At 38.3% G+C, this 60,948-nt stretch overlaps 6 protein-coding genes across 10 annotated transcripts; 4 read left to right on the forward strand and 2 right to left on the reverse strand.

The window, feature by feature from the left end:
* Positions 1-4,870: 4,870 nt before the first annotated feature.
* On the forward strand, positions 4,871-9,798 carry cart4 (cocaine- and amphetamine-regulated transcript 4). 2 transcript variants are annotated; one of them, XM_047384351.1, is made up of 4 exons: positions 4,871-5,010; positions 5,107-5,259; positions 8,139-8,222; positions 8,975-9,798. In XM_047384351.1, the coding sequence occupies exons 2-4, from the start codon at positions 5,128-5,130 to the stop codon at positions 9,080-9,082; spliced, it is 324 nt and encodes a 107-aa protein (XP_047240307.1). In that variant the 5' UTR covers positions 4,871-5,010; positions 5,107-5,127; the 3' UTR covers positions 9,083-9,798. The 2 variants fall into 2 exon arrangements, with proteins under 2 accessions (XP_047240307.1, XP_047240306.1); XM_047384350.1 differs by having other exon boundaries at positions 4,878-5,010; positions 5,093-5,259.
* A 5,442-nt stretch (positions 9,799-15,240) lies between these two features.
* LOC124879502 (zinc finger protein OZF-like) lies at positions 15,241-38,082 on the forward strand. 3 transcript variants are annotated; one of them, XM_047384114.1, is made up of 4 exons: positions 15,241-15,411; positions 20,082-20,138; positions 20,648-20,787; positions 36,494-38,082. In XM_047384114.1, exons 3-4 carry the CDS (start codon positions 20,745-20,747, stop codon positions 37,654-37,656), a joined length of 1,206 nt encoding a protein of 401 aa, XP_047240070.1. In that variant the 5' UTR covers positions 15,241-15,411; positions 20,082-20,138; positions 20,648-20,744; the 3' UTR covers positions 37,657-38,082. The 3 variants fall into 3 exon arrangements, with proteins under 3 accessions (XP_047240070.1, XP_047240069.1, XP_047240068.1); XM_047384113.1 differs by lacking the exons at positions 15,241-15,411; positions 20,082-20,138; positions 20,648-20,787 and adding exons at positions 33,425-33,845; positions 36,046-36,116; XM_047384112.1 differs by lacking the exons at positions 15,241-15,411; positions 20,082-20,138; positions 20,648-20,787 and adding an exon at positions 33,425-33,845.
* On the reverse strand, positions 16,354-19,426 carry LOC124879501 (zinc finger protein 501-like). The gene is made up of 2 exons (XM_047384111.1): positions 19,071-19,426; positions 16,354-18,337 (listed from the first exon to the last, which is right to left on the reverse strand). Exons 1-2 carry the CDS (start codon positions 19,144-19,146, stop codon positions 17,106-17,108), a joined length of 1,308 nt encoding a protein of 435 aa, XP_047240067.1. The 5' UTR covers positions 19,147-19,426; the 3' UTR covers positions 16,354-17,105.
* LOC124879500 (zinc finger protein OZF-like) lies at positions 21,750-28,193 on the reverse strand. The gene is made up of 2 exons (XM_047384109.1): positions 27,830-28,193; positions 21,750-25,188 (listed from the first exon to the last, which is right to left on the reverse strand). Exons 1-2 carry the CDS (start codon positions 27,930-27,932, stop codon positions 23,804-23,806), a joined length of 1,488 nt encoding a protein of 495 aa, XP_047240065.1. The 5' UTR covers positions 27,933-28,193; the 3' UTR covers positions 21,750-23,803.
* Positions 38,083-41,109: 3,027 nt separating the features above from the next.
* On the forward strand, positions 41,110-48,754 carry LOC124879450 (zinc finger protein OZF-like). Its single transcript, XM_047384049.1, has 2 exons — positions 41,110-41,519; positions 46,863-48,754. The coding sequence occupies exons 1-2, from the start codon at positions 41,501-41,503 to the stop codon at positions 48,134-48,136; spliced, it is 1,293 nt and encodes a 430-aa protein (XP_047240005.1). The 5' UTR covers positions 41,110-41,500; the 3' UTR covers positions 48,137-48,754.
* A 1,180-nt stretch (positions 48,755-49,934) lies between these two features.
* LOC124879551 (gastrula zinc finger protein XlCGF8.2DB-like) lies at positions 49,935-56,122 on the forward strand. Of its 2 annotated transcripts, XM_047384182.1 has the most exons (3): positions 49,935-50,003; positions 50,095-50,332; positions 53,839-56,122. In XM_047384182.1, the coding sequence occupies exons 2-3, from the start codon at positions 50,287-50,289 to the stop codon at positions 54,879-54,881; spliced, it is 1,089 nt and encodes a 362-aa protein (XP_047240138.1). In that variant the 5' UTR covers positions 49,935-50,003; positions 50,095-50,286; the 3' UTR covers positions 54,882-56,122. The 2 variants fall into 2 exon arrangements, with proteins under 2 accessions (XP_047240138.1, XP_047240136.1); XM_047384180.1 differs by having other exon boundaries at positions 49,935-50,332.
* Positions 56,123-60,948: the final 4,826 nt, after the last annotated feature.

Below are 60,948 nucleotides of genomic sequence, written 5' to 3' on the forward strand. Positions count from 1 at the left end.
AATATAAATAACCAATAAAAACTGAACAAAAGACCTTGTAAAATTTTCTGTAAATGCAGTTCCCTGTAAAGGAATAAATTAGGACACCCCAACACGTCTTCTCATTTAAAATGGCTAAAATCTGCAGATGTCTAACTTTTATGGGAGGTGTGCAAGGAGGAAACGCTGCTCTCTATCAAAACGTGAAGCAAGAACTGGCATTTGCTACAGGGAACGTAAAAAAGACCTGGACGTCTGCAATAATTTTCTTTGGACGTGTGAGCAGTAACTGAAATATTTGGACTCCAGAGCAGAACCTGCTTGGGTTAAACCAAAAGCACGATTCAGCTCACCCTCACAGAATCTATCATGAATTCTGTCATGTAACAGAATGTGCTTCAGGAAAATATGAGACAATCTGAAAGCAGAAAGAAAAACGGACCCTGAAACATGAAAATGACCCAAAACATTCCAGTAAGTCAGGCTGGCTAAGAATTAGGAAATGGAAAGTCCTGTGCCGAGTCAAAGCCCAGATGTTGATCTCATTGAGATGCTGCAGGTGACGTTAAGGGCGCTGGACAAATAAGAAACCTCTCAAACATCTCACAGCTGAGAGTGAGAACTGGAGAACAGCTCCTCCAACCTGATGTCAGAGACTAGATGGCTGCAGAAAGCGTCCCAGGGAAGTAATCTTACCAAAAAAGAAAAGAATAGCAATTAGGTGTAGCGTGTCCTTATTTTTTCTTCAGATAGAAAATACATTTTTTTGTATATATGGAATAAAACAACGTAAATTTTGTTTGAGTAATTAAATCACTTTTCTTTCCAGAGATGAATCAAAATAGGATTAGACCTTAAAATATTACATTTAATAACATAAAAATTAATATTTTATGGGTTGTTTTTTTTCCACATAACCGCATAACAAAAATACCTTTGATTAGAAGCATTTTTTATTATTATCTGAATATTACAAATGTTCATCCTTAGGAAGGTATTCACACGTGAACCTTTCTGTTTAAAGGTATTCACTGGATTTTGTTGGACTGCATGAAGATGTGTTTTAGTTCTTATTTATGTAGTTCAATTAAGTTGAATGTTTTGGGGCATTTTGCTACAGAGACTTTGTATTCACACATCTCATCATGTTTGATTAAACCGTGTTACAGATGTTTCTTAGCAAACCAATAAAGGTTGAACTGGCACCACAACGCCTAAAAGACTTGTTCAACACCAGCTGACTAACATTATGCAAGCTGATAACAATGTATTTATCTGCATTTCATGCAATCAACCATTGTAGAAACATGTTTTCTAACATGTGTTATACAGTACACAACAAACTGGAAAGACAAACTTATCTGATACCTAAGCATCGCTCTTCACATACAAAACTCAACCGTTTTCGTGTGATCGGCCCTGACCTTCAGATTCAATATGGCTGCAGTGATGAGTCATTTCTGGTTGTTTGCAGCTCATCAAATTAGCCGCACTTAATAATGCACAACACCTTTAAGTAAAACATGCTGATGCAGTGTTTAAATGCATGAAATACAGTGAAATTGAATCTTACGGACTTGAATTTACGCTGTTTAGGGATAAAACTCACACCTCACATAGCTGTCAGTTATCACTTTCTGCTTCAGTCCGTTTTTTGATTCATAAGTTGCTGCAGCCATGGAGTGAAACTGACCAGCATAACCTGCACATTTTAACATTGAAATGGTAAAATCAAATTTACATAATATGACAAATGCTTTTCAATGTGAACCTTTTAGAAGGAGGTGAGCAAATCAAACACCACATAACACACAACTAAAAGTACATCAATGCTAAATCAGATTTTATACTGGATCCTGTTTTTTTTTTCCACTGCGTTTTCTGCGTTTGCAAAGCTCATCAGATTGTTGTTCTTGTTCAGTCTTCTGCTTGTTTTTCTGTTCCTTCTGCTGATTCTTGTGTTTTTTTGGGTTTCTTCACAATATCTGTTGTTGTGATTGTCGATTCTGGTGACTCAGTCATTCAGTTTTCTGTCATTTTAAAAAAAACATTTATGTTTGAAGTGTCGCACTGAGTAACATTGAAAGCACCTGATTGTAAAACATTGAAACAGAATGTTTCAATGTTAAGTTTTCTCTGGATTTTCAGCTGTTAAGCGATGAAGTTGGATCATTCAAGGCTTGTGTCCTCTTGCCTGAAATACATCATCAAATGTGAGAACAGCCCAAGCTGAGCTGGTGTGGAGATAGGAATTTCTCAGTGCTATGACATTTAGCAGTTAATGAAAGCTGAGATGAAAGCGGAGACTGAACAAGTCGAACTGCAGGTTGCAGCATGATGCAAATCAGACAAGGAAAAGGGCACAATCCTTTTCCTCCTGCGTCATTATTAAGCTGAGACATGACCTGAGGGCCGAATCAAACCAGCTGCTACGAATAGGGTTGCATGATGTGACTTTATCAAAACAGGGCATTCAGATGATAAACAGAGAGACCTAAGGCTGCTGACCTCTGACCTGGTGCTTTTGTTTAACTCGTACTCGTTGTCTTCCGCTTATCCGGGACCGGGTTGCGGGGGCAACAGATTCAGCAGAGACACCCAGACGTCCCTCTCCCCAGACACCTCCTCCAGCTCCTCCAGGGGGAGCCCAAGGCGTTCCCAGGCCAGCTGAGAGACATAGTCCCTCCAGCGTGTCCTGGGCCGTCCTCTGGGCCTCCTCCCGGTGGGACGTGCCTGGAACACCTCCCGAGGAAGGCGTCCAGGAGGCATCCGGTATAGATGCCCGAGCCACCTCAACTGACTCCTCTCGATGTGGAGGAGCAGCGGCTCTACTCCGAGCCCCTCCCGGATGGCCGAGCTCCTCACCCTATCTCTAAGGGAGTGCCCGGCCACCCTACGGAGGAAGCTCATTTCAGCCGCTTGTATCCGGGATCTCGTTCTTTCGGTCATGACCCAAAGTTCATGGCCATGGGTGAGGTTAGGAACGTAGACCGACCGGTAAATCGAGAGCTTCTCTTTTCGGCTCAGCTCTCTCTTCACCACAACAGACCGGCACAGCGCCCCCATTACTGTGGCAGCCGCACCGATACGTCTGTCGATCTCCCGCTCCATTCTTCCCTCACTCGTGAACAAGACCCCGAGATACTTGAACTCCTCCACTTGAGGCAGGAACTCCCCTCCAACCTGAAGAGAACAAAGAGGCTTTTGTTTAACAAGCAGGTGAAAATAGAGGTCTCTGTGAATGGAATTTCTCTCTTTGTTTCCAGGTATTAGACCGAGCCCTCAGAGAGGCTCCCTGTATGTGTACTACTGCTTTTTATTCCTGTTTTTTTATTGTCACTGGTGATTACACTAATAAAACTTTAATATACTGCAACATATATCTGTTTTTAATTATGACCTAAAAACATTTACTGTTAAAAAATGGCTTAATAATGCAGTTTAAATCTGGTGAAATGAGAGGTAAAATGACAAAATATAAAAATATAACTAGAGAAGACTGAAGGACCAAAGCAACAGCAGAGGCACATGATGACCAAAGGTCGAGAAAATAAGACATAATTCTACTCACCGTAGACAGAACATTATCTGAAAGAGACAAAAAATTACCAAAAGAGGCTCAGCTCAATCATAGAACACAAGCAACACAAATAAAAACTGATAATAATTAATTAATAATTAGGAGAAAATAACGATGCAGTCCCAATGAGGCCACCGAGAAACCAAATAAGAATATGCTGTAAAAAGGTTTCTCTCTAAGGAAACCCAGCCGAAAACCTTGTGTGACTGACCCTCCTCCTGAACAGTGCACAGTTGATTGCTTCGATGCATTACCTTTACAACAGTTCCCAACACCAATCATGCATGTGGTAACAGTGGAAAGAAAAACTCCCTTTTACCAGGAAGAAAGTTCCTCATAAACCTTTAATATATCAGTTTAATGTCATGGTTGTTAAGTATATCAGTCAGCCATAAAGATAAATAGGCGCAGGAATGCTTGAATCTAATATATAATTGGATCTATTTCGATATTATTTACAGATTATTTGTTATTTATATTGCACCATATTTCAGTTGTTTATGGCTGCGATCCCTGTTTGAGTCAGTTGACTGAAACTTAAAATATGACTCAGTACCAAATACAATAACCCAGAGCCACAATTTGATTATAATAAACCACCAGTTGACTGAGGGTGTGCCAGGAAAAACTCTTTACTGTCTTACTGTCAAAAACGTAAGCAAGTTGGGTTTCTAAAAGCTACTAGGACTGCAACTGTAACTGAATACATTGTTCAGATGAGACTAACGTTGAATTTATCAGCAACAAACGAAAAAGCAGCTCGTGCCTACTGTTGAGCACGGTGAGGAAACTACGATGCTGTCGGCCTGTTTTCTCTCTCAAAGTCCCTGGAAAGCTTGTTAAGAATTAGAGAGAGTCAAATAAATATCTGGTGGCCTAAACCAGTAAACTGAAAATGGGTCTACTCATCATATAAACACAGAAATGGTGCAATGGATGACCTCTGTGTTTTTATACTTGGAGCAACTTTATGTTATTGTGCCCAGCAGCAATCAACAGACAGCTTTTTTAGCCTTTGTGTGAAAAATACAGATGAAGTTTGGCTCACTCTGCTCCTCTCACCTAGTTCTTGTCATCAGCTGTGAGGTCCCCACTGACCTCTGACCTCCATATATATATATATATCGAACCAAACTGTTTAATAATAACCTAGAAAAGCCACATACCATCAATCACAGGACAACAGGGCCACGCTTTATCTGATGAGCTGAATACATGAATAATTTGAGTGAGGAGCATTACAGCAGAAGGAGGAGGAGCAGGAGGAAGAGGAGCCGGTATAAATAAAGGAGCGGGAGAAGCTGGAGCTTACGAGGAAGAAGGTGAAGAGCAAGAAGAAGCAGAAAACTTGAAGACAGAAAGATCTTATAAGTATCGCAGATCTGAAATCAGACACCACAAACAAAAGAAAGAGAATATATTTCTCAGCAGTTTTGAATTATTTACTTAAAGTAAGTCTATGCCTTAATTAGAGGTTTGGAAATATGAGGCCTTCGGTATCAGTTTAATGTGTGGGTTTTCATTTCATTTCAGTTCTTTGTTTTAAGTATTCTAACAGGTCTTTGGAGATGGAGAGCCTAAGAGCAGTCGTCTACCTGTCCATCTTCTTGTCAGTGATGACATACGTTTGTCAGGGTGAAAGGTCGACTGAGAATCAGCTGCCGTCTGCACCGGACGAGCCGACCTTTGGGCTTGAACTGGTGAGTTTTCCTTCTCAGACTGGAGCTCTGGTTCTGATATGGAAAGAGGTTTTATGCTGTTTGTGAACATTTGCACAAAAGTTGGCTGAAGTTGTTTTGACAGAAAAAGTCTAGTCTCTTATGGCAAAGCATTTTTAAGTAAATAAGGTTGGTTTGAAATTGCATGTCAAATTTTGTGCAAAATGTGCATAAATGTAGTATTTATAAATACTGTCAGGTTGATTTGGAGTAAGATTTTGGTAAAATTATTTTATATTATTTATCTTTAACTATTAAAAAACACATAATATAATTTATGTTCAAGGCCAAACTACCTGAATGATAGTTAGACCAATTCAAGGTGGAATTTGACATAACAGAATATAAGATTAACAAATCAGAATATAAATTAGAAATAAAAATGTCTTTGAGGTTATAGTGAAGCTTAGGTCAAAGAGGTGGTCAAATAATAAATAAGCAAATATTTAAAATAATCAAAACATGTTCAAACAGTAAATCTAATTTTTTTGCCAAAATGCAATAGAGTCATGTGCTGAAAACATAACATAATTCAAATAGAAAAAACTCAAGTAGAATGAAGGAATTGTAATGACTTAACCGTCTAAAAAACATAATACACCAGTACTCAATGTGGAGGTTTAGCTGTATGAAGTAAAATTAAAACAATTTCATGAAGGTTTAACTTAAAAGATTCTTATTATCAACTGTTACATGTACAATTTATAATAAACAACAGAGGAAATGTAAAATTGTAGGTTTTTTTAAAATCATATTGAAAATATATATTAAATTAAAAAAAAACAGATCTAAATGGGAACAAAAGTTATTAATTTCAAGTGATTTGATAAAATGGTGAAACAGTGAGTTTAGATTAAATATCTGAATTGGGGAAAAAATGTAATATTTATAAAGAGTCAAATATAAATAAATGTTTGTATTACATTAATGACATAATTTGTAATAGGTAATAACTATTTCAATTGCAGTTTATTTCAGTCAATCAGGAGGCTTATAGTAAGATGTTATTAACATTTGTTATTAACATGTGTAAAAACATAATTAAAGTAACTTACTTTAAAATAGATCAGTTAAACTGAAGATCAGAGATTCAGGTCTAAGACTCAAAACAGATGCTTTATTATTAAATGTTTAAGCAAAGATTTACATGTATTTATTCTGATCATGTCAAGATCAGTAAATGTCATTAAAAGGTCATGGTGGTGTGATTGAATGAGGCAGGTAAAACTAAGAAATCCTGAGACAAAAACAAAATCCTATTACTATTTAAGCTGGACCACCGCAGTCACCATCAACAGAATATAAAATAAGTGATAGAAGAAAATCTGAATATATCAAACAAGTATTTTTTGAGGTCAGTTAATTAAGGCCTTGTCATTAGATTTTTTTTTTTTAATTGGTGAAGTAAAACCTAATACCTATTTCTATTTATTTTTAACATGTCTCAAATATAATGTTTGTAACATTTATCTGTGCAAAAGGTTTCAGTAACATACATAATACCCTATCAGACTCAAAGCATAAAAATTAAGGCAATATAAAAATATTAAAAATGCAGGAATATAGCTTTACAATCAGGTGCTTAGGTCCTTTTTTCAGATTATCTATTTAAATCCTAACTCATGGAAAATGCAGTCTGTGGATAAAAACAATTATCAATCTAGGGGGCCTTCTCTCTATCAATAAATTGGGTTTTTAAAGAATTACAAAATCAAAAGTGAATTCCTGTGATAAAGTGGTGATACAGCGAGTTTCACCATTCTTATTTAATTACCGCATAAAATGCTAGATTTACTGTTTATTTCTAAAAATGTTGTCAGTTAAATAAAAAAACTCAAAGCAAATGTAGCAAATGAAAGTAGCCCAGTTTAGATTTACTCTTGCAGCGTATGTAGTAGCCTTTACAACCAACCATTTACTCAAACTAAACAGTTGGCTTGTTAGAAATGACTCTAAACTAATAACCAGTTGAAGCAAGAAGCTGTTAGCTTGTTAGGTGTTAACATTGTATCGAGCTAACTGCCAACTCAAGCAGCACAGAGTCAGTCATTAGTTGGGGTTAGCATTTGGGTTCAAAGAAGTTAAGCTTAACTAAACTGTCAGTTCTAGCTATCAATTGTTGTAACTGGATAGTAGTTATAATTTTACCAAGTAAGTTTCCAGTTAGTTTGTCAGCAGGTAGTTTAAGGTAACTACCAACTCCAGCTCTCAAGAACTGAAAATTAGCTATTTAGCAGTTGACTAAACCTACTAACTCTTGTAGTTTGTCACTTTATATGCAGGTGTTTGAGTACAGTTTTTGTGTTAGCTTCCTAATAACTGTGCAACATTGAAAAAAATAAAAAAATAAAAAAATAAAATTTATATATATATATATATATATATATATATATATATATATATATATATATATAATTTATTTTTTTTTCTTCTTCTAATAGTCTTCAACAATGTATTTCTATCCATCAATTACTCTAAATGCCAGCCTTAGCAGAACCTTTGTCTTGTCTGGTGTCCGACAAATATTGCGTGGTTGGTCAAAGATTTGAGCGTGGTTATTAATCTGAAGTTTGCTGCAGGAAGAGGGCCCAATGAGGACTTACTGTGAGTTTCTTATGAAGTATGAAATGTATCAGCTAGAAGGAATTTTGTTCTTGTTCTTGCCACCTTAAGTTAATTGGTTTGTGTCCAGTCCTCAAGAAAACACTTTCTATTTTAAATATGGCACACGTTTTAGGTGTTAACTGAGCTCCCCATATTTGATCAGAACACATAAGACACATGTCAGTTGCAGATGTGAACAAGGTCTATTTGTGTCACTGACATCAAGTTTGTGTCATTTTGTGCAATTGCGTGAGCAGGCTGAAGCTCTGCAGGGTCTCCTGGATGAAGCTGACAGCAGAGTTGGTCTCTCTGTGGAGAAAAAGGCCAGCGTCATCCCAAGGGTGAGAATATGACTGATAGCTTTCAAAACTGATATGGCAACAAACCTGTCACCCCAATATTATTAGTAGTAGTAGTATTAAGTACAATCTCTACTTTATTTTTCCACTATGCTTTTTTTTTAATTGGAAATCTCTGCAACTGTTATTTTCTGGATGAAAAGTTAGGAAACCTCATAAAAAAAGGCTGGATTCAAATCCAGATACCTATGTCAATAAAAAAGGAGATAAATATGATTTTAATTGTCACAATATAGTAAAAATCCCCAGAAGCATCAAAACATTATACATCACCCAACAGGTTTGACTATTTTTCCAAAAAGTGGCATTCTCCCTGTGGTTTTACTGCTACAGTAACTTTGTGACTCAGTTTAGAGTTCTTAGGTGGTCATTATCAGAGTAAATCCCATGCGTGATCTTACCCCATTCATTCTTCTTTGCAACGTCTGCAATCTGTTTGCACCAAGCACTCACACGTAGGAAATAATTGTGGTAAATCTTTGCTTTAAGGAATGCAGTACAGTAGGGATCAATAATATGACAGTTTAGTTTTAAAAACACAAACAAATTCAAGAGTAAACCTGAGAAAGGTTCTGATCAGGTCAAAACAAGGCAAAATCTCTGATTCTAAGGCATTTTCAGCGTTTTTTTTATATTTTCTTACATTTCTTATTAAAAAGAGATTCCAATGAGATGTTATTTTTCATGATACAGATGTAACCCTATTTGACTAAATCTGATATGTGTCTTCTTAGTGTGACGTGGGCGAGCGCTGTGCGATGAAACACGGACCTCGGATCGGTCGGCTCTGTGACTGTCTGAGAGGAACGGCCTGCAACACCTTCTTCCTGCGTTGCTACTGAACATTCAGACTCATTGTTACTTCTATCCTCGTGAGGAGGTAAAATCCAAATGTCAACCTATTATCTGGTCTGTAATGTTAAACAGACCTAGTTAACTGTCCTCACAAAGATAGAAGTATGCACTGACACACACTCTTAGATTTGTCTCTGTGTGTTTGTTCTTTGTTTTGAAGTTTCTGTGTCTGTAATTCAGATTGATTCACTTTTGTTAATAAAGATTCTTCATAAAGCTCCACGACTCCAATGATTTTATGATTTTCATTCCACATCTTAGATTATTTATTCACCTTCACGGACTGTTGAAACATCAAATCATGGTCAGATAAACTTAAAAATGTGTCTTTAACACCCATACATGTGGACTATTGTATTTATGCTTGAAGCACAGCTGTAGACCACCTTAAACCTTTAATTCATTTTTCAAGTTGTTAAGTCTTTCTCTATTTGTTGCAAATTATTTTAAAAGAATTTGAATTGTAATGTTTATTTAGGAGAATACTGTATGTTGCCTGTTATATGAAGTTATTTGAAACAGATGAATGCTATAAAAGGGAAATGTTGGTATGTGCTATTAGTAAAAATCATTTGAGAGTAGAACCAGAGTATGGAACAAATGTTCTAGTTATATGTATGTTTTTGTCTGTGATTCTTCATCTTTTTGCAATTAAATAAATGGTGGTGTACCACAAAGCTCAGTAAAAAGACTTCTGCTTTTCTCAACTGTCTTGTTTTTGTGTCATCCAACATATATAAATGTAAGTTAAATTTACATGCAGATTAAGCTTTGTTAGATGGTTATTTACCAGTGTTAGGTATTAATATAAGAACAGGGTGAATGCATTCCTTGTTTAAACCTTTTGATCAAATCTGAAAACGAGATTCACCTTTTGCTGAATTTAAAGCTTTTAAATTAAAAAAATCTAATTAAAGTGGACACCACATGCAAACCACAAGCCATGTTTTGAATTTGGTGTTGACCGGTGTTGTTCTGGGTGTTAACTAATCAAAACAAGCTATTCCATTCCTCCTTATTGCCACATGAGGAATTTATTTCCTAATGACAGCACTTTGTGTGGCAGCTCTGAGTAATGTAAATAGTTTAATAGAGTGACAGTTATGTTTTTTACACCATGTTAACATCCATTTTAATGTCCAAAGTCAAAATTGGATTGAAAAAAACAAACAAATCGGGGTTGATCACAACTTTCACGCTGGGGACATTGAACTCATGCATCAATACAATAAACAATGGCCACCCATGTAGTAATAGCAAAGTCTCCATCTCAAATGTACACTTCAATAACCAATATTTATATGTGAATTTTTCCAGTGGGGAGATGTTTTCCTACGGCAGTAGCTTGGAGACCTTACAGATTGGTGGCCTACCCAGGGATTTAAGGTCCAGGGGTTCTTTACCGAGCCTAGTTGGCCAATAACAATAAATGAATAGTAAATGGCCTACACTTGTATAGCGTTTTATCATGTTGCTTTACACTACATACATTCACACACTGACAATGGTAAGGTACATTGGAGTCACAGCTGCCATGTGGTAGACTGACACCCTCAGCAGGAGGGTGAAGTATCAACAAGTGAGACAGAAAGTACTGGGGTTTGAACCGTCAACCCACCAGTTACAGGACAAGCCTCTACCACAGTCACCATCATTGCTCCTGATAAGGAGCCAAAGTAGCAAATTACCTCTACTTCGGACATTGTGATTTCTGTCCTTGATCTGTGCAGCATAGTTACTCTGTTTTCTTTGACTCCAAACACCAATGTCACTATTATATTTTATATAGCGGGTAAAATAAGTAATTAACATATCACCAATTTTCTCCAAGTACACTAAATATATATAATATCAGATGGTTTTGCGCAACTGCATGTAAAGTTTGCTGACAACATTTATACAAGCCTATATGAAATGCTGAGAGAAAATAGTCTGCTCAGATGAAACCAGAGTTAAACTCTTTTGGATGCCATAATGGAAGTCAAAAGGTACTGGACATCACCCCCGAAAACACCATACTACCAGCATAGTTGGAAGTGTGGGGCTGTTTTTCAACATACTCCACTAGCAGATCTCATATAACTGAATGAAGGAAGAGTAGAAAAGCATAACATTGTTGATAAAAATCTACTCTTGTTCGTCACACTGATGAAGATGACAGGGTGGATGACTCCCAAGCATACAGCTAGACTTTATGTGGAAGTGTAGGCCAAAATCACACCTGATCAATGCATGCAATTAGTCTCTTTACACATGAGATGTCTTGAAGATGTCACCACCAACAAATGCTTTTGTATAAAGTAGCCTATTAAATAAATTTAATTCCAGTTTATTACACTTAATTAATTGGCAGGTATGGGTTAATTTCTTGGCATCTGTGAACTGGGTGCGTTGTTACCAACATTTGGCGAGAATTTTATGTAATTTGCACCTCTAGAAACATATTTGGTTAAAATCTCGGTTTGGCGTTGAATACTTATTTTAGGTGCTGTATTAGCGGGCCGTGCAGTAGTTGTGTAAGAAACAGTAATACTGAATCGAAGCAGCTGAAAGTCTTAACTTTCTATGCAACTTTGTATGCATAATCAGTCCCTGTTTTCCTGTGGGGGTTTAACTGCAGTATTGTATTGGCTGTCAACAAATTTTTCAGAGGACTCTGTCATGCCACTGAAACTTCATAAGTCTGCCCACAGTTAGTTTTCTTACAACAACATCTCATTTGGCCCTAATATGTCATTTCACACTAATGCTGTACTGTAGTTTTTAGAAAAAAACTGATTTACACTCTCTCCTTCATTTAGCTCAGACACTGAGAAAAAAACAGTGACTTGACAATCAATCAGCTCTTCTATAAGACCCCTGGAAAGACTGATCAACCCAGAGACCTTGTACACTCAACAGTGGACACAAATCTCTCTGATTTACACACAACAGCACCAGCCACTACCTTCTTATCCACATTGTGTAACACTCAAAACACCAGCTGCAAAAATACCACCAAACCAAAACTGGCATTGTGATAATTCATGTGCCTACATTTTGGTCATGTCTTCAATTCATTCCATATTGATAATAGCCTGGGTTAAAAAGGTGAAATATTTACCTTTCATACTTGTATTTGTCTTAGATTATTTCATTTTTTTTTGTCCTCCTTAGGAGCAGTAAACGTGAAGACAGAGGAATAAAAACAGGTCACAAGAATAGAGGTTTACAGGTGTGGGACACAAGAACTTGATTAGGAATAAATGGGAAAATAAGCACAAGGCTACGTGAAGCATAGCTAAAGTAAGTGACAATAACAATCTGGCAAAGAACAGAGGTCCAAGCCAGTTTTAAGTGTAACAGCTGGAATCAGGGGGTGGGTTCTGAAGCACAACCATCCCATCAATTCAGCTGAGAAAATGAAGACAAAATGGGAGAAATTTGACGTTTCTGTAAGAAAAAAATGGTTTTTTTTTTGTACTGCCTCTTTAGGTAGATTAACTATTGTGCTTAAAGAATCAGACTATAATAGTGTTGACCTGCCCAGGATGGTCTTTTGGAAATAAAATGCTGCACAGCCCAAATGAGATGTTTTGCAATTTTCGTCTCTGAGCACATTGTCGTTTTTTTGATTTCTCAGTCTGATGAGAACATCCTGCGTAGATGTCATCATTCTCTGAAAATGCTCACCTCCAGCTGTGTTTCCATTACCCGTATCATCCAGTCTGAGTAAGCCGGTTCTTATTAAGAGAACCTTTAATATGTCGTTCAGACAGGCGTAGCTTTATCAACCAGAATCAGGAACAGGATGGCATTTAGCTTCCAGCTTCCAGTTCTCAGAGATAAGATGCAGTAATTACTGGATCCAACACCGAGCCTGGAGGTTGAGCAACAAAAAGAAGAAGGCTTATACGGACACACACAAAAAATGCCTTAAAAATGTTTTCATACCCCTTAAGTATTTTCAGATTTTGTCATGTTACCACCAGAAACTTCAATGTATTTTATTGATTTTTATGTGGCTGAACAACGCAAAGTAGTCTATGATTTTAGAAATAATTTATAGTTTTTTTAAAAGGAAAATAATCAGAAAAGAGTGTCATGCATTTGTTTCAACTCCCCTGAATCAAGACTTTGTTTAGCCCCCTTTACTGCATTTCTTTAAGGATATGTTTTTTACCAGCTTTGCACACCAAGAGACAAAAACATTTTCAGATAAATTTTTGTAAAGTAGCTTTAGCTCAGTCAGATTAAATAGGGAACGTTTCCTGACATCAATTATCAAGTCTTGCCACAACCTTGCTCAACTGGATTCAGGTTGGGACTTTGACTGGGCCATTCCAGGTGGCCATTGTAGCTCTAGCTGTTGCTTTAGTGTTGTTTTCGCACTTGAAAGTGGATCTTCCCGTCCAATCTTCCTGCTGAAGAAAAGCAGCTGACAGCATGATGATCCCACCGCCATTTTTCTGCATGGTGATCTACTTTTCAGAGTAATATGCAGTCTTAATTTCCTCCACACATACTGTTTGAATGCCAAAATGTTAAGTATCGGTCTAATCTGACCAGAGCAACTGCTTCTTCCACATTTGTTGTGTCCTCTACATGGGTTGTGACATCCTACAAATGTGACTTCTTGTGGCTTTAATTCAACAATGATTTATCTCCTGCCACTCTTACATAAAGGCAAGATTTTTGGAGTATATGACTGACAGTCCCAGTGTTGATAGGCTCAGCCATATGACCTAAAGATCTCTGTAGCTCCTCCAAAGTTACCATGAAATGCTTGGATGCTTCTAAGATTAACACTCTCTTTGTCCAGCCTCTCAGTTTAGGTGCCTGGCTAAATCTTGATAGATTTGCTTTTGTGCTATCCTCTTTCCATTTCCAGATGGTAGATTCTCCGCAACTTTTTTCCTGACCTGTCTTGATGCCGTTTGTATACCAGTGTTCTCTAGTGTTCTCTAACAAAGTGCTGAGTTCTTCACAGATCATTTCCATTTAGGTGTCCAGATTGTGAAAAACTGTTCCGAGAACCAGGGGGAAATGGAGCAAGACATGGTTGCTCACAAGTACATTATTATTTAGGTCTTAAACACGAGACTTTGGCTGTTACTTAATCACCAGCTAAGATCTAATATCAATAACAAGAAACACATTAATTTCAATCTATTAAAATGAAGACAGACTGCAGTCACCTAAAGTTGCAATCAAAGTCCAGAATGTTTCGTTGTGTTTGTGTGCGATATTTTCAAGATGTTCATATGTATTTCTTTTGTTTAAATAACGCTTAAACTCTAATAAACTCAGGGCTAAATCAAGTTAAGCATTCTGTTTGGAGTTTAAAATGTTTTTTGTACATATTTGCGAGTAAACAAGCGCAATAAACGTTTGCTAAGTTTGCTGTTTAACTTTATATTTAGCTGTTTGTAATACCATAAAGAATTAGTTATTTTTGCTGGAAGGCACAGTACACCACCCTGGGGAGCTGATACTTGAATTGAGACATCTGTTTATACACTAAAACCTGGTGAACCCTGCTGGTAAAAACAGTTTTTAATAGTTAAATATTCTGTGCCTAAATTAAATAGTTGTACAAAGCCATTTCAACTTAATAAGTGCACAGCAGCGAGTCTAAGCTGCCTGCCATCATTTTGGGAAACAACCTCATTCTTTAATGTAACACTCATCATTTTTCACCACTAGGTTAAACGCCGGTCTGTCTTCATTTATTTCAGTGGATCAGCCAATCAGCTCTCTCCATTGCTACCATCTTCTCTGCTTCATACACTCTTATTCTTTGTGAATACAGGCCTTGGAGTTTATTAATAAAGATTATAAAAAAGATCCGTTTTATATTTGTATACGATTATGTTCTTTTTTGGTTTTATGTTGTTGTATTCGAAAAACGAGTGTATAATCTAAAGAGCGAGATATCAAAAATACAGATGAAAAATTGCAGTCATATTTCGCTTGACTGCACAGAGCATGCGCAGTGATGACATCAGACGAGCGTTATTACAGAGGATGCAAACGCATCCATTCTGACAGCAAAACCGTTATTTTCATTTCACATGACGTCGTTCATTACGTCTTTATAATTAAAGATCGACATAATTGCTTTCACAACTGTTTTATAAAACGAAAACAATGGCAAGCTAATGTATTTCTGTTTGCGCAAATGCAAATGTGCTAGTGCCACGTCACTTCCGGTTGATTTCATTGAAGTTTGTCCAATGCGCAGTCAGACGTTGAGGCTAAAACTGGAAGCGGATCTGCTCTGGATGTTCAGTCTGCAGCGGTTCACCACAGAGAGGACTGGTGGAGACATGCAGAGGTATAAAGCAACACATTGTGGTTTGATCTGTTCAGGATCACACCTGTGGTTATTATTATAACAATTTCAACGCATTTTTACATTCAGACCTGTGGAGATCAATTCACTTAAAATGTATCTTAATGGAAAACAGTTTTTTCTCTTCTTTTTTTTGGTTTTCTGCTGTCAGTTTTGGCCACATATTAACACAAACCCATCTTTGCATCAAGGTGTCCAGGTTTGAAGACCTCCTTTACAACACCTGACACTGTCTTCAGCTTATTGTAGCAGATACCAATAATATGATGCAGCTGTTTACCCTGGAATAACATCTATGTAGAGTTTCAACAAGTTTTTGCTCGAGCTGAGGATGTTAATTAGCTGCTACCTTCACTTTTTATTCCTCTGCATGTTAAATAGAAACTCTTCAGTTTTTTTGTCGGTGTCACAGATAATTATTCTGTTACAACCGAAGTGAAGCTTATAAAGTCTTAGTTGCTGTTGTTTTTGGTTTTTGACATCTACCTGGTCTTCCATTATAGTTAACTTCCATACGTTTTTGACAAGAAGCTCATCAATATCGCAGCTAGACAATGATCCATATCATCATAGAAACATTCAAACCAATACACTTCTTTTTGCAAGAAATACTGTGTAGCTTCTTCATGACGGTTGTCTTAAAAAGCAAAATCAACTTCTTTACAGTAATATTTGCCATGTTAATGGCACTTGAAACAGCAATTGTTTGAGAAATATTCAGTTATTTAATATACAGTAATCTTTAATAAAGTTACATTTATAAGACTTTTTTTTTAGTCTTGACAATAACTAGCATTTTTTTCTGTGTAGAAATATAAAGGAAAACTGAAAATAAAGTTTAAAAATAACTGCCTTCGTGTAGCTTAAACAGACTTATTTCTCTATATTACATTAACTTAAACGTAACCTTTTAGTGACATTAAATGTTCACAATATACAACTTTATTTTACATTAGAAATACGTTCCATCGTTTTTTTCTTGGCACAAGCCTGAAGTAAAACAGTCGCCTCATATGACGGCATAATTCGAACAATTAACACAGCCACTGATTTCACATGTTAACGATACATAAAATCATTGGGGTCTTTTTGGGTCATGATCCCAAAAATGCTCATGATTCAGTACAATTTACTCAGATTCAATGTTTTGACCCAAAAAAAAGTTGTTTAATGTAATAAGATAAATTAGGACTAAGAAAGGTTATGTTTTGTCAAATTTATGTCATTCAGCTCTGCAGAAGCCAGGTAATGAAACATTTTTCAATTCAAGTCACTTGGAGAAGGGACGCATCTAAAAGGTGCAGGATGCTAGCTCTCAAGGACTGGTCTGGTCCAGCACAGCTGAATAATCTTCTCTGCATGCAATCAAGTTCTACAGAGTCCAGCTAATGACCTAATTAATTGATAGGGATGTTAAAGAAGGACTGCCTTTAAAACCCATGATCTAGATCTAATTAAAAAAACTATATCCAATTTCCAGTGAACTTGCATTTTATATGCACGTCTGTAAATCCATACAAACCTAATACATTTCCACATCTAGTGGGTTTGGTTCTTTGTAAAATGTTTAAACAACCTTTCTGAGATTGTTTACCTTTAAAACAGTCTCATCTGCTGCTTGGAACATGTTTTAGGTGTTTCCTCAGTTTTCTTTTCTATCTGGATAATGTAGTCTTTCAGACAGCAGTGCTCAAAGGTTCTTGTCCTTCATGAATTTTCATGTGAGAATTTAAATATATGGTTTTACTGAAGCCTTGACCACAAACTGAACAACTAAAGGCTTTTTCTCCACTGTGAACCCTTGTGTGATTCACAAAATCCTGTTTCCTTCTAAAAGTTGCCGTACAAACGGAGCAGCTGAAAGGTTTTTCTCCCGTGTGAATTCTTGTGTGCTCCATCAGAGCGTTCTTCCATTTAAAAGTGGCCTTGCAGACAAAGCAGTTGTAAGGTTTCTCTCCTGTGTGACTCCTCATGTGACGGTTCAGACCTGCGTTGTGTCGGTAGGTCTGACCACAGATGGAGCAGATGAAGGGTTTCTCTCCTGTGTGGGTTCTCATGTGCTGCTTTAAAGTATATTTTCTTTTAAAGGTTGCATCACACAAAGTGCAGCTGAAGGGTCTTTCTCCTGTGTGGATTCTCATGTGTTCCACGTAGGAATTCTTCCATGTAAAAGTTGCGCTGCAGACGGAGCAGCTGAAGGGTTTTTCCCCCGTGTGGATCCTTGTGTGCTCCAGAAAAGTGTTCTTCCATCTAAAGGTGGCTTTGCAGAAAGAGCAGGTGTAAGGTTTTTCTCCTGTGTGGCCCCTCATGTGACGGCTAAGACCCACACTGTGTCGGTAGCTTTGACCACATATAGAGCAGCTAAAAGGTTTCTCACCGGTGTGGGTTCTCAGGTGCTGCACTAAAGTATACTTTCTTTTAAAAGTTGCATCACAAAAGGAGCAGCTGAAGGGTCTCCCTCCTGTGTGGACTTTTCTGTGTCTCAATAGACGTTCCCTGCGGCTGAATGCTTTACCACAATCACTGCAGGTGTGTAATTTATACTCGATGTCACAGATTATATCACCTGATTTTAAATTTGGCTGTGGTTCACCGCTCTCCTCCCAGTTTCCATCGCTGATGTCTGTCTCTGAAGAATCCAAACTTTTTTCTTCATGTTCTGATTCTAAACATTCATCTGGTTCTGGTCCCATGGCGTCTCTGTTCTCCTCAGTCTGGATGTGATGAAGACTTGAAGACTGAGGTTTCTCTTTATCATCTTCACTCTTGACAGTATTGAAGGTGAACTCTATAATCTCAGGCTTCTCCTGTTCCTCTTTAATTTGCGGGGGATTGTGGTCCAGTTGGGGACTCCAGTTCTGCTCCTCAGCTGGAAGCTCCTCCTTGATCACCAAGAACTGCTGGATGTCTGCAGAAAACAAAAACATAGTTCACAAAAGTTGTCTATATATAGAGAGAGAGATAAAAAGCTATAAGCTGTAATAACATAAAAAGATGGTTGTACCAATGATTGACTCAGGGACTGAACACAACTGCATGCCACTCTTTTCAGATTTTTATTTTTGAAAAATGCTGAAAATGTAATTTTCCTTCCACTTCACAGTTGTGCAATATTGTCTATGGGTCTGTTGCATAAAATCCTAATAAAATACACTGAAGTTAGTGATTATAATGTGACAAAATATGTAAATGTTTAAGAAGTATGAATACTTTTAGACGGTGCTGCATGTGTGCAGAATTACAGTGGCTACACTTAGTTTTTGCCAAATGTTCCCATTTTAGATGACTAGAAAACTAGATTATGCTTCCCAAATAAAACCTTAAATTGCGATGTTTAAAGCTTCTTTTGGAAAAAAATTAAATAATATATAGAACTCAAGTTTATGCAACTATCTGCTACGGAGCTCATCCTATTAAAACAACAGCTTAAAGCACCTCACTTGACCTCTACGGTGGAAATCTGGCGTCTTCTATAACCGGAAGATCGTGGCCGATAATATTTTCAAACGAAAATACGTCACGCCGCTGTGTGCTTATGGTCCATCAGGAAACTAAATAATCAAGGTTTCTAAACTCTACTTTGACACAATTTCGGGTTATAGCAATAAAAACGCGTGTGTGTGTGTGTGTGTGTGTGTTACCGCTAGTTCTGGCTGATTCGTCACAGGGTTTTGGTCTCAGATTCTCCAGCGCTGACAGCCTCTGAGGTCCAGACATTTTTACTGCTGCTATAGATCAATCACAGTCTGCTCCCGATCAATCACAGTCTGCTCCCGATCAATCACAGTCTGCTCCCAATCAGTCTGTCTCTCTGGTTCGGTTTTTTACCTCCATCATCCTGACTGTATCAAGCTAACAGGTTGTTAAGCTAACGTCAGTAGCTAAGCAGACGCCTGATACGTTTAAAAACAACATGAGCCGAAGTTATTAATTTAATATATAGCGGCTCAGTGGGGTTATAAACATTAGAGGTTGGAAACACAGCGCGACCGTCTATGTAGCAAATCACTTCCGTTGATACGATACGACACATCCTGATTGCCTTCAAAATAAAAGCCTATGGACCTGGATAGCAATCCATGCGATTACCGGGGATATTTATGTACGCCTTTAGCCTTGGAGGGCTCTGTTATTTTTATTTATAAACCATGAAATTAAAATCTTGAATCTTTTTCAAATTAGGAATTGCTATCAGCAATCTTGATATATACTGACCCATTTAATGAATTAGAATATTACTAAAATGTCAATTCACTAAGTGAAACACAATATACAGATTAATTCCAATCAGACTCATGTTTTCAAGCCTTAAATATGATGATTTTCTGCTTACAGCTGATCAAAACAGCATTTAAGATTGGAGCATTATATCAGACCTATGAAAAACATTTTTCATACAGAAATGCGGGCTTAATGTTTAAGTCCTGCTTAAAGGTTTTTATTTTTTAAAAGGTGCCTTTGAATCTGACAAACGAGCCTCATTGGAATGCGTATTCTAATTTACTGAACATGACTGGTGCTCGTAACATTTAAGCATTGAGATGTGGTGTAGATGCTTGTTTGTCAAAGTTCAATACAGCATCAGAATGGAGAAGAGAGTGGATTTATGTGGCTTTTGACGTGGCATGGTTTTTGCTGTTTCACTATTCCAGAAACTGCTGATCTGATGGGATTTTCATAGACAAACATCTCTGCAACCATCCATGAAAGTGAGTATTTCCATTGAGCCTTGTTTGTGTGAACTAAAAAGCTTTTGTCAATATAAGAGCTCAGAGGATAATGGATAGACTGCTTCAGCTCAAAAATACATTTGTTACAACCAAAGTATATGGAATACCATCCCTGAATGCACAAAACTTCACACCTAGAAGCAGATGGGCTACAGCTGCAGAAGACCACACCAGGGGTAACTCCAGTCAGCTAAGAACAGGAAACTATGGCTACAATTTACACAAGCTCACCAGAACTTTGTAATAACAAATTGGCTAATTGTTTCCTGGTTTGACGAGCTACAGCATTCAGATGGTCGACTCAGTAAACAACATGAAAGGAATGGATCCATCCTGCCTTGTATCAACAGTTCAGGCTGCTGGTGGTGGTGTAATGGTGTGGGGAATATTTTCTTACCAAAACAGCCCCTTAGTACCAGCTGAGCATTGTTAAAACACGCCAGCTTAACTGGGTACTGCTGACCATGACCATCTCTTTATGCCCACAGTGTACTCACCTTCTGGTGGCTACTTCCAGTAGGATTCTGCACGGGAGATTCACATCGTGGCTGAAGCCAACAAATCTGCAACATTTCTGACGGCAAAATGTCAACCCAGTGCAAGCAAGGTGTACCTAATAAAGCGGCTGGTGAGTATATGTATCAAACTCGAAATGCTGCAACAATGTAATCCGAGTGAATTCACCCCTTTCCCCATGTCCACTTTGTACCTGTGAATAAAAAAGCACAAAATAACCTCAAGGGACGTCCCACTCTGTAGATATGATTTAATGGAGATACCAACACATTTTATTGCAGCAATCCTTGAGTAGATTGTTGAAAAATGACTATATTAGGGGTCATCAGAGCAGGTACAAAATACTTCTGAAGTAATTATGAATTGATGCATGATCGGTACTAAACATCTGTGGCCGATGGCACCATTTCCTACCCGAAAAAGTCGAAACGTATCAACCAAAACAGCAAAAGTACAAAACGGTGACAGGGCAAAATATCTAGCAACCCCCACAAAGTAGTCAGACATTTTGTAGTAAAATGGATTAATTACAAGGAAAACCTATTAAAAACCTATAAAGGATGTTTGCTACTTCACCATGATATCATTTTCAATAAGGTGAGATAAAGATACTGAGTTATTTCGTTTTAATGACCTAACAGGGTTTCCAGTACTGTCTTTTGATGATTTGATCTTTTTATTGGCTTTTTTCCCAACAGTCTGAACAAAACATATGGAGTTATGCTACTTGCAGCAATAAATCAGGGTTCAGGTTCATAATACTGTGCGCCAAACCAGCTTCATGTAAAAATCTTCAAAATCTTGCAAAATAATATTTAATTATGAAGCCCGGAGGGACACAAGTACCGGTTTCTCTGTAGATAATCAAAGATTTTTTTAATTTACTTTTGGTACCATTCAGAGAGACTGTTGATGTCAAGTCAAACAACATGTAGAACATAAATGTTTCCGGTTTCAGTTAGTTGTAGAAAACATATCCCTGAGCCTCTTCTTCTTCCCCAGTCGTCCCGCAGCTGTTCAGGATCTTCATCTGAGGTTTCCCCACCGGGATAAAAGCTCTCACTCTCTTTGGACTGCAGGAATATTTGCAAGTTTATTTTTATACCCGCTTACAATAAATACAGTAATGCTATCTGGAATAAAACGTTAATAAAAGTAAGCAGATAAAGGATTTGGAGATGATAATTCATTTCTACAATTACAATTATTCCAGATATTTCAATATTGCAATAAAATAGGTTATTATTAATCATTTAAGTTTTAATAGAAATCCACAGCAAATTAGGGCAGGTTGTCTTTGAATGCAGCATTGTCTTAAGGATTGAACATTTTGATTGCACTGGTTTCCTCAAATCCACTTCACTCCACGGTCTGTCTAATTTTAGGTTTTTAACAGACTATAAAATGTCAGCATCCGTTCAGCTACTTCACTTTAGAGTCCGACTGCAGTTAGACGTTTATATTCACTCATCATGGCCACAAATCCTTTTAATTCTGAGCTTTTTATGATTTCTTCTAAACTTTTTTCCAGGGGTGGAAAAACGACAAACAACTTCGTTGATTTTTAAAAACAACATTTAGGCGCACAAGTCGAAACTTAATGCAGAGGTGTCCAAACTTTTTGCCATGTGGGCCACGATTTTCAAGTTGAAAGTACTCAAGGGGCACAAAAATCAGAAGTTTTATTTCTTAGAAATCGTTGGTTTAACATTCAATAGACATGCACTATTTTATTATTAAAAGAAAGGCATATTGTTTAAAGTTTTTGGGTTGAAAATCTTATGACTGACCAACAAGAACTAGATATGGGTCACTCTGTCTTCAAATACACTTGCTGTATTTTGCCAGGTTTACTGGATAGATGCGCCCACGTTTGTGGTCTGATTTACTGTTAAATTAAAGTGAAAGCAAACAGCGTGGCAACGAAAAAAAATACTTTGTGTTGTACCTAAAATTTTACATTTCAAGAAGATTTTAATTTGTTGGTAAAAGTCTCGTCCTAAACATTTAAAAAAGTGTCCATCGGCATCGACCACCTGTGGAGGCAGGACACATTTTTATCATTCTAAACTCCGGTCAGGGGCCGCACAAATTATTCCAAAGGCCACAAATGGCCCCCGACCGCACTCTGGACACCCCTGATTTAATGTGTGCTTTCTCCAATCCACACTGAGTGAAAATTACAGTCCACATCTTGGCCCCTGTTAGGGGCGATTTCTGCTTTTTTATCAAAGTCAAATGTTTTAGATCATGAAGCAATTTTTAAAAGGTAGTTTACAAATGATTTAATCTATTACAGGAAAACCACTTCATAAAACAACCTGCCCTCCTACTTAAATCAAGAATTAACTGTAAGTGTTTTTAACCACAGTTTTTGTTTCAGTTTCACAAGCCGCACTCAAGTCTGCTAACTGCCACACCTGTAGAATCAAAGCATGGATAAAACAGTTCCTTTCTTGCCACCTGAAGCAGGCCAAAAGATCTCAAAAAGTGGAAAAAAAAAAAAACAAGCAACTCATTTCAACAAGCTCTACAAATTCTGCCGAGAAAAAGTGGTAAAATATCCCGCCAGTGGTAAGGTTCAACAAAAATGAACGGGGGTGTCTAGATACAATCATATTCAGTAAATGAGAATATTATTGAAAAGTTAATTTATTTCAGTAACTCGGTTCACTAAGTGAAACACATTATATAGATTAATTACACACAAACCTGTTTTAAAGCCCTAATTACTGTTAATTATGAATTTCTGCTTACAGTTGATGAAAACAGGACATTTAAGATTAGAATATTACATCGGACCAATAAAAAAACTGTTTTAATATGGAAACGTGTGCTTAATGAAAAGTATGTTTCATACCTGCTTAAAGGTCATTTTCATCCGAGCAAGAACGCATCCTCTAATTTATTGAATATGACATTATCTTCAAGCCTGTATGTATTATTTTGACCCAGTGTGGATTGGAGAAAATCTACAACAAATATGCACCAAACTCTTGTTTTTTAAAATAAATTGAAGTTGTTCGTGGTAAATGTCAAAAATATAATTAAAAGCCCAGAATTACTATATTTATGCCCATGCAACAAATATAATATTAGTAAACTAAATAGAGCTCTACGTTCTACGTTCAGACCTCCTCTGGAACTGTTTGGGAAACCGTCCCTTCAAGCTTAATGTCTTCTTCTCCACTGTGGCGTTTCATGTGCCGAGTCACGCCTTCTCTCCGTCTGAATCTCTGACCGCAGACGGTGCAGCTGAAAGGTTTTTCTCCCGTGTGGGTTCTGCTGTGTTGCACTAAGTTGTGTTTGGTTTTAAAATCCGCCTTGCAAACTGAGCAGCTGAAGTTTTTTCCTGCTATGTGGGTTTTCACATGTTCAGCCAAACCATCTTGTCTTGTAAAACCTCTGTTGCAGACGGGGCAGCTGTAAGGTTTTGCCGCAGTGTGGCATCTCATGTGGCGATTCACACTTTTCCTCCTGCTGAAAAGCTGACCACAGAAGGAGCAGCTGAAAGGTTTCTCTCCTGTGTGGATTCTCATGTGTTGCATGAAGGAGTGTTTGCGCGTAAAAGACGCTTGGCAAACGGAGCAGCTGAACGGCTTCTCCCCCGTGTGGATTCTCATGTGTTGTACCAAATTGTGTTTTTCTCCAAAAGCAGCCTCACATACTGAGCAGCTGAAGGATTTTTCCTCTCTGTGGGTTCTTTTGTGATCCAGCAAACACTGTTTCATTTTAAAACCAGCCTTACAAACATAACATCTGAAAGTCTTTCCTGTTGCGTGGATTTTTGAGTGTTCCACCAAATCCTGTTTCCAGGCAAAAGCTTCACTACAGACGGAGCAGATGTGAGGCTTCCCGCCAGTGTGGGATCTCATGTGACGGGTCAAACCTTCCCTTCTGCTGAAGCTCTGAGCGCAGATGGAGCAGCTGAACGGTTTCTCGCCTGTGTGGATTCTCATGTGTTGGATGAAGGAGTGTTTCCATGTGAAAACTGCCTCACAGACAGAGCAACTGAAGGGTTTTTCTCCAGAGTGGATTTTGCTGTGTTTTGTCAGCCGCGACTTAAAATCAAATGTTTTACCGCATTTGTTGCAGCTGTGTAACTTTGCTTCTGTGTCGCATTTTAAATCAACTACAAGAACATCAGAACTTTTTAAAAAGTCTAAACCTGACGGAGCATCTCGATTCTGCTCCCAGTTTCCATCATTGACATCCGTCTCTGAAGACTGTGCCGTCTTTCCTTCACTGTCTGATTCTAAACATTCGTCTAAATCTGGTCCTGGAAAGTCTCTGCTCTCCTCAGTTTGGCATTGCTGAAGTTCTGAGCGATCAGATTCATCGTCATCATTTTCACCCTTCACGGGGACCGGACTGAATATGAACTCTATAATCTCAGCTTCCTCCAGTTCCTCTTTAATCTGTGGGGGATTCTGGTCCTCCTGGTCCGGTCTGGGACTCCAGTTCTGCTCCTCAGCAGGAAGCTCCTCTTTGATCACCAACAGATGCTGGACGTCTGCAGGAGACACAGACAAGGTAAAAGATCGGTTCAATAAAGTCCTCCAACATTCCTTATTGCAGTATTCCAGGGCATTACTCTGCTAAACAGATCATTATATAAATTTTAATATCAGAGATTTAAGACTGGGTGAATTCAAAAATCAGGTTTCAAATTATAATGTTTAGTTATAAATGGAAAAACACCTCTACAAACCAACAAAGCCCCACATAACAGTTTTAAAATGACGATTTATTGACTGATTGGTAACAAAATGACCTTTAATGCTGCCATGTTTTTGTAATGTAACTGTGAAATATGGTCTTGACTTTCACAAAGAAAACTGAATCTATTGACCAGGTCTGTAACGCAAACAATGGGGACCGAGTCGCAGCCTTAAGCCATTTTTTTCCAGATGCACACACCCGTTTTCTACTGTGTGGGATGGAGACAAGGCACAAGGGGAGGAGCGCAGCAGAGTACCATTACAGCGCTCAATTAATATGCAAGTATCACATGACTTCATATGAGTTGTCCTCACTGGCTTCGCACAAGCGCCTAGTACACATGGGTCTCTGGGGGACGTTAGGTCACTTGAAAGATTGTCCAGTGAAATTATATTTAGAATTTAGAATAATATGGTTGTGTCTGGAGTCTAGACTGCTATGATTTTAATTTTATCATAAGGCTCACTCAGAGTTCGGCCCGATGCAGAGTTGTTGATTCTTTGCAACAACACATTCCTAAATCAGTCATATGTTGAGGTTTACCAGATGTGACAATGCATGTACTGTCTAAATGCCTGACGGTGCCTAAAGGTAATCAGATTCCCATGATGAGGGATAATGGTGATCAGATGCGAGAGGCGTAAGTATTGTCTGAAGTGTTTATAAAAAGGATCTGTTGGGCATTCTTTGGGAGGAATCCTTCTACATTCAGCTTAAGATTTCTCCAGATTGGTGCCCCGATTTGTACTTTATGACATAAACTTGATTAAAATAAAATCCTAATATGTTAATCTAAGTCTGCATTGACTAGAAATTATTTTCTGGAGACATAACGCCATTATTACAACACACTATAAACTCAGATATCCCACCAATTGAACATATTGTATATTGGTTGCATATTAAGTTTTAATGATTCTGATCCAAATGTTACTCTCTCATTACATACCATTTCCTGAATTAAACCAATTACTCCCCGGCCAACTTTTAAGAAAATAATTACATAAAAATGCATCGTCCTTTTCAACGGCTCTTTGAAAAGAAGTGATTGGTGAGATCCAGCTCCTATCAAAGAGCAATAGATCCCATTTCTACTGTAACATTTAGACAAGTTTGTTTAAATGCTTATTTATTCATATCTTCCTTTAATCACTTTGTTCTCTGATTAGATTTCAGGGAAAAAAACAACTGTTTCTTATTGTATCTTTAATCCAAGAGATCAATGTTAAAAATTTAGAAAGCCTTTAAAACTCTACATTTTTTACTGTAATTATACAGCATCACAGGCCTGTTTGGACAGACAGGCACCCCAGTCTTCTTTGCAGAAGGGCTTAAAGGTCTGAAAATAATGGATGTGGCCCAAAGCTACCGCAGGTGCAGGTATGGTGGAGATAACTGTTAGGGCTGGGTTCCTAATGACTCTGTGGACATTAGAGGATTTATAATTAGTCTCTGTTTGCAGGATTAAAGTAAAGTAAAAATTCAAGAGTTTTCCAGACTAAACTTTCCACAGTTCTCTGTCTTTCAGGTACATAAAAAAAAGACATTCAATCTGATTATACTGCAGATATTTCTGTACATACTATGTAACAGACAAAAAAAGGATGAAAAGAAAGAAATAACAGAAGGACACAATGAAAGACAGAAATGAAGGACAAGACAGGAATGGATTTAGGAAAAAGGAAGGAAAGAAAGGAATGAAGGACACGAGGAAGGTAGGGTGGACATTAGGCAGAAAAGAAAAAAAGACAGGTGGCAGGAGACAAAAAGGAGGTAGGATACAAGGAAAGAGATGAACATCAGGAAGGTAAGAAAATAAAGACAGACTCAAGGGGGAAATGAAGGAAGGAATAATAGAAATGAGGTAGACAGGAAGACACAAAGGAAGGAAGAAAGATCTTAAGTGCACGACACGAAAAAACAGAAAGGAAGCACATGGGGAAATAAGAAAGGAATGAGACAAGAAAGAGAGAGGCAGGAAAGAAAGAAGACATGGGAGGGCATGAGGAAGCAAGAAACAAAAGAAGGACAGAATTAAGACAGAAAAGGAAGACCCAGACAATGTGAAACCAAATAAAGGACAACTTGAGTCAATTGGATAAAGTCTGGAAATGCAAATATTTTTCCATACCCAAGTTTTTGATAGACTTATCCCACAACAAATTCTCAAATAATTTCCAGACTTTATATCAACCCTTTGTTTGGATTCAGAGATCTCACAAACGTTTAAGGTTTGTACAAACTTTCCTAATAGGGTGTTTTAGCAGTGTACAACTCAAAGTACAGAACATATAAAATTCACATTTAATTGGCTGTGGCTGGTTAGTTCTTAAAGTAGAACAAACCATGAAGAATCTGAAAATAGTTTTGATTTTTCTTTTGTTTATATCACAATGAATAAATTAACAGAACAAACAGGAGAAGCTGGCTACCTTCAGGACGGCAGGACAGATGTTGTCCAGTTGGACTGTCTCCTTCTTCCACCGCAGCTTGTTGTTTCTTCTCAGACTCTCTCAGCTTTTCAACCTCAGACATTTTCACTCAATCCCTGCAGCATTTGTCTCCACAACATCCTTCACAGCCCTTCTGCTCTCCATCATAGTCTCACATCTGCTTCCACACAAAACATGCTAAGCTAACCTAGCTTTTTTGGCCAAGTACAGGAAGATTTTATAGAGAAATAATAATAATAAACAATCTCAAAATCCGTACAGACACATAGGTCTGTGATACTGATGCAGGGAACATAGAGATGAGGTAAGGACAGGACTTTGTTTACATAGCTGCTGCGGCTTCTGCCGGAAAATTACTTCCGTTAAATGAGTGACGACATCCTGTCGGCATTCAAAATAAAAGCTCCAAGAATGAACACAAATTCCTAAATATCACAACTCCTAATATGATAGGTCGGGTTAATAGCCTACAATTTCACTAAAGTAACATTACTTCAAAATAATATTCGTGTAGATGTTAAAAATAGTCAAACAAGTGTATAACAAATGTAAAAACATCTCAAGTTCTGAGTATCTTTTTGATCTTAATGCCAGATTTATTTATTAGAAATCATGTAACCTGCCAATTCCGGCATTTTTAAAATAATAAATAAAAAATCTATACAATAACTAACATCTAATTCTCACTTTATCAAACCAATGCTTGCAATGTATGTAAAATATGTCTGAACAGTGCGAAGTACTTCCAGTGACAAGATATACTGTGTAAGGAAGCTTGTGCACAAACAAGAACTCTCACTTAAACATGTAATGTGCTGATCTGTGTCTGCATCTGACGAATTTTTGGGTTAAACCTGGCTTGCTCTTCACTCAGTACATGGACCTGAGGTGGGTAGAGTAGACAAAAATTGTACGCTAGTAAGAGTAACATAAACTTCGAAATAAGACCACTTGTTAGTTTTAAAGTTAAATATTAACTGAAAACGTATGAAAGGTCCTTCTGCATTTGTTACGTTTTGATGATAAGAGATAATTTTGATAATATTAACTAGACAGCTTCTGCTAATGTTAGATGTTATTAAATATTAGGACCCCACTGAATTTGCATTTGTTCTCTTTGTAACATTTTATGTAGCAAAGTCATCTTTCATATTAATTTAGTATTTTATAAAACGAATATTCATAAAACATTGTAAACCACATTTTGTCTTATTAAAATTTGATTTTGCTAATAAATGTACGCTCAATCAACTTCAGCAAAGGGTTTGCAGAGGTATCTGGGATAGTGAGTCCTTGTTCAGTTAGTCGTCATTGTTGGCACCGCTGGTATTACATTAAGAAATGCGTTCATCAGTGGAAACTATTCAATTGAATTCAATTCAGTTTTATTTATGTAGCGCCAATTCACAACACATGTCGTCTCAAGGCACTTTACAAAGTCAGTTTGGTCGAATTATACAGATTTCAAGTCAGGTTCATACATTCCAGTTAATCCTAACTATCAAACAGTGCAGTCGGATTCAGTTTATTGTTCAAATTGGTTAAAAGTTTTTCTATCTAAGGAAACCCAGCAGATTGCATCGGGTCAATGACTTGCAGCATTCCCTCCTCCTGGATGAGCATGTAGAGACAGTGGAGAGGAAAACTTCCTTATAACAGGAAGAAACCTCCATCGGAACCAGGGTCAGTGTGAGCGGCCATCTGCCACGACAGACAGGGGAGTTGAAAGAACAGAGCAGAGACAAAAAAATAACACAGAAGCACTAAGCCAGTAGTACTTTCTATAGCAAAGAAAAGCAAAACATTAATGGTTAGAGCTCCTTTAGTGGCTTTATTTAGGAGAGAAACTCATCAGCAGTTTACAACACTCACGTAATGCCGAAGTCAAGTTAGAAAAGGCAACATGTTAACGCCAATACAGAAGACTGTGGCTGACTGGACTTCAGCTAGATTTATACTTGGCGCATTGAACAGGGCGTGAGGCTTCGTGCACCAAAAGTGATGCAATCACGCCATCCACGCCCCTGCACAAGGGTCCTGCGTGTTATTGCGGCGCCTGGTCGTGCACCGAATTTTTGTAACTTGAAAAGAAAAAAAAGGTAAGATAAATACAAATTACAAAGTTAGATTGTAAGCATGGGAAGAGCATGAGTCAATAGTTGTTAAAATATGGATAGGAAATTATCAGGTTACAGTGATTAATTTTTATAATCCCAGTAAGAGGAAAGGTATACATAGGGTGTGGTGATTTTAATGCACATAATGAATTATGTGGAAGCTTGACTACAGATGCAAATGGCCTGGTTATTATGAAATTTCTTGAGCTAAATTCATTGATCTGTGTTAATGATGGAAGAGGTACAAGATATGATAAAGACTATTGGAGCTGCTGAAAAGGTTTACTGGAGACAATATTGCAACGCTATTGGAAGAGAGACTAAGTTGTCTGAGGTATGGCGTGTTATTAGGAAAATTAAAGGGATAACAAAAAATATTTCAGTACCTATTTTGCAACATAATGGACAGACTGCTATTAGTAATAGTGAAAAGCAGAATAATTGTTAGAAACCTTACATAAAGTGCACAGTTCAGATAACCTCACTGATGTTGCAAAGGGTTGTAGAGCAAACACTTTAGTGGCAAATCAAGGAGTCACAAACAGCAAAACAGTTACATGCCAAAATTTTGATATGCTGTTTATTCTTTTTGAGTTGAAATAGCCATACCTCATGGAGTCAAGCAGTCAATACCAGGCAAGATAATGTTTGTTTTTTAATGCTGGGACACTTGAGTGACAGATCTCTTAAACTTGTGGTGAATCTCTTCAATCTGATTTGGGAGTCAGGAAGAGTTCCTGCTGCATGGAAACATTTGATTATAGTTCCAGTGTTAAAGCCTGGTTAAAATGCAAATGACCCTTCTAATTACAGACCCATATTATTTACCCCTCAGTTAGGAAAAAACAACACAGAACTGTAACAGGCAAACTGACATAATTTCTGGAAAGCAAAACTTACTCTGCCATCATCAAAGTGGTTTTCAGAGAGGGAGAAATACAATGGAAACAATACTGTTTTTGGAGTTAGAAGTAAGAAAAGCCCAAACAAACAAAGAAATGGTGGCGGCTGTCTTTTCTTTAATGTAGAAAAAGCTTAACATATGTTATGGATGGAGAGATTGTTGATAAAGCTGGCAAAGCTGGATATTGGGGGTAAGCTTTATAATTGGGTTTTAGACTGGGTATTAAATTGAAGTAAGAGTTGGTGACAAATATTCTAGTTTGTATGATGTTGAGAATGGTACTCCACAAGGTAATGTATGTAGTCTGGTTCTCTTCAATATCATGATAAATGACATCTTTGATCAGACTGACAGTAGTATAGGTAAATCACTTTATGCAGATGATGGGGCACTTTGGGTACGAGGACGTAATCTCAAGTTCCTGCAGAAAAAAGATGAACGATGCAATTGTGGTGGTGGAGCAATGGACTAACAAATGGGGCTTCAGAATGTCCGTTGCGAAGACCCAAGTTATTTGTTTTTCGAGTCAACATAACGCAGTTCATTTAAAACATTAAGGAGAAACAATTGAACAAGTGAGTGCTGTAAGGTTTCTGGAAGGTACCTTTGATGAGAAGCTTACATGGGAGCAGCACATAAAGTAAGTTAAAAATAAATGTAAAAAAGTAAATAATTTGTTGAGGTGTTTGTCTGGCCAGGATTGGGGCAGCAAGAGGAGCATTGATGGGGATTTACCAGCCTCTCATGAGACCTGTCCTTGATTATGAGAGAACAATCTCAAGAGCTGTGTATATGTTTTGGAGCTTTTAGGACATCTCCTGTAGCTGCTTTACAGGTCGAGGCCGAAGAACTTTAAAAAGACTGAAATTAATGTTTATATGTTGGATTAATCTCCAGGGGCATGATGAGGATCATCCGATAAAGGCTGTGATGAAGGATTGTTGGGAACACCAGAAGTCCAACTACAGGAGTTTTGGATGGGTTGGGGATATAAAGGCTCAGAATACAGGCTCGACACAGTTTTAGTACAGTTCAATAGTACCATGTTGACAATTGCAACAGGCGCTGAAAAGGAAGAAAAGAAATATTTCAGAATGGGTAATTGTTCAAAATTACTTAGAGCAATTTGAAGAGAGCCTTGTGTTGTTCACAGATGGGTCCAAGGAACCAAACAGTGGCAGGACAGGGGCTGCTGTATATATCCCACAATATAATGTTATGATTAAAAGAAGAACATCAGATCATCTTGCATTGTACAGTGTCGAAGTGATTGCTATCATTTTAGCACATAACTGGTTGCTTGTTAGTAACATCATAGGCATTAGCAAAGCTGTTTTTGCATCAGACAGCATTAAATTGGGTAAATCATGTAGACTTGATTTGTTGAATAAACTGCAATGCATATTGTTCCAATTATATAATAATAATACTAATGTTCAGTTTATTCGAATCCCTGTATTATGTAGGCATTGAGGGAAATAAAGAGGCTGATACCACTAGCCAAACAGGCCCTTAAGTTGGATGACATTAACATTAACATCCCATTGAGCGAAGCTGAGGGAAAATCTGTGATTCAGGAAAGGGTCATTAAGATGTGGCAAGAACAACGGGATAGCGGTGACACTGGTAGACATCTGTATCACATACAAAAGAATGTGGGAGGTAATAGGTGGAGGGATAGGAGCCGGACAGGGGAGGCAGTGATGATTTGCCTGAGGATTGGTCATTCAGGTCTTAACAGATCTCTGTACCAAATAGGGGTCAATCAGAAACAGTTGAACATGTTTTATTAGAATGTAACAAGTACATTAAAGAACAGAAATATCTGGCAACAATACAAAGTAGAGAAGGAAAAGCACTTATTTTGGGTAATATATTGGGGGATACATCTAGAAATGTTAAAAAAACAAGTGATGGGATTTCTTAAAAATACTGGGTTATTTAACAGTGTTTAATTTATCATAAAAAATTGACAAGTTCACTCTATCGCTGATGTCCACTCTCCAATTTGATAGATGGGAGTAAATGTACCTTAAGTTGGTTTGCCAACCACCAGATAAACTCTAAAAGAAGAAGGTGAAGAACTTTTGCAAATGTTACATGACCGTTTGAAAAAAGACAACATAATTTTCGATAAATATCTACTATAGGAAATTTGTTGTCATTTTAAAAGTACCACTATTGTATTTTTATTTTTAGGTTTTACAAAAAAGAAAAACATAAAACTTTTGAGGATGGATACATGTTCTTCAATGGGATGTTTATATTCGTGGAAAATGATGTAAAAGAAAGCACATATTTCCCAATCCAATGACGTGAAAAGCAGATCTAAAAATATATTACTGCTGCTTTAGTGTCATTCTGTTGTGGAAATGCAATGCAATTAACCTATGAAAAAGATGAAACATTGCTAAAACCTGCATTTATTTTTAGTTATCAAGAGCCACTTGCGGCAACAGATTGCAGACCCCTGATCTAGCAGGTTACCTCCTGTCACATGTCCTCCGGTACGGTAGGTGGCGTAGTGCTAGTGCACCGTAGGGCGGTTTGTGATCCGCTGTTAAACACAAGAAGAAATAGCGGAAGTGACTTCCTGCTAGCAGCAGAATCTGTAAAACAAATATCGTTCAATGTCAAGTGTATTTTTTTCAAGTTGGTTTGAAAGTTCTTGTATGTTTTAAACACATCGTACAAACTACATCGCTTCTCATAGCTTTAAAATGGCTTTCCTCCCGGGAGCAACAGAAGCTCCAGATGTTATCTTAGCTTGTTAGCTGGAACCAGAACTTCACAGTGAGAAACAGCGAAACAGACACTTTGGAGAACATACTGGATTTCTGATGGGAGTTTAAGGGGAGCCAAATTTCTGCTGTGGTGTTGTGGAAACATCAGGTGTCCAAAGCGTTGGAGAGAAGACAACTAACAGAGATGGAGGAACGGACACACAGTGAGCAGATTAGCTGTCAGTTTGAAGGTAATATGGGCAGAGCGGGATATTAATAACAATAAACGGTTATGATAGTGTGTAATATCAGCCCGGAGCCGTACTGATGTTACCTTAAGTTTTTTTAGGCTTGTTTTTTATTGCACTGTAGTCATGCTACGAGGTTTATGCGCCACGAAGTGCTTCACACGATCGGAGGGGAAGGAAATTAAACGATGATCCAAGTTTTCACCGTATCTCTGCTCGGGGTTAAACAAGAAAGTCAACTGAATTGGGCGTCAAATGGCGCGATTATCAGCCTTAGACGAGAAGACGCCGCGTTTGATAACATCCCCAAATCAACGAGTTTGCCCATTGCAGTTTTACTTTGTCATACAAAGCAGGACGTTTTCCACATCCACATATGCACCAGGAGCCTGAGTGAGCTTTTGGAATAATCCTTTCTTGTGATTATTTAAATATTACACTGTGATACTGCTCTTTAGTAATAATCCAACAAGGCTGTAAACATCTACAGTGAGTGCCCCCCTATAGATTTCCTCTGGGGGGGGGTTCACACCAGTGTTTCAAATCATGAAACTAATGTTTAGTTTTGAAATGATGATTAATTTCTTAGAGGAAAAAAGCTACTCAAGACAACTCTGCTCCATATAGAAAGAGTAATCGTCCCCTCAGCCTAATGAATTGTTTCCATCAAGCATTTTCGCAGTTTCGATGAGTAACTCTCTACAGAGTTTTTTTTTTTTTATTAACCCACATAAGAGTGGTTTTTGGTGTGAATCACCTGCTTAAGGTCACACTACAACATTTTGATTGGATTTCATTTTGGACTTTGACTAGGCCAATTCCAAAAAAATGTTTTTGTTTTGTTTTTTGAGCTATTCAGATGTGGATTTGCTTGTGTAATTCAGATAATGATCCTGATGCAGCACACAAGTGTGCTTGAGCTCAAGGTCATGACCTGAAAGGACATGCTTCTGCAGGATTTTCAGGTAGAGAGAAGTCATTCATATTCTGAAGCAGCAAAGCAGTAACATGAGAGACCCACAAGGGATGCAACTCTTTTTACAGTTTTATTATCTGCTTAAGTTTTTTTTTACTTTAATGGCCTTTGGGTCCAAAATCAGATACATAAACTGAGTTTGTATAAAAGTGTGCTTGTTACATAAAATCTGTGGTTACACCAGGTTGTTTTAAAACTGTCTTCCATCAATACAGAGTTTTACCTGATTGCTGGGCTGCATTGTAGAACACTATTTATCACGGTTGCTGCAAGAAAGTTCTGAGTTCAAATCCTGGCCAGGATCTTTCTGGATTAGTTTGAATTTTCTTGCCAAGACAAGATTCGCTTAGACCATTTTTTGATAATAAACTAAATTTTTTTTTGGAGCCCATGAGTCTGTTTAAAGGTGATGTCTCATTTGTTATAGTATTTTATTATATTTTTCACATGTTCAATCAGTCAGCCAGGCAATCAGTCATTTTCTGGCAACAGACATTAGTGTTGAACAATGAATTGTGACTCATAATACTGACAATTTAAACTTTTGTTGTTTTTTTTTCTTTTTCAATGATATGGACCAATTTTGTCTAAAATAAAGGTGAATTATTATTATTGATGTAACTCCTTTGGTTGCGTCATTTTATGCTCTACCTGTCTTTCTCAGACACAAAAATGCTCTTTCAAAGATTTCCATAGAAATTATGTATCAACATATATTACAACACGTTTTCAGATTTTAAAAAAATAAATGTCAATTTTAACTTCAGTCCTTGCCATCCTTGACAAACATTCATGAAGTTTCTAAAACTTGAATCCCCTAAAACAGTTTTAGTCATAAAAATCTTTCTTTTTATTAAAAATCTTTCTTTTTATTAAAAATGTCAACACATAAATGCAAATTAAAGTCAGAGTCAAAAACTGGCAGGAATGCTGATTATGCCCCGTTTTTTACTTTTGTCAAAAAGTGTGTTTTGATTTTCAACCTGATCTGTAATTTGGTAGATTTAAAACACAAGACAAATATTTTCACCTCCAGGAAACAACAAAACATATAAATGTTAAGGAAATTTTAACAAGAAAAAATAATACAAATCCCCAAATTCACCCCAAAATACACAACCTGACGAAAATTCGATGTAGTTGTGCGAAAATAAAAAGAAAAATGTTCATATCAGTGTCTTTTATAAAAACGACTTATTATCTATTGTTTCTGTTCTATTCGTGCAGAATCTGCTTACCACTGGAGAGCTGCATGAGGGAAAGGAATGATGTCGCCTTCGGTGTAAAACTATCTTTGGGTTCGTGAACAGGATTAAGACATTATGGAAACAGTACAAATAAAGTAACACAAGTGAAGTAAAACAAAAACAAAAACTTCCTGTGAGGGTCAGCAACACAAAGTGGCATCAAACTGCAAAAAGCATTCACACATCCTGGGTTTTTAATAGAGCTTTTGACAAGCATTACATGCAGCATGTTGCTATTTGTTTACATGAAACTGGACATATGTTCTGGAAGTACTCAGTACTTCAGGTCCAGTCAGAAAGTACCACAGAAAATGGCTCTGGTTCCTAGAAAAAAGGTTCCTGCAGTGGAAACATAGCCAGTTCAATGCATATGAAACTTGAGATGAGAACTGTGTCTTGTAACTTGTCCGTGTTTGTGTTACCAACAGACATCCAGCAGTCGTGGGCGATGAAAGAAGAGCTTCCTGCTGAGGAGCAAAACTGGTGTCCCACACTGGACCAGGAGGACCAGAAATGCCCAAAGATTAAAGAGGAAGAGGAAGAGACTAAGATTATAGAGTTCATATTCAATCCAGACCCTGTGAAGGGTGAAGATGAGGAAGAGAAACCTCAGCATTCAGAGCTTCATCACAGTCAGACTAAGGAGAACAGAACCTCTACAGAACCAGAAACAGATGAATGTTTAGAGTCGGATGATGGAGACAAAACTTCAGATTCTTCAGAAACGGATGTCAGTGATGGAAACTGGGAGGAGAGCTATGGAGCCAGGTCAGGACTGGACCCTGTCACAAACACATTTTCTGTCAGTCATAAGTCATATGAAGCAGGCAAGAAGTTACACAGCTGCACTGAATGCAGTAAAACATTTACCCAAAGGTCGGATCTCTTGAGACACAACAGAGTCCACACAGGAGAGAAGCCTTTTAGCTGCTCCATCTGTAACGCAGCTTTTTCTTGGAAGCACGTCTTAGCGCAACACATGAGAACGCACAGTGGAGAAAAACCCTTCAGCTGCTCCATCTGTGGTCAACGGTTCAGAAGGAAGATACACGTAACCTCTCACATGAGAAGTCATACTACAGAAAAACCTTTCACCTGCTCCATTTGTGGACAAAAGTTCAGCCGGAGGGAAAGTGTGACGAGGCACATGAGACGGCACACTGAAGAAAAACCTTTCAGCTGTTCTATTTGTGGGCAAGAGTTCGGCAGGAAGGAAAGTCTAACCTATCACATGACACATCACACTGAAGAAAAACCATACAACTGCTCGGTGTGTAACAAAGCTTTTACTTTGAAAGTAACTTTGATGGAACACACAAGAATCCATTCAGAGGAAAGACCGTTCAGCTGTTCTGTCTGTGGTGCAGCTTTTAAAAGGAAACATACTTTAGCAGAACACACAAAAACCCACACTGGAGAGAGGCCTTACAGCTGCTCCATCTGTGGACGGAGCTTCGTTCAACTTATTAGTCTGACTCGTCACATGAGGGGTCACACAGGAGAAAAACCTTACAGCTGCTCCGTCTGCAACAAGACGTTCAAATGGAAACAAACTTTTCTGAAACACACAAAAATCCATGCAGGTGAATAATCTTCATCCTGCACACAGACTCTGGTCGGAGATCCAGCAGGGTTAGACAAGGTCAGGTGATCAGTGGCAGCTGCTGGGAGCTAAGTTAATTATGTGCTGCAGCAAAACTATGACATTGTTAGATTACATGACTGGATATTTGCAGGTCTTAAGATGAAATGAATATGATAAGTATTATTTACATTTAATTGGTAGATTGCCTATAAATGACTGAAATATCTAGATAATTTGGTAATATATATATACATTTACAGAATGCATTTGAGTTATATTTATATAATTTATGTAAACATTTTCAGTAGTTTATTTATGTATAAATTGTGGTATTTTTAGTCCTCAGTACGGAACTGGCTGTCAGAAAATGTTTGTGACATTAAAACAAAATGTCTAGAATCTTTGAACAAATGTTTCTGTTTGCTCATTTTGTTTTGTCTACTATAAATAATATTCATTTTGAGCTTTTATGTCAAAAGCTCACAAAAGATCCTGTAGCACCGAATCAAGGTTAAATGTCTTGGCATTTCAGGTCAGCATTAACGTGTACTGCCAAAGGAAACTAATAGTATTGCACTGATTACATTGGTGGAACAATTTGAATTGTCCAAGAATTTAAGCAAATTTTTCCCAGTTTTACCCAAGCTAAATTAAAACTAGCTATATTTAGGCAAAATGTTGCTTCTAACACAAACGCTTTGCTTTACTTTAGTCTAACTATAGTATCAGTGAAAAAGAACATTTACCACATGTACAATTGTGTTTTTATTAATTTCTTAAATAATCTTTTAAATTCCTGGACAATATTTAGAAGGTAGTTTTGGATGTACATCCTTGTGATGGTTCTTCAATGGTGTTCTTGATGAGACCTTTTTTTTGCCACCTCCCACCACATCAAAGTGCAGGAAATCATCTAAATGTTGCGATAGGATTAAATGCAGGCCAGGTCTGCACATAAAATAGTCTTCCTATTCTCTTATCGGAGGGAACACCAACTCCCCGATGACTGTACATGCATAAAAGCAATAGAAAAGTTGTTCAAAGTGCAGTTGTGTTTTGTTGTCTTATGATTGTGAGTCCCCCTTTCTAATGCTGCCCTGGGCATCTGCCCGTATGGCCCACTGTGTGCAGTTAAAAAGTTACATAAATCAGTCTTTTGCTGCTCTTCTTCAGCCTGGTTTGGCTTTCCTGAAGCAGACCAAGAAAGGTTTGCAACTTTCTTCTCTTATCCTAGATCACTTAATCCTACGTTTGAAAAAGAAAAGTATTGAGAAAGTCTGAAATACCAGTAGAAATTCATTAGCATTTACAAATAGAGTTGCTCGCCTATAGAAAGAAATAGAATCACAAAAATGTAATCACATTTATTTCGCTCTGTACTGAACTATTAATAACTTAAAGTTTTTTATGAAGGTAATAAGTATATAAAGTGAAATGTGACCAAATGATAATGATCATCTTTTTTTATGTTTCTATCATTCCTTGGAGCCTAAATTAAAAATTAAGTACCTATATTTTGGGATAAAAATCTGTAATCCATGTCTCACTATATATAAATAAAAAATGTGTGCCTTTCGTCACCGCTAGATGGCAGTAAAGACACAGAAAATAACCGCTGCACTCAGTTTATGTAAACAATGGTCTGAAAACTGACTGAGAAACCTAGAAATTTGAGTCTAGACAAATATGTAGATTTGAAATAAAAGTGGATTCGGAGCCCTGGGTTAAACAACAACCAGCTGTCAACATGTAGTGATGTTTTCGTGTGGGTTTTTCTTCTGTGGGTTTGTCTTGTTTTATAATGATTTATTTAAAGACTGGTTCTTTAACTGCTTATGGTGCTACGTGTTAATAATACTTGACATTAATTATACGTTTTTACACTTCTCTTTACTGACAGTGTTGTTTCAATGATTAATTAGAACTGTTTAAATTCATTTTTAACATCGAACATGTTGTGAGTGACCATTTTCTTCCAGAACCAGAGGTAAAGATCGGCCTTTTGATCACTGAAACCACTACAATACAAATAAAGTGAATTTTACACGATGATTAGTTTTGGTTTAACAGAATGCTCTGTTGTGGTTGTTGTGGAAAGAAAGTACACCTTTTAGTTCTTAGGCTTTACCAGGTCTTAAAAGTACTCAAATCTAGACTCCAGGGTGGGGTCACGCACCAAGGACTCCACCTTGTCAGTATTTATCAAACAAAGATATGGTCAAAATAGAAACTATACCCTAGATAATTACAGAATACATCAAACTCCTGAACTTACTTTTATTTCATTGTAGGCTCACCTCATGAACACCATTTATTCATTGTATTTTTAGGACATTTTCAGTTCAAAGACTTGAACGGGTCTGAGGAACGTGTTTCTCGGTTCATTTCTCTCAAGAACAAGTTCTACGTTCAGCTCACACTGATTGACGAATAGTTTTCTCTCTGAAAACTCAGTTAAGGTTTATTCCAATGTAAATAATGTTCATTCATTAGGTTTTATGATATAAATATGTAATATAAAGAGTTGTTGAATGGTATAAAGTAACTTGATTATTTGATTAGCATATTAATTACATTAGATTATATTTGCAGTGCGGTCAGTTTAGTTGGTTGCTCATGCATTCTGTTTGAATTTTGTTAATTTTGTTAAATGTTTGATGACTCAGTAGCAGGTTAGAATTGGTAGAGAGGATGACAACACAATAGAGAATGGAGAAACATTGTTGACTCATGCATGTCAAAGACTTATGTGGATTAGCAATAATTTTTAGGCTTTTCAATGTGAAGAACATAATTAGGACATTCTCTAATATAATCTTAGTTGGTTTGGGGTTTCTTTATGGGAAAACTGCTTCACAATTCCCTCTCTGCTTGAATTGTTCTACCCTTTATTGCACGATGAGGTTAAAACAATATTGTGCTGAGCAGACTCTGTCAAAGGAGATCTGTCTATGACACATCTGAAGAATAATTATTAGACAAATATATATTGTTCTTTATTAAACTGTATTCTTGGACTGGATTATTCCAATACAAATTGAACAATAAACCGAGTAGTATAAGCAGATCATTTCAGTTTATTAAAGACTCGCTATCAAAACAGGGCTACATTAATTAATAATATAGACACTGAAGCTCATTTCTCTAACGAATTAGGGAATTCACGAAGCCCCTTTCTTGGTTACCGTGTTAATTATTACAGATTACAGACTAAATCCTGAGTGCTTTAAAGACTTTAAAAACACCCAACTCTTCTGTGATTAAATATGAATTCTGTTTATACTGTATCAGCTTATTATTAAATTACTTATATTTTTACATTATGCACCTTTAGTCTATTTGGACTAATAATCTGATTATAGGTGTTTCATGTTAATGCAGCTGCCATGTGGCATTGTTGACCGAGCTTTTACTTTGAAGGCCAATATAACCTAGCGGAAGTGATTTTCTACGAGCAGTAGAAGCCATACAAAGAAAATCTTTTCTATTTCTCCATGCGATATTTTTGTGTTGAATGTTGTATGTTTTTGTCCGAGCATCACGCAAGCATATATTTAAAGTCGTCTCGTTTTTTAATTTCTTCGTGACTTTTTTTTTTTTTGTAGAAATGTCTAAATCAGTTTTCCTTCTGGAACCAGCAGAAGGTTTTAGTGTTCGCGTCGCCTGTTAGCTGTTAGCAAACAGCACTGAGGAAAACAGCGAGCCAGAGGGACACTTTGGTGGAGAACAGACCGTTTCTGATGGAGTTTAAGGAGAGAAAAGAGTATTATGTGATTGCGTGAAAACTTCAGAAGGTCTCAGCGTTGGAGAAAAGACAACCGACAGATGGAGTAATCAACACAGTGAGCAGATGGACTCTCAGTTTCAGGGTGATTGTCTTCTCAGCTCTGTAAAAATGTTTTGTTATAACATTAATGCGTCTACGAGAACAAACAGTCGACTTAAAACATATTACAGAGGATAGAAAAGAAAGAAGATAAAAGTTTTCACTAAAACTTGGAACAGGCATAGTAAATATTCCAATAAAAAAAAAAAAAAACAGGATATTAATACAGTAATGTGTACATAGTGGAAAGTCCGTGTAGAGGACAGTATGTGCACTCAATATTTATTTGGTTCTTATTTTTTCATGAATTATTGCATCGATGCAGTGTTTCTCTGAGGCGATCAGTCTGTGGCTCCTTAGGATGCTTTGGTTGCTTTACTGGTTTCTCTCATCTTCATCTTGACATTACTTCATAGTTTCTTTATAGGGTTTAGGTCATGCAAGTTTGCTGCCCAGTCAAGCATAATAATACAATTAAAGCTGGTATTGGTATTTTGAAATTGTTTCAGAAGATAGCAAGTTTGCCTCACCTGGTTTCAAACAGAGAGGCCTTTCGCTGGAGGCCGTGGCTGAGTGGCTCTTTGAAAGGAACCAAATCTTCAGGATCTGATCACTTCAAAGAGCTGTTTAAATGATCTGTTTCTGAAAATGTGCATATTTTGAAGATTTTATCCCTAATACAGTGATAAATATAGACATTTTTTTAAACCTGGCATGTGTTGGTGAAATTTACAACTAAAGCTAAATAATCTGTAGGATAAGATTCTTTTTTTTTTTTTAAAGGTGCAAAATAGAACCACTGTATGTCCATGCAAAAAAAAAAAAAACTTTATATATATATATATTTCAGAAAATCAAGTTTAAAATATCAAAATATAAATACCAAATGCCCATGTAGTGTTGTGTGCATTTATAGCATTTTAATATATGTAATATACAAACAAAATAAAGAGAAAAAATTGCATTTGAATAATTTTGCCAGAAACGAAATTCACCAAATGCGCCATTAAATATATTTATGAACGCAACATACTATTGGGATACAACATATAACTGTAAACATTAACCAAATAAAGTGTGCAAACGTTTGTAGTGGCACAGTATCCCCAAGCAACTATGGAGAGCCGTTTTATTCAAAATTAAATAAATAAATACTGCTATTGATAAATTATTAATAAATATTCCATGAAATAAATAAATATCCCCATGAAATAAAACAAAATAATTATGTTAAAAGAAATTTTTATCTTATTTTATTTAATTCATTTCATTGTTTATTTAATTTACTTAAATATTTATTTCATAATGCAGTTTTATTTTGTGACACTTTTATTTTGTAAACCTACTTTACGTATTTCAGTGACTTTTACTTTTTAACATCGTTTTTCATTTGAAGCTCTTTTTATTTCATGTTCTTATATTCAAATGAGGCGGCGCTGGGACAGCAGGACCGAGGTCAATTCGTGGCTGAGGCCGGCAGAAGACAGCATGCCGGAGGGAGCCAGGAGGTTCCGGTGCCAGACCGGCCGTAGAAGCCTGCCACGGCGGTTGCTGCTGTTTTTGTGGAAACCAATGCTGATTATCAGCAAACGGGATGTCATTATTGTTATAGCCTGTGCCTTTTAAATGATGTCTTTATTGGTTTTTATTTAGTAAACAGCGTTAGACCCATAACATAAGGTGGCTGTATTTACTTGAGATGGAAAATAAATAGCACTATGTGTGTGTATGACGTGCTGAAAGAATGTCCACGAAAACAGCGCCAACCGCCGTGGCAGGCTTCTACGGCCGGTCTGGCACCTTCTGGCATCCTCGTGGAATCCCCTGGCTCCCTCTGGCATGCTGTGGCACTGGCAGTTGCATGTCCGGCATGCGGTCGTCTGGCAGGCAGCGGCCACGAATTGACCTCGGTCCTGCTGTCCCAGCGCCGTCCCACAGATAAAACTCTGGCCCCTCATTTGAATATAAGAACATGAAATAAAAAGAGCTTAAAATGAAAAACGGGGTTAAAAGTAAAAGTCACGGAAATACGTAAAGTAGCTTTACAAAATAAGTGTCACAAAATAAAACTGCATTATGAAATAAATAAATAAATATTTAAGTAAATTAAATAAATCTTGAAATGAATAAAATAAAATAAAATGAAAATTTCTTTTAACATAATAATTTTGTTTTATTTCATGGGGATATTTATTTCATGGAATATTTATTAATAATTCGTTCGACCGGTAAATTGAGAGCTTTGCTTTTTGGCTCCGCTCTCTTCATTACACACGGACCGGCACAGCGTCCCCATTACTGTGGCAGCCGCACGGGTCCATCTGTCAATCTCCCGCTCCATTCTCCCCTCACTCATGAACAAGACCCCAAGATACCTAAACTCCACTTCAGGTAGGAACTCCACTCCAACCTGAAGAGGACAAGCCACCCTTTTCCGGTCGAAAACCATGGCTTCGGACTTGGAGGAACTGATCTTCATCCCAGCCGCTTCACACTCGGCTGCAAACCGCCACAGCGCATGCTGTAGGTCTTGGCTAGATGGGGCCAGCAGGACCACGTCATCTGCAAAAAGAAGAGACGAAATCCTCTGGTCCCCAAACCAGACCCCCTCCGGCCCTTGGCTGCGCCTAGAAATCCTGTCCATAAAAGTTATGAACAGGACCAGTGACAAAGGGCAGCCCTGCCGGAGTCCAACATGCACCGGGAACAGGTCCGACTTAGTGCCGGCAATTTGGACCAAACTCCTGCTCCGCTCGTACAGGGACCGGATGGCCCCTAATAAAGGGCCCCCGACTCTGTACTCCTGGTGCACCCCCGACAGGGCACCACGAGGGACACAATCGAATGCCTTTTCCAGGTCCACAAAATACATGTGGACCGGTTGGGCAAACTCCCATGAACCCTTGAGTACCCTGCAGAGGGTGTAGAGCTGGTCCAGTGTTCCACGGCCGGGATGAAAACCACACTGCTCCTCCTGACACTCCTCTCCAATACCCTGGCATAGGCCTTACCAGGGAGGCTGAGGAGCGTGATCTCCCAATAGTTGGAACACACCCTCCAGTCACACTTCTTATGAAGGGGACCACCACCCCAGTCTGCCAGTCTAGAGGCACTGTCTCCGATCGCCATGTAATGTCGAAGAGGCATGTCAACCATTACAGCCCCACAACATCCAGAAACTTGAGGTACTCAGGGCGAATCTCATCCACCCCTGAAGCCCTGGAGCTTTTTAACCACCTCGATGACTTCAGCCTGGGTGATGAAAGAGTCTAACCCTGAGTTCCCAACCTCTGCTTCCACCAGGGAATGCATGACGTCAGGATTGAGGAGATCCTCGAAGTGCTCCTTCCACCACCTGATAATGTCCCCAATCGAGGTCGGCAGCTTCCCACCCCTACTGTAAACAGTGTTGGCGATGCACTGCTTCCCCCTCCTTAGGCGCCGGACGGAATTGCCAGAATCGCTTCGGGGCCAACCGGTAGTCCTTCTCCATGGCCTCACCGAACTCCTCCCAGGCCCGAGTTTTTGCCTCTGCCACAGCTCAGGCCACGGCACGCTTGGCCTCACGGTACCCGTCAGCCACCTCAGGAGTCCCACAAGCCGATGGGACCCCTTCTGCAGCTTGACAGCATCCCTTACTGCCGGTGTCCACCACCGGGTTCAAGTGGGAAAGTTCCCGCCCAGCCGTCCGATTAGCTTAGCTTAGCTTTTTGTTACAAAATAATGGTATAAAAACGATGAATTTGTGTATTGACCTTCGCCATTACAGTAGCTGTTGGTGCCATGCCTCGGCCCTTTAATAATCCTGGGGAAATCTAGAAAGTCCTACCTCCAGACCTGGACCGCTTACCCGTGAAAGTAAAGTCCCAGGTAAATTTGTATGGAAACACGCCATGGACTTTCTTTAAGCAATGGAAAAGGGTCTAATGGAATTTGAATCAGCTGTGCTCTCTAGAAAAATTCAAACACTTATATCTCTCTGATGCATAATCAGATCCACACCAAACTTGTTTGTGCTTCTTTGTGGATGACTGTTCAACACATTGGTGTGGTAAAGTGATGACATCACTTTAGCCATGCCCACTGAGAACAAATACAGATGTTTTAGTGGTGAATAGCCTGTAATGGCAGTCTGTAGAAGTTTGAAATTTTGTGTAATAACAGAAAATAATTTTAAATGACATTTACAAACTATTACTGGAAGTCTTCGTTATTGCTTTACCACCAAACAAGAAGTGACTACAACTTCCATCAGGATGATGTCACATCCTGTAATAGCGGTCCTATTTTAACAAAGAAAAATAGCTGTCTTTATTTAGCAACCCTTTTACATAAAGTTTGTCGTAACTGTCAAGGGACAGGTGGTCCAAGGGCCATTGAGCTGCGTGGCCGGCAGTGGCTCTTGGCCTAGCCGTCTGGGGAAAAGCGTCTGCTTGGAGTAGCACACGCGGGCAGAGTGCAGTGTTGCAGTTCCTGTGCCATCTTTTATCAGGGCAGTGGAGAGGAAACCCTTTCGTCAACATAATTAAAGACATTGCTCTTACTTGGGAATCTTTGACTCCGATTATTTTTTGCAGAGGCTCAGTCAGAAAGGTTATAAGGCAACAAGTCTTATTTTCAGCATAATTTTGAATAAACAGTACATAACTTTTGATCGTAGGTTGTTGTTTGTTTTTTTGAAGATTTAGTCTTTTACACGATTAGTGAGGTCAAGATGTTCACTCGCGTGTCCCCCCCATGTAACCAGCGGATGGCTGTGGATAAAGAGGAAGAGATGCTGCTGCGCAGTTTTGTAGCTCTATGACATCATGGGGATTCCAACTGTGAAATTCCTCCTTCCTGGGAGCTGTGCAGAAAGATGGGTTAAAAGTGTGCATTCTGGGATTCAGAGTCTTTTTATGTGTGTAGTTCAGTCCATGTTTCATCGCATGGAGGGGTCTCAACACAGGACAAAAGATGGTTAAAGTGGTTAAAAGTTCACATTTGTGAACACTTAGCTACGCTGCAGTTTAGTTTACGATTTTATATAAGAGAAACATATTGCTCCTCTTGTTTTGCAACAAATCCTTGCCCCCCTCAAGATTGGGTATTATTGTGTGAGTTTATAGAAGTATCATGGCCAAATAAAGTGTTTTAAATGCCTGGTAAAACATGTTGGCTAAATAAAGTAGCATATCCTGTATGTTCAACCTGGCCATTGGAAAACATAAATTGGTATTGTGTGTTTTAGAATGGCAAGCCATATTTAAAAATGTATTCCCTAAAACTATAAAATGAACTTAATGATGGACTGATTGTAACTCGTTGAAATGATCTCTGACCATGAAATGTTTATGTAGTTACTATATAGTTGTATATAACTGGTCTTTGTTTCTGTTTCCTGCAGATGTCCAGAACTGGTGTCCCAAACTGGACCAGGAGGACCTAAAGCCCCCACATATTAAAGAGGAACAGGATGACGGCGAGATTGTAGAATTTATATTCAGTCCTGTACCTGTGAAGAACGAAGATGGTGAAGAGAAGCCTCAGCTCTCAGAGATTAATCAGAGTCAGGCTGAGGAAAGCAGAGACTCTGTGGGGCCAGAATCAGATGATGAAAACAAAACTTCAGATTCTGTTGAGACGGACGTCAGTGATGGAAACTGGGGTGAGAACACTGACCCTCAATCAGGTTTAGTCTTTGTACAGAACAACACATTTCCTGTAGTTGCTACAAGATGTGAGACAGGTGAGAGGTTACACAGGTGCAGTGAATGTGGCAAAACATTTAAACACAGAAAAAATTTGTTAAGACACAACCGAATCCACACAGGATTAAAGCCCTTCGACTGCTTCATTTGTGACAAAGCTTTTATATGGAAAAGGGACCTAACACAACACATGAGAATACACAGTGAAGAAAAACCTTTCAGCTGCTCAGTCTGTGAAAAAAGGTTCAAAAAGAAAGAAGACGTAACTCGGCACATGGTATGTCACACTGCAGAAAAACCTTTTAACTGCTCCATCTGTGGGAAGAAGTTTAAAAAAAAAGAAGACGTAACTCGGCACATGAAAAGTCACACTGAAGATAAACCATTCAGCTGCTCCATCTGTGGGAAGACGTTTAAAAGGAAAGAAAGTATAAGTCCTCACATGAGAAGTCACACTGAGGAGAAACCTTTTAGCTGCACGATCTGTGGGAAGAAGTTCAAGAGGAGTGGGAGTGTACCCCGGCACATGACATGTCACACTGAAGATAAACCGTTCAGCTGCTCAATATGCGGAAAAAAGTTTGGTCGGAAAGAAAGTTTGACGACTCATATGTCGCATCACACTTCAGAGAAACCCTACAGCTGCTCCATCTGTAACAAGGCCTTTACTTTGAAAGCAACTCTAATGGAGCACACCAGATTCCACAGAGAGGATCGACGGTTTAGCTGTTCTGTCTGCAAAGCATCTTTCAAAAAAAAATACTCTTTAGTCGTACACACAAAAATCCACACTGGAGAAAAGCCGTTTAGCTGCTCCACCTGTGGCCGAAGCTTCGGTCAAGGTGCAACTCTGAGGCGTCACATGAGACGGCACTCTGAAGAAAAACCCTTCAGCTGCCCTTACTGTGATGTCAAGTTCAAATGGAAAAGTGCTTGTGTGACACACATCAAAAAACATGCAGCTGAATAGGCTTTTGCCTTCACATACAGAGCTAGAGGCTACAGTGGAGCTCAACTCACATTATAGCTGCTGTCTGGAAGCTGCTTTGACAGACAGACAACGTGGAAACAGAAAAATGTGTTGGTTTTAGATGTTCTAAAAAGTAATCTCGGTGAGGATTAGATAATTATTTTTTCATCTGAAATAAGCTCCACTGCATCTCTGATCTCTGTATGTGTGACTTAGTTTCATAACTGACTTGTGCATCATCTCCGTGGCTGTTTAAAGGCCAAAGTTGCAATTTGACAGAGTTAAATGTTTAAGCCTACAATATATGTTGAAATAATCCTAATATTGAATGAAATGGAAATTGAATTGAAAATAAAATAGTTGGTAATAATAAAATGGATTAGGATTGTTGTTTTGTGATTATCTTGAATAACTTTGTACTTGATTTAGTCTCTCCCAAAATTAGTGACTGATATGCTACCATGGAAATGTATTCTGAGAGGTTATCTTCTGATGCTTGTATTGTACATTCAGGGGTCACTTTTATTAACATTGTTTTTTTCTGTAATTCGAAATATGCTTTTATTCTAGTGTTGTGTATTTTGCATTATTTATCTTGCATTAAAATCCTTCAAATAATCCCCAAAGTCAAATTTGAACTATGTTTATGTTGTGCAATTATAATTATTTAATTATGAATATGTATTAAAAATTATGATTAAAAATCATTCACATCAAGTAGATGTTCAAAGTACCCTATGGAATTGTGATTATTGGGCCACTAACACTTAATAATTAGAATGAATTGTCAGTAGTTAATAATTATTAGCCAAAACCATGATAAGTATAAGTATATTATTACACCATTAACCAAAAAGGGTGATACAGGCACTAACTATTTAGTAGTTCAATTACACTGATAAATTTATAAAGAATGCACACTGAGTATTAATGGAGATCAAACCAACAATTTATGAACAAAGGTGGGAATAATCAGAGCTTTGGGTGGACTTGGAATATGGGAAGCCACAATGGACAGATCCAAGCATTTATCCCTATAGGCCAGGATGTTGGACCATCAAGTTAGCTCCTGGTGGCTGGGCAATCAGCTGATAGCAATAAAACCCACACAGGAAACCAGTGGAAAGAACAAATGCAATAAAACAGATGAGACCACGAGGTCATCAGATCCAGCACCAAGCTCGGATTGCGAACTTACTTCAAATAACTTCAATGATCAATCGAACTTTGCATATGAGCGTTCAGGTTGATGGCTCAGCATACAGTTAAAAAAGCATTGAATTAAAACCGTAGCGATCCTGGATCGGCTAACTTCTGACCTACTTTGCCAGTTCAAAGAATGTAGTTTTCAAGGTTAATATCTGGGCTTAGAAATGGGGGAGTGAATCCATGCAGAACTGAGATGGGAAGAGCACTACCTGATTTGGGCATCTGCTTTAATGTAGCTTGATTTAACTTGTTAAAAAAGAAGAATACATGAAATGAAATGAAATGAAATCTCTTTCTAAGCCTACTGATGTGTTCACACACATCACAAGATACAAGATATTCCTGCTCACATGTTGGCATTAAATTATTTTACATATACTTTTGTAATGAAATAATCAATTTTTATCTATAAAAGCAGAGTTTCTTCTCTTAAATGGTCTGAGTAATTACTTGTTCTTCTCTTATTTGTTCACATGTTAAACTTTTAGGTCGGTTGTCCATATGAGGGCACTCGTGTGCCAAGTGCGGTTCACCTCGAGCTTTTATTTTGAAGGCGAATGTAACCGAACACCAACGGAAGTGATTGTTTCCCAGCAGCAGAAGCTACGTTAGCAGACTTCTCTTTTCGTCTTTCAGTTTAGGAAATGTTCTCGCTGAGGTACTCTTTCATTCTTGTAAACATAGTATCGTAACAGCCGCAGCGATGATTTATCGTAATTCTGAACTTTTTAGGTTTTTTTTTTATTTAGCTAAATAGCCTCCCGGGAGCAACAGCAGCTGTGAGTGTTAGCTTAGCCTGCTAGCTGGAAGCAGACAGAACTGGAACAAAGCGAGTAGAGAAACACTTTGGTGGAGAACAGATTGTGTTTCCGGTGGAGATAAAAGTTTCTGCTGTGATTGTGGAAAACTTCGGAGCGTTGGAGAAAAGACAACTTATGTAGATGGAGGAACCAACACACTGTAGACAGATGGGCTCTCACTTTCAAGGTAAATTATCTTTCTAAATGTGAGATTCAGGCTGCAGCTAATGACTACACACAAGTACAAACATCTTTAAAAAAAAAATAGTGTAACAAAGTAAATGTTAAAACATTTTAAAAAGCCAGTTGTTCATCAACACTTAACATGAATGATAGCAAAAAAAATTAAGAGTTGTGTGTCAATGCAAACAATTTTACCCTAAAGATATTAAAATAACTTTCAAATGGTACCAAAGTTAGGTGTGTAGGCTAAAAAATAACGACAGCTGAGGCATCTTAAAAGATTGTGACCCGCAGTTTACACTGAACCCTGTGAAAAGTTGTGACCCAAAATCTCAAAGAAGTTTAGATATTTCCATGAACCATCCACCTAACAATTTGTGAAAGATGTTCTCCCTTCTTAGTGGTTAGCTTAAATGTTGGTTAATAAACTTGTGATAGTCCTTTTATTCAGCCCAAGGGTCACTTTTGCCACTAAAATATTATATTTTACCGTCAATGTCGGCAAAAGAGAATATTCTACCTTGAGCAAAAACATTCAGCTTTCATTCAATTTTAAAATAAACATTGTAATTTTATCCTGAACATTAAGATTTTAAATTCTAGATCAAATCCATGCATTAGGCTAATTAAGCATGTGATCATGCATTAAACCAGTAGATTTTTGCTATTTAGTTTGCTGAAAAGTTTGCTAACTTATGATTTTGTTCACTGAAAAAATTCAACTCCTGTTTTAGACAATTTTGTTAGACCAACATTTTTACAATAAATCCCGGCTATATCATAACATGTATGAATTTAATAGATAACTGAAATTTAGGGTATGTTTACCTTTTCAGTGAGAATTCCTAAAATAAAAATCTAGGTTTGAAGGGACTGTGCAGCCAGTAGCAGAATCACCATTATGATCAAGGAATCTCAGCACAAAAAGCAGCTAATGGTAACATAGCTGCTAAAACTAGATAGCAGAAATAGTACTAAATGGCTGGAATTGAAGCAAGTTGTAAAGAGGTTTTTGTTAGCTTAAGTAAACTCTGCTGGTAGAGATTTTAGCTGGATTTTGCTATATTTTAATGCTGTCTGACAGCTGTTGTACCTAGAAAAATAAAGAACCACAAACCATGATGGTGCAGAGGGTGAGGCCAAGGCACATTTATAATTATAATTCTCACAAAACTTTTATTGATCAGTCAGTCATTTTCTAAACAGCTTCTTCCATAGTGGGAAGCTGGTGCCTATCTCCAGCAATTTATGGGCGAGAGGCGGGGTACACCCTGGACAAGCTTTTATTAATCATTTTATTGGTATTATATTGCATAATTGTGCAATAGAAAAAAATGATAAATGATTACAAACGTATATACAAATAAAAATCTAAAAGGTTTGGCATGCACATGTATTTAGTCTTCCTGAGTCAGTATTCTGTAGAACCTGCATGTACTGCAGTTACAGCTCCATGTCTTTTAGGATATACCAACTGGCTTTGATCAAGAGTTTTTCCCATTCATTGAAAAAATAGCTCAAACTCAGTTGGGTCTGATGGAGATCTTAACTTTTTAGGTCAAACCACAATTTCTGAGTTTTAACTGGGGCAATTCTAACAGATGAACATGCTCTGATATAAACCATCCCCTCGCAGCTCTTGCTGTTTAGTGTCGTTGTCCCACTGGAAGCCGTTAGCAGGTTTTATTCCAGGATCAACCTGTATGTATGTGTTCAGGATGATGTGTTACTCTTAATATGTCTTAACAGGTTTGCAGTTGTGGCGCCCTGAGTTAAGGCTAGGAATATTGTTCTACAACATTACCCTGCTCTGATTCTCTCCACAGCTTTATCCCTAGCTGTGTTTCTGTTGGCCATCAAATTAAGCTAATTCTACTTACGAAATAATACATTTTGCTTAATGGAAACACGGCTATTTTGATCAAACGTTTATGCGCTAGGATGAGGTGTTTTTTTTTTTGTGTAATTCGCAAAACTGCAATGGCAATGCACTGAAATGAAAGCTTATTGGTCTTGAGCGGGTGTAACTACTTGCATTATTAAGCATTTATTATATTAGTTGAAAATAGTCTCCAAACAACAATATTTTTGTAAGGCAAATATTTTTGGGACAATTTATCATGACAGGCCTAGGTGTAGGTGACCCTACAGTGCATCCAGAAAGTATTCTCAGCGCTGCACTTTTTCCACATTTAATTATGTTACAGCCTTATTCCAAATGGTTTCAAATTCATCTTTTTCCTACACACAACAGCCCATTATGGCTGTTGTGATAAAAGTTTTTGAGATCGTTGCAAAATTTTTTACAAAGAAAAAAGAAAAAAGAAATTACATTTACGTAAGTATTCACAGCCTTTGCCATCAAACTAAAATTGAGTTGAGGTGCATACTGTTTCCACTGATCATCCTTGAGATGTTTCTACAGCTTAAATGGAGTCCTCCTGTGGTAAATTAAGTTGATTGGACATGATTAGGAAAGGCACACACCTGTCAATATAAGGTCCCAGAGTTGACAGTGCACGTCAGAGCACAAATACCAAGCATGAAGTCAAATGAATTTTCTGTAGACCTCAGAGAGGCACACATCTGGGCAAGGATGCAGATCAATTTCTGCGACTTTGAATATCCCAATGAGCACAGTGGCATCCATCATTTATAAATGGAAGAAGTTTACAATCACCAGGACTCTTCCTAGAGCTGGCTGGATGTTTAAACTGAGTGACTGGGGGAAAGGGCCTTAGTCAACGAGGTGACCAAGTCCTCAATGGTTACTCTCAGTACTTCAGCGTTCATTTGTGGAGAGAGCAGAACCTTCCAGAAGGACAACCATCTCTGCAGAAATCCACCATTCAGACCTGTGTGATAGAGTGACCAGACAAAAGCCACTTCCTGATAAAAGGCACATAGCAGCCTGTCTGGAGTTTGCTAGAAGGCCTGTGAATGTCCTGAAGTGACCAAGTCAGAGTCCAGACTTGAATCCGATTGGACATCTGTGGAGAGTTCTGAAAATGGCTGTGCTCAGACATCTCTCATCCAACCTAATGGAGATTCAGATGTACTGTAAAGAAGAATAGGCAAGACTGCCTGAAGATAGGTGTGCTAAACTTGAGTCATATTCAAAAAGACTTGAGGCTGTAATTGCTACCTAAGGTGGATCAACAAAGGATTAGGCAAAGGCTGTGAATACTTACGTAAATGTGATGACTTAGTTTTCTACTTGTGTTTAATTTGCAACCATATCAAACACATTTTTTCACAACAATCATAATGGGGTATTGTGTGTTGAACTTGGAGGAAAGAGATTCATTTGCCATGATTTGGACTAAATAGTAGCAAATGTGGAAAAACTGCAGTGCTGTGAATACTATTTGGATGCACTGTATATTGGATCATCTCTTTACAATTTATTAAAATGATCTGAGATCATAAGGAGAAATATATCTTTACATTGTATAAGACTTTGACTGGAGTGTGTTGGCTAAAACCTGTCTGTGTTTGTGTTTCCTGCAGATGTTCAGCAGCTGTTGGTGATCAAAGAGGAGCTTCCTGCTGAGGAGCAGAATCCCCCACAGATTAAAGAGGAACAGGAGGACGCTGAGATCATGCAGTTCACATTTGATCCTGCAGCTTTTAAATGTGAAGATGATGAAGGGGAAACTCAGCTCTCCAATCTTCATCATAACCAGACTGAGGAGAACAGACTCTCTGCAGGACCTGATGAATTTTTAGAATCAGACATTGAAGATAAAACCTCAGATTCTTCAGAGACGGATGTCAGTGATGGAAACTGGGAGGAGAGTAGTGAAGCTCAGTCAGGTTTGGACTCCACAAAGAATAGAATATTTCCTGTAGGTGATGCAAGCTGCAGGAAAGGTGAGCTGTTACACAGCTGCACTGAATGTGGTAAAATATTCAGCCGCAGACGAAATTTGTTACGACACAACAGAATCCATACAGGGGTAAAACCCTTCAACTGCTCCATCTGTAGCAAAGCTTTTATATGGAAAAGGGACCTAACAAAACACATGAGAATACACAGTGAAGAGAAACCTTTCAGCTGCTCCATCTGTGGGAAGACGTTCAAAAGGAGAGAGAGTGTACCTCGCCACATGGCATGTCACAGTGAAAACAAACCATTCAGCTGCTCAATATGTGGAAAAAAGTTTGGTCGGAAAAAAGGTTTGACGAATCACATGTCGAATCACACTTCAGAGAAACCCTACAGCTGCTCCATCTGTAACAAGGCTTTTACTTTGAAAGCAACTCTAATGGAACACACCAGGTTCCACACAGAGGACCGACGGTTTAGCTGTTCTGTCTGCAAAGCGTCTTTCAAAAAAAAATACTCTTTAGACGTACACACAAAAATCCACACTGGAGAGAAGCCTTTCAGCTGCTCCACCTGTGGCCGAAGCTTCGGTCAAGTTGTAACTCTGAGGCGTCACATGAGACGGCACTCTGAAGAAAAACCCTTCAGCTGCCCCTTCTGTGATGTCAAGTTCAAATGGAAAAGTGCTTGTGTGACACACATTAAAAGACATGCAGCTGAATAGTCTTTTGGCTTCACATACAGAGCTGGAAGTTACAGTAAGTTTAGATATAACTGTTATAAAGAATCATCAGCTGATCTGTTAGTACAACCGATTCGGGGGGCGTTTGGGAAAATCGTGATTGGTCTTATTGACTTGCCTTGATTGGTTGAATTTAATTACAGGAAGTTAAGTTTCACAAATACTAATATTTAAATAGTTCTGTGGAATTTGCGACTCTTTAGACATTATAGTTTCAAAATAATTGTTACTATTGTTTTTCTTAATATTGTTACAGGTCCTGCTGATGATAATTTTGGTGTAGAATGGCTGATGCCTGCAGTGGCTGCCGAATATATAGAGTCACGCAGTGAGAGGCTAGCTTGGTCCCCTAGTCTGCAGCGGAGGCTCTCTAAATTGAAACGTGTCCAGTGCTCTCACCAGCTCGGTGAACTGGTTGCTGCCTGGACATGCTCCAGACTCAGAGACAGGCAACGCAAACGTCGTGTATTTCCGTAGCCGAGATTTGGCATCCCCAGACACACAACCACGGTGGTGAGTTAACCGTGGCGCTGATGACTGGGAAGCCATGGGCTTGGACTTTGCCCGTAGTGGTATAAGTATGGCAGCATGTAACAAGGGACAGGTTGGCCCGATGCAGGCAGTCTGATTTCTGGCAGCTGGTCTCTGCCTGCTCCCTCCTCTTATGGTGGTTCGCTTAGATACCGTCAGTAGCTTCATGTCCTGCGACCCAGTGACACAAAAATAACACCAAATCATTCTACTAGATTACACAGAGGAGACACACTTCTTTTTACGTGATTTGAATCCATTTTTTCATTTTTAAAGAATTTCTGTAATAAAAATTCATGATTTTTTTAAATACCTTTCAGGTCATGTGACCCACTTTTAAAAATAAATTGAAATGAATTGATCTGTTAATGTTTAACACATAAACATACATGTTTATATAATAATATTCCTTTCCTGTTGCACCATAGGGTGTTTATTTGCTTATCAATTTTATTCCCACAGGTTTATTCCTACCCAGAGGTACTCTTAATGTCTATTTTACATTAAATTTTTACACATTGACAATGATGATTCTCAAGGTTTCAACCATTTTGTAACACTGGGTCACCTGAGCTACAAGCTATAAAAAAAAACTCATGAAATTTGATTACCGTATTTTCCGCACTATAAGGCGCACTTAAAAACCTTTAACTTTTTCAAAAAATGACAGTGCGCCTTGTAATCTGGAGTGCCTTATATATGGATCAATTGGTTAATTGGTTGATCCATACTGGTTGTACACGGCGCTCTGTCAAAATGTTTCAGTACGACAGGTAAACTACAAAGCCGCACCGCTTGCAGCATTACGGCTACCGTAGTCAGCGGCGTCGCCGAAGTAATAGCGGTAAACACCTGTACTGTGCTTACTCCTAGTCCAACACCACTTGTGTGTGTATAACTTGTGTGTGCAGGAATTGCCTGAACTATATGTGATTAGAAGCTCAGTGTGTGGGGTGTATGTTTCGTGTGTGTGTATGGAAGATGTTGACATTACTCCTCCGGACAGAGGTGGCGCTGTGTGCTGCCGTAGCTGAGAATCAAGAGTGAAGGAGTGACGTCGGTATTATTGTGTGTGTGGGGTGGGTAGAGACGGCGACCGGAGCAGCGGTGTATGAGTCTGTAAGCCCTGTGTTTTTACGTGCTGCAAAGTCATTAAAAAGAACCCCCGAATCTCGTCAACAACTCAGTGTTTTGATGCTGTTTCTTCATGCTCAACTCAGCAACGTATGAGTGAGGGAGTTAACCCCGAGGAAACTAGTAACTTCGGCCGTGGAGAAAGCGTCTCCCCTGTGTCATCAGACTACGGTCAGGGGACAGAAACAGGAAAGGTTAACAGTACTAACGTTTGATTTAGTGCATCAAACTGTTTCTTTTACGTGTTTACTGAATCAGGGAAAAGTTCCCTTTCACGTTTTAACTAACGTTTGATTTCAACTTCAACTTCATAGACTCCAATGCATTCCTAACGTGCGGTTGGCTCTATTTAATAGATTTCTATGTAGAGGAGACCTTACCATGAGAGTGAATGGAGTTATCAGAACGCTGGTTTGTAGTGTATTAATAAAGTTTGACTGACTGACTTATCTGACTGTTTTGTTGACATTATCTTTAGCACAGCTCCATCTAGTGGATGCATAACGCAACCCCAGTCAAACGTTTGACTGCAGTAGCTTCTATTCTATGCGCCTTATAATCCGGTGCGCCCTATATATGAAAAAAGTTCTAAAATAGGCCATTCATTGAAGGTGCGCCTTATAATCCGGTGCGCCTTATAGTGCGGAAAATACGGTACATAAATTTCTAAAAAAATGTGAAAATGTATTAAAATCAGTTAAAAAGTCTCATCTGTGTAGTCTAGTAGAAGGATTTGCCGTTATTTTTGTGTCACAGGGTCACAAGACATGAAAGTTGCTATTTTCTGTTTCTCAAGAGTGTTTGGTTTGAAAATGTATTGACGGTCGCTAAGCGAACCACCGTGTGTAAGAGGAGGGAGCAAGCTGAGAGCGGCTGCCCGAGATCCGACTATCTGCATCCGGTCAAACGTGAGGAAGAAGCAGCTGAATTCGTGGAGCATGAATATCTGATATCCAAGCTAAAACTAGCTTGACCGCGGTGGAATAAAATCTTATAGACTGGTTAGCAGTTGGTGTGCTGAAGGAGCTTTGTGCTAACTGTTCCTAAACCGTTACAGTGCCTTGCGAAAATACTCGGCCCCTTGAACTTTTCAACCTTTTGCCATATTTCAGGCTCAAACACAAAGATATAAAATTTAAATTTTTTGTGAATAATCAACAAGTGGGACACAATCGTGAAGTGGAATGAAGTTTATTGGATGTGTCAAACTTTATTAACAAATAAAAAACTGAAAAGTGGGGCGTGCAATATTATTTGGCCCCTTTACTTTCAGTGCAGCAAACTCACTCCAGAAGTTCAGTGAGGATCTCTGAATGATCCAATGTTGTCCCAAATGACTGATGATGATAAATAGAATCCACCTGTGTGTAATCAAGTCTCCGTATAAATGCACCTGCTCTGTGATAGTCTCAGGGTTCTGTTCAAAGCGCAGAGAGCATCATGAAGACCAAGGAACACACCAGGCAGGTCCGAGATACTGTTGTGGAGAAGTTTAAAGACGGATTTGGATACAAAAAGATTTCCCAAGATTTAAACATCTCAAGGAGCACTGTGCAAGCAATCATATTGAAATGGAAGGAGTATCAGACCACTGCAAATCTACCAAGACCCGGCCGTCCCTCTAAACTTTCATCTCGAACAAGGAGAAGACTGATCAGAGATGCAGCCAAGAGGCCCATGATCACTCTGGATGAACTGCAGAGATCAAAAGCTGAGGTGGGAGAGTCTGTCCATAGGACAACAATCAGTTGTACACTGCACAAATCTGGCCTTTATGGAAGAGTGGCAAGAAGAAAGCCATTTCTCAAAGATATCCATAAAACGTATCGTTTAAAGTTTGCCTCAAGCCACCTGGGAGACACACCAAACATGTGGAAGAAGGTGCTCTGGTCAGATGAAACCAAAATCGAACTGTTTGGCCACAATGCAAAACGATATGTTTGGCGTAAAAGCAACACAGCTCATCACCCTGAACACATCATCCCCACTGTCAAACATGGTGGTGGCAGCATCATGGTTTGGGCCTGCTTTTCGTCAGCAGGGACAGGGAAAATGATCAGAATTGATGGGAAGATGGATGGGGCCAAATACAGGACCATTCTGGAAGAAAACCTGTTGGAGTCTCTGCAAGAGACCTGAGACTGGGACGGAGATTTATCTTCCAACAAAACAATGATCCAAAACATAAAGCCAAATCTACAATGGAATGGTTCACAAATAAACGTATCCAGGTGTTGGAATGGCCAAGTCAAAGTCCAGACCTGAATCCAATCAAGAATCTGTGGAAAGAGCTGAAGACTGCTGTTCACGAACGCTCTCCATCCAACCTCACTGAGCTCCAGCTGTTTTGCAAGGAAGAATGGGCAAGAATTTCAGTCTCTTGATGTGCAAAACTGATAGAGACAAACCCCAAGCGACTTGCAGCTGTAATTGCAGCAAAGGGTGGCGCTACAAAGTATTAACGCAAGGGGGACGAATAATATTGCACGCCCCACTTTTCAGTTTTTTATTTGTTAAAAAGTTTGACACATCCAATAAATTTCATTCCACTTCATTATTGTGTCCCACTTGTTGTTGATTCTTCACAAAAAATTTGAATTTTATATCTTTATGTTTGAAGCCTGAAATGTGGCAAGAGGTTGAAAGGTTCAAGGGGGCCGAGTACTTTCACAAGGCACTGTAACTACTCTCTATACATTTTGGGGTAGCCTGATTTAGCTTGATGGCTAATTGCTTGACTAGTGAGCAGAAGCAATGGGTGAGCTGCTGGTGCTTATGACTTTTGTTTGTTTAGTCTTGACGCTTATCACCATGCAGTCGAAGCGCGTAGCGCAGCCTAATAAAATCCAAATCAAATTTAAAAAGTGTAACGTGTTGGTTAAATTGGTGAGTGTGCTGCAGTTCACTGGGAAGAGAGTAATTAAATTCGACCATCATGGCTTCTTCAAACCCTGCCAGAAATAATCAATCCGACCAATCATGTCTTACACAAACTCCTCCTACACCCAAGAAACTCCCACTTAGGCTCTGCAGAGACCCCCTTCTCGCAGATTCGGGTTCTGGTGATTTCACCACTTCACCATATTTTCACTCACAGGCCACTGCAAGAAAATGTTACGTGACTCCCATTAATAAAAATCATCTACATGCATGAGGTCGCATAGAGTTATTTTGGTTTGAACACGGAGTCATGATCTGTCATAGATTATTTAACCCTCCTGCAGTCCTGGTTAAGCGCTAGTACAAAGCGAGGCAGATGTCACGGGAGGCACCAGATAGAACTGCACGCATGGTTGCTCTGACCCCACAGGACCAAAAATCTAGGGCAGTGGTCGGAAATGTGATGTGGAGGGCTCCCTGCAGCCCGGCATGTGGGAAAACCACGAAAGAGACGGGAAAATCGAGTAGCACACTCGGGGTCTGTGCGACCCCTCCAGGACTGAAGGAGTGTTAAGTATCAACTGGCCCAAATGAGGTACAGAAACCAAATGAACAGAAATAAGAGTAAATGTTAAAATTTTACAAATGAATATACACTAAATTAAGTTATAGGGCATCTATGAGAATTATTTTTGACAAATGATTTTGTTACACATGAAAGGATCCAACTGCAAACAAAAACAATATGAGTACAAGAGTACAAAATGGTTTTATAGGTAGAAAAGGAACTAGAAAGGGACAAAGGGCAGTACGTAAGAGCGCATGAAATGGGACTACAATTTGGCGAAGAAAAAGGATAGAAGCCATGCATCAGCAATAAATAAACTTGCTTAACTATCAGTGATCAAAGCAGATCAGTGATACTGTTCAGGCAGCTGCAAGGAGCTCAACCCACATTAAAGCTGCTGTCTGGACGTTGCTTTGACAGACGGACAATGTGGAAACAAAAAAACTTTTGTTGGTTTTGGATGTTCTAAAAAGTCATCTTGGTGAGCTTTAGTTGATTTTATTTATTTTTTGTCATCTGAAGTAAGCTCCACTGTCTCTGATCCCTGTATGTGTGTCTTAGTTTCATAACTCTGCCTTGTGCATCATCTCTGTAGCTGTTTTAAAGGCCAAAGTTGTCATTTGACAATACACTCTCGATGCCTACAATGTCCGTTTGTATAATGTATCGTAACATTGAATGAAATTGAAAAGAAAATAGTCTGTAATGATAAAATAGATTAGGATTGTTTTGTGATTTGTACTAGATGTAGTCTCACAAAATCAGTGACTGATATGTTACCATGGAAATGTATTCTGTGAAGCTATCTTCTCATGTTTTTATTGTACAGTCAGGATTCACTTTGATTTCTGTTATACAAAATATGTTTTTATTCCAGTGTTGTGTATATTACATTATTTATCTGGCATTAAAATCTTTCAAATAGTCCCTAAAGTA

The sequence above is a fragment of the Girardinichthys multiradiatus genome, chromosome 13 (genome assembly GCF_021462225.1).
Source record: "Girardinichthys multiradiatus isolate DD_20200921_A chromosome 13, DD_fGirMul_XY1, whole genome shotgun sequence".
Taxonomy (NCBI): Eukaryota; Metazoa; Chordata; class Actinopteri; order Cyprinodontiformes; family Goodeidae; genus Girardinichthys; species Girardinichthys multiradiatus.

Excerpts from the sequence above, each read along its gene's own strand:
- LOC124879502 (XM_047384113.1), top strand. The coding sequence starts at position 36,071 with ATGAGGGAAAGGAATGATGTCGCCTTCGGTGTAAAACTATCTTTGG. Across the intron at positions 36,117-36,493 it reads CGGTGTAAAACTATCTTTGG|ACATCCAGCAGTCGTGGGCG; the intron begins GTTCGTGAACAG and ends TGTTACCAACAG.
- LOC124879501 (XM_047384111.1), bottom strand. The coding sequence starts at position 19,146 with ATGTCTGGACCTCAGAGGCTGTCAGCGCTGGAGAATCTGAGACCAAAA. Across the intron at positions 18,338-19,070 it reads CGAATCAGCCAGAACTAGCG|ACATCCAGCAGTTCTTGGTG; the intron begins GTAACACACACA and ends TGTTTTCTGCAG.
- LOC124879500 (XM_047384109.1), bottom strand. The coding sequence starts at position 27,932 with ATGTCTGAGGTTGAAAAGCTGAGAGAGTCTGAGAAGAAACAACAAGCT. Across the intron at positions 25,189-27,829 it reads TCTGTCCTGCCGTCCTGAAG|ACGTCCAGCATCTGTTGGTG; the intron begins GTAGCCAGCTTC and ends TGTCTCCTGCAG.
- LOC124879551 (XM_047384180.1), top strand. The coding sequence starts at position 50,287 with ATGGAGGAACCAACACACTGTAGACAGATGGGCTCTCACTTTCAAG. Across the intron at positions 50,333-53,838 it reads GATGGGCTCTCACTTTCAAG|ATGTTCAGCAGCTGTTGGTG; the intron begins GTAAATTATCTT and ends TGTTTCCTGCAG.
- cart4 (XM_047384351.1), top strand. The coding sequence starts at position 5,128 with ATGGAGAGCCTAAGAGCAGTCGTCTACCTGTCCATCTTCTTGTCAGTG. Across the intron at positions 5,260-8,138 it reads CGACCTTTGGGCTTGAACTG|GCTGAAGCTCTGCAGGGTCT; the intron begins GTGAGTTTTCCT and ends TTGCGTGAGCAG. Across the intron at positions 8,223-8,974 it reads AGGCCAGCGTCATCCCAAGG|TGTGACGTGGGCGAGCGCTG; the intron begins GTGAGAATATGA and ends GTGTCTTCTTAG.